Below are 72,089 nucleotides of genomic sequence, written 5' to 3' on the forward strand. Positions count from 1 at the left end.
AAAAAAACGTTACTGTACCTTTAAGAGATAAAAAAGGCACACAATTTTACAAAACAGTGAAAAATGCAGCAATCCTTTTGAAATTTTCACAGTATGTACCTAGAGCCTTAGTAAGATTGCACCACTAGTTGCAAAACGATTAACCCCTTAATGCCCAAACCGGAGCAGCCTAAAGCCAACACCCGGTTAAAATTACTACAGCACCTTGCCACAGCACAGCTGTGGCCCTACCTGCCCTTAGGGACCAGATTTGGGGGGATATAGCTTCCTTTAGGCCCTCAAACAGCAGCAGGACCCTCCATGTGAAGCAGCATGAACTTTTATGTAATTCTAACTGCGCATCTGAGGCGCAAAATTAGGCCCCTCCCACTCTACTCTGGAGCTGTTAGGCCTAAGAAATCACTCCAAAGTGAATAAAAAAATAGCCATGTGGTAAATAACCCCAGAAAGAACCCAAAAGGACTTTCAAAGTGTCTTTTTTCTAAGAAAAACAATCGATTGCTCTAAATTAGTGTCAACCAGCATAATTAGCCCTGTTATGTAAGCCTTCAATTCCTTACTAAGTCTCTGAACATAGCTTACCCTCCCCTCATGGGGACATTGTCAGTCTCTTCTAGCATTATCTCAGTCTTGTCTAGAAATAAATGACTGGACATACCTTATTGCAGTTCCCCTGCAAACTGTTCCCCCCAACTGAAGTTTTCTGGTACTCCTCAGTCCTGTGTGGGAACAGCAGTGGATTTTAGTTACAACATGCTAAAATCATTTTCCTCGCAGCAGAAATCTTCATCACTTTTCTGCTAGAGAGTAAATAGTACAAACCGGTACTATTTAAAATAACAAACTTTTGATTGAAGATAGTAAAAACTACAATTCTAACACCACATTCACTTTACCCTCCCGTAGAGAGACCCTAGTGCTTAGAGCCGGCAAAGAGAATGACTGGGGGGTGGAGCTAGAGGGGGAGCTATATGGACAGCTCTGCTGTGTGCTCTCTTTGCCACTTCCTGTAGGGAAGGAGAATATCCCACAAGTAAAGGATGAATCCGTGGACTGGATACACCTTACAAGAGAAATTATTTTATTTAAAATTGAAATGTGCCCATTAATATTTACATTTTGACCTTTCTATCCCTTCCCTGCACTCTTTCTCTGCAGTGCAATTTCTCCTGCAATGTAATACCTTCAGGTAGGAGATACACAAACTGTAGCACACCCCTCCCCCACACTGGTCTTATTTAACCACCTTCAGGACAGACGTATCCGTCGAAGTTCGCAGTGACGATCATGTGCTTCAAAAATGGCGCTGTTTGTCTCTTAGGGCACTGCTTGCATTGCTAGGCACATCTCCGAGTCGGATTAATCAGCGTTTGTACACAGAAGGAAGCAGGACGTTGCAAAAGTTAGGATGTAATTCATACCTCCCAACATTTGAAAGAGCCAAAGAGGGACACTTTTCTACTACGCTCAGGGCCGGCCTTAGGGTATGGCGAGCGAGGCGGCTGCCTTGGTTTCCACGCTTAGGGGGCCCCGCCACGCCAGTGCAATACATTTTTTAAAAACTTTTTTATTTTTTTGGTACCATTTTTTTTTTTTTTTTAAATTTACTTTTTATTGAGGCTTAAAGGGACATGAAACCCAAAAAATTTATTTCATGATTTAGAAAGAGCATGCAATTTTAAACAACTTTCTAATTTACTTCTATTATCTAATTTGCTTCATTCTCTTGATATACTTTGCTGAAAAGCATATCTAGATAGGCTCAGTTGCTACTGATTGGTTGATGAGCATAGATGTCTCGTGTGATTGTCTCTCCCATGTGCATTGCAATTTCTTCAACAAAGGATATCTGAAGAATGAAGCAAATTGGACAATAGAAGTAAATTAGAATGTTTTTTAAAATTGTATTCTCTACTTGAATCATGAAAGAAATTTTTGGGGTTTAGTGTCCCTTTAAATAGCAACATATAAGCAAAACATTACAGAGAAAAAAAAAACAGATATAGTAATTATTACAGATTATACAGCCGATATTGATTAAACAGTATATACAGGGCTCAGTAACATGACCCTTTGTTTGCTAATTAAACTGTATATCCTCAAAGTGGAAGCTGAGACCACTCTTGGGCCTCACTGTTCTATAAGAGAACATTTTTTTCGGAGGATAGTCATGGACCATAGGGGACCACTTTTGGATCCCATTTAATAAACCTCTATTTTTAATTTTATACAGTACAAAGAGCAGGTGTTGTTGATTAAAGTGGGTATTAAATATATAGGGACATTTGTAGACCCTTAATAAGTAAACATCTATGGTTAAGTACTATATGGAACTATAATTCGTTCAAATAAACATCCTGGTACTCATTTTAATTGAAACTATAGATTATCATACAGTCAGGTAAATTCCCTTACAATAATATATAAAGTATCAAGACTAATTTTACCAATGTAACTTAGCGTCTTGAAAATGTAGTATCCAAATCCATCCTAAACTAGGGGTATGCAGACTACAATATCTCTCTCATTTAATGTCATAAAAAATGCAAGAATATCTAAGCAGTACCTACTCATGTACCAATCTCAATGAAGCTGTTGGAACTTAATACAGAGGGTTTCCTTAACAGCAGGGCTTGAAAATCCCAATAGCCTGAGATAGAAAGCAGATCTACCCATCTCTAGAGGGAAACCTACTAGCAAAGTCACAGGCTATTGTGTAATGTGATAAACCTAGCATAACGCACCAAATATAACAGAGGCATAGGAAGACAGAGACTAAATAAATCAGATGTCCGACAGTCAATTTACATGAGACACTCAACTGGGTGAACTATATACAACACTGAAAGAAATATATCCCCAATTTTCCTATTAGTTAGGGGACAATTCAACATAATAATCGGACATTCACACTTCTTATACTTATCTGCAATTTTTAAAGTAATGATGATCCTGGTATGGCCACTATTTTACTGAAAACATCGTGCTAAAATAAACATCAAGTCATACAAACAGATTACTATCACACTAATAAGTAGCACTTTCAAACTGTAGGATCAAAATATTGAACGTCTAGAAGTTGCAGCAGGGGCGAGCTACAATGTCTCTATGGGAGCCTCAGCCCACACCAGTCTTAGTGATAACACACCATCGCCCAATTATGGATCTAATCTCCTCAGGTTGCCGAGAATAAGAGGCGGTCTGTCCCAACCCTTGGGAGGTAATCTCTGGTGTGCAACTGTTCTGCCGGGATGCAATTGTTTCTACCTCCGTGATTTTGTCTGCCTGCTCAACTCGTTGCCGTTCAGCCCTTCCAAGTAGTGTATGATTAACACTAAAGCTGGCAGTCTCATTACATCCACCTGCCGCTAAGTTAGCAACCATTTCCATCTCGGCCGGCCGTATCGCAGCGAGTTCCAATGTCGCTCCAGCCCTTAAAGAGGGAAGAGCTAGAGGCCTTATTGTAGTAGAACTAACAGCATGGCTAACGTTAGAAGGGTTAGATAAGCCCGGCCTGGACTGTGGGTCATTCAATCTTCTCGCCTCCTCTTCTGAGTTGCGATCCTGCGCCGCAATTGCTCCTTGGTGTAGACGATCTAAATCAGAGCTCGGGTAGTCAGTTTTAATTAGGTCGACTTCGCCTGTAGTAGGAATCTCATGTACACAGCAGTGTATAGTATCAATCAGCTTCTCCTCAAATCGCGAGAAACAAGCCCATATAAGTTCCTTAATTGTAGAGCAGGACTTTTCATCCATGTTTAATATTAGTCACGGTACAGTGTTCTAAGATGTGAACGTTCTTCAGCTCAGCCGGCTGAATGGACTGACTTATCAGTAAAGTGGACGGGTAGAGAGAGGTATAGGCCGTTATAGGCCTCTGCTGCGTACCTTCTCTATGTAGGTCTGCCTGTTCTCAGAGATATATGAAAGTCACATAAAACTGTTCTAGGAGTGTTACTTATCTTTCTGCTCTTAAAAAGAAAAGGATTTAGATGTCTTTGGAGAGATATACAGCAGTTACATCAGCTCCCTAATGCAGACGTACAAAAACAGCAGCCATCTTGGGCAGTGGTCGGACATGCTCCCCCCGTGCCATTTTTTTAATACAAAAATTGGGCGCAATGTTTGAGGACAGTTCATTCCGTCACGACCCACTTGATGTGTCAGTCAGTGGAGGAGCGGCGAGCAGTGACGGGAGGAGGAAAAAGGAGGATGAGGTGGTGGTAGTAGTATTGTGAGCGGCAGAGCAGGCGCAGCAAAGAGAGTGGGAGTCGCACTCGCAGCAGGCATCACCATAGAGAGAGAGTGGGAGCCGAGTGTGGGACCGACCGAGCGAGGAGTAGTCAGGGCCAGGGGGCTGGCTGTGCATATTCATGAATCGTATGGTAAGCAGCTGCAGAGCTAAGAAACTTTTCCCATTTTCCCTCCTAGGCTGTACACTCCTTCACAGACCACAGTCAGTCCTGTCCAAGACTCCACGTGTGTGTAAATTTCAAGTTCATTTTGAGCTGGCAGTGGTCCATGGAGGCCAGCATTTTATTGCTGGGGGCAATTGAAGCGGGCTGGGGCATCATTTTATTGCAGGGGGATTCATTTTATTGCTGGGGGGCTGGGGACATCATTTTATTGCAGGGGAGATGGTGCATAATTTTATTGCTGGGGCTTAATTTTTTTGCAGAGGGACTGGGGCGTATCTTTATTGCAGGGGGGCATCATTTTATTACAGGGGGACTGGGCATTATTTTATTGCAGGGGGGCTTCATTTAATTGCTGGGGGCATCATTTATTGCTGTGGGACTGGGGGCATCATTTTATTGCAGTGGAACTGGGTCATCATTTTATTGCAGGGGGACTGGGCATCATTTTATTGCAGGGGGATGGGGGCTTAATTTATTGCTGGGGGCATCATTTTATTGCAGGGGCATCATTTTATTGCTGGGGCATAATTTTTTTAGCAGGGGGTGGGGGCATCATCTTATTGCAGGGGGCATCATTTTATTACAGGGGGACTGGGCATCATTTTATTAAAGGGGGCTTAAATTTATTGCTGGGGCATCATTTATTGCAGTGGGGCTGGGGGCATCATTTATTGCAGCGGGCTGGGGGCTTAATTTTATTGCTGGGGGCATCATTTATTGCAGGGGGATGGTGGCATCATTTTATTGCAGGGGGACTGGGCATCATTTTATTGCAGGGGCATCATTTATTGCAGTGGGCTGGGGGCATCATATTTTTGATGGGGGCATCAGCATCATTTTATTGCAGTGGAGCTGGAGCATCATTTTATTGCAGGGGGACTGGGCATCATTTTATTGCAGTTGGGCTGGGGGCTTCATTTTATTGCAGGTGGCATCATTTATTGCAGGGGGGCTGGGGGCATCATATTTTTGTTGGGGGGGTAATTTTATTGCAGGGGCATCATTTTATTGCTGGGGGTATCATTTTTTGCTGGGGGCATCATTTTATTGCAGGGGGCATCATTTTACACAAAGAGTCTGGGCATCATTTTATTGCAGGGGGCATCATATTTTTGTTGGGGGCATAATTTTATTGCAGTGGGGCTGGGGCATCATTTTATTGCAGGGGGACTGGGCATCATTTTATGGCAGGAGGGCTGGGGGCTTCATTTTATTGCTGGGGGCATCATTTATTGCAGGGGCATCATTTTATTGCTTGGGAGCTGGGGCATCATTTTTTTGCTGGGGGCATCATTTTATTACAGGGGGACTGGGCATCATTTTATTGCAGAGGGGCTTCATTTTATTGCTGGGGGCATCTGCATCATTTTATTGCAGGGGGACTGGGCATCATTTTATTGCAGAGGAGCTGGAGCATAATTTTTTTGCAGGGGGCATCATTTATTGCAGGGGGGGCTGGGGGCATCATATTTTTGTTGGGGGGATCATTTTATTGCAGGGGCATCATTTTATTGCAAGGGAGCTGGGGCATCATTTTATTGCAGGGACATCATTTTATTGCAGGGAAGCTGGGGCATAATTTTATTGCAGGGGCATAATTTTATTACAGGGGGACTTGGCATCATTTTATTGCTGGGGGGCTTCATTTTATTGCTGGGGGCATCATATTTTTGCTGGGGCCATCATTTTTGTGCAGGGGGCTGGGGGCATCATTTTTTTGCTGGGGGCATTATTTTATTACAGGGGGACTGGGCATCATTTTATTGCTGGGGGGGCATAATTTATTGCAGTGGGGCTGGGAGCATCATATTTTTGATGGGGGCATCAGCATCATTTTATTGCAGTGGGGCTGGAGCATCATTTTATTGCAGGGGGACTGGGCATCATTTTATTGCAGTTGGGCTGGGGGCTTCATTTTATTGCAGGGGGCATCATTTATTGCAGGGGGGTGAGGGCATCACATTTTTGTTGGGGGATCATTTTATTGCAGGGGCATCATTTTATTTCTGGGGGCATAATTTTTTTGCTGGGGGCATCATTTTATTGCAGGGGGCATCATTTTACACAGAGAGACTGGGCATCATTTTATTGCAGGGGGCATGATTTATTGCAGGGGGGATGGGGGCATCATATTTTTGTTGGGGGCATCATTTTATTGCAGTGGGGCTGGGGCATCATTTTATTGCAGGGAGACTGGGCATCATTTTATGGCAGGAGGGCTGGGGGCTTAATTTTATTGCTGGGGGCATCATTTATTGCAGGGGCATCATTTTATTGCTGGGGAGCCGGGGCATCATTTTTTTGCTGGGGGCATCATTTTATAACAGGGGGCATCGGCATCATTTTATTGCAGTGGGGCTGGAGCATCATTTTATTGCAGGGGGACTGGAGCATCATTTTATTGCAGGGGGACTGGAGCATCATTTTATTGCAGAGGGGCTGGAGCATCATTTTTTTGCAGGGGGCATAATTTATTGCAGGGGGGCTGGGGACATCATATTTTTGTTGGGGGGGATCATTTTATTGCAGGGGCATCATTTTATTGCAGGGGAGCTGGGGCATCATTTTATTGCAGGGCATCATTTTATTGCAGGGGCATCATTTTATTACAGGGGGACTGGGCATCATTTTATTGCTGGGGGCATCATTTTATTGCAGGGTGGCTGGGGGCATCATATTTTTGCTGGGGCCATCATTTTTGTGCAGGGGGCGTCATTTTATTGCAGGAGGCTGGGGGCATCATTTTATTGCAGGGGGGCTGTGTGTGTGTGTAGGCTGTGTATGTGTGGGCTGACTCAGTCAGCCCACACACACACAGTTAGCCTGACTGTGTGTGTGTGTTAGGGCTGTGTGTGTATGTGTGGGCTGTGTGTGTGTGTGTGTTTGTGGGCTGCGTGTGTGTTTGTGGACTGTGTGTGTGTGTGTGGGGGGGGGGGGGGCTGTGTGCGTGTGTTCACCTGTGTATGTATATATCTGTGTACCTGTGTATGTGTCTGAGTGTGTGGATGTATGTGTATATCTGTGTGAAAGTCAAAAAGAATCACCAGCACTAAACCTACGTAGTGGTTTTTTATATTGTATTATTTATGTAGTTGTATAAGGCTATAGCTTGCCTTAAAGATTATAAATCTCTGTGTGGGTGAGATTCTCTATTGTGTATAGTGTGCGTATTGCATTAACAAATTTAGCTAATAGATATGTCTTAATCCATATATGTTTGTACAGAACACTGTTAACTCGAGATATCCAAACACCCAAAATAAATAGCGTGCTTCCTTAGTATTGACACAGTGTACCCATGTCGCTGTTGGAAATATAAGAAAAAAGAGCAATCAATGATGGTTAAAAGGCGCTCTGCTATGGCCACTTTTTTTCAAAGCAAAGGGGCCTATTTAACAAAGGTCTGTCGGACCTGATCCGACAGTGCGGATCAGGTCCCACAGACCTCGCTGAATGCGGAGAGCAATACGCTCTCCGTATTCAGCATTGCACCAGCAGCTCTTGTGAGCTGCTGGTGCAACGCCGCCCCCTGCAGATTCGCGGCCGCCAGCAGGGGGATGTCAATCAACCTGATCGTACTCAGAGCAGGCGGACAGGTTATGGAGCAGCGGTCTGTAGACCGCTGCTTCATAACTGTTTTTTCTGGTGAGCCTGCAGGCTCGCCAGAAACACAGGCCCTCAAGCTCCATCCGGAGCTTGATAAATGGGCCCCAAAGTATGTGTAAGTTCTTCTTAAAACAAAAACAAAGCAGTTCTTAATAAATAGCAGTATATTGTTATTAAGATTTTCTTTTGTTGCTAATTCCTTCAGTGTGTATAATGAAGTAAGGATTTCCTGCTTACCAGCTCCAACCTCAATCTTATGAGGTAAGGTGTTTGCTCTGCGTGATTTAAAGATGGTTCTGTCTTTTAACCCTGGTATCTTTAAGTTTTCTTGGTCCACTTTATTTTTCTTTCTGTTGGCAGTAGTCTTTGTATTCAATGGTAATCCTGGACTCTCTGTTGTTCTTTCAAGAGCTGGTGAGAATCTTTTTATCCCCTCAGGTTGTTAGGAGCAATGGCCCAGGTACCCCAGGTTTATGCAGGAAAAGAGAAAAACACATATAGCGTAATACTGTATGACATAAAATTTATTGTGTACAAATGGTATTATGCTTACATTTATAAACCTCAATCCATGATGAGGTAAGATAATAGCATTGTAAAAAATGTATAAAGATGTTTCCAGGTAAGACCTTGATGATATAAGGTTGTCACTTGTTTGTATAGTCTATTGACTATTCTTATTAGCTTCTAATGTAATTTAAAAGCTAATGGGCTGGTAGTTCCAAGATGTGTGTGTACAATTACACTTGGAATCCAGCTGTAGCATATATGTAAAAAGCAGTCTTAGTGCCGTGTTATAGTAAAAAACAGAGGGTGATCAGCTGTTAAAAAGAAAACAAACTGTCTGCCGGTTGGAGAATAGCCTTTCTGCCCACTAGTATCGTCGATAGACTATACAAACAAGTGATGACCTTATATCATCAAGGTCTTACCTGGAAACATCTTTATACATTTTTTACAATGCTATTATCTTACCTCATCATGGATTGAGGTTTATAAATGTAAGCATAATACCATTTGTACACAATAAATTTTATGTCATACAGTTTTACGCTATATGTGTTTTTCTCTTTTCCTGCATAAACCTGGGGTACCTGGGCCATTGCTCCTAACAACCTGAGAGGATAAAAAGATTCTCACCAGCTCATGAAAGAACAGCAGAGAGTCCAGGATTACCATTGAGTACAAAGACTACTGCCAACAGAAAGAAAAATAAAGTGGACCAAAAAAACTTAAAGATACCGGGGTTAAAAGACAGAACCATCTTTAAATCACGCAGAGCAGACACCTTACCTCATAAGATTGAGGTTGGAGCTGGTAAGCAGGAAATCCTTACTTCATTATACACACTGAAGGAATTAACAACAAAAGAAAATCTTAATAACAATATACTGCTATTTATTAAGATCAGCTTTGCTTTTGTTTTAAGAAGAACTTTCACATACTTTGCCTTGAAAAAAACATAATTTATGCTTACCTGATAAATTCCTTTCTTCTGTTGTGTGATCAGTCCACGGGTCATCATTACTTCTGGGATATTATCTGCTCCCCTACAGGAAGTGCAAGAGGATTCACCCAGCAGAGTTGCTATATAGCTCCTCCCCTCTACGTCACCTCCAGTCATTCGACCAAAGACCAACGAGAAAGGAGAAGCCAAGGGTGTAGTGGTGACTGGAGTATAATTTAAAAAATATTTACCTGCCTTAAAAGACAGGGCGGGCCGTGGACTGATCACACAACAGAAGAAAGGAATTTATCAGGTAAGCATAAATTATGTTTTCTTCTGTTATGTGTGATCAGTCCACGGGTCATCATTACTTCTGGGATACCAATACCAAAGCAAAAGTACACGGATGACGGGAGGGATAGGCAGGCTCATTATACAGAAGGAACCACTGCCTGAAGAACCTTTCTCCCAAAAATAGCCTCCGAAGAAGCAAAAGTGTCAAATTTGTAAAATTTGGAAAAAGTATGAAGCGAAGACCAAGTTGCAGCCTTGCAAATCTGTTCAACAGAGGCCTCATTCTTAAAGGCCCAAGTGGAAGCCACAGCTCTAGTAGAATGAGCTGTAATTCTTTCAGGAGGCTGCTGTCCAGCAGTCTCATAGGCTAAACGAATTATGCTACGAAGCCAGAAGGAGAGAGAGGTAGCCGAAGCCTTATGACCTCTCCTCTGACCAGAGTACACGACAAACAGGGAAGACGTTTGTCGAAAATCCTTAGTTGCCTGCAAGTAGAACTTGAGGGCACGAACTACATCCAGATTGTGTAGTAGACGTTCCTTCTTTGAAGAAGGATTTGGACACAAGGATGGAACAACAATCTCTTGATTGATATTCCTGTTAGTGACTACCTTAGGTAAGAACCCAGGTTTAGTACGCAGAACTACCTTGTCTGAGTGAAAGATCAGATAAGGAGAATCACAATGTAAGGCTGATAACTCAGAGACTCTTCGAGCCGAGGAAATAGCCATTAAAAACAGAACTTTCCAAGATAACAATTTTATATCAATGGAATGAAGGGGTTCAAACGGAACACCCTGTAAAACGTTAAGAACTAAGTTTAAACTCCATGGCGGAGCAACAGCTTAAAACACAGGCTTGATCCTAGCTAAAGCCTGACAAAAGGCCTGGACGTCTGGATTTTCTGACAGACGCCTGTGTAACAAGATGGACAGAGCTGAGATCTGTCCCTTTAATGAGCTAGCCGATAAACCCTTTTCTAAACCTTCTTGTAGAAAGGACAATATCCTAGGAATCCTAACCTTACTCCAGGAGTAATCTTTGGATTCACACCAGTATAGGTATTTACGCCATATCTTATGGTAAATCCTTCTGGTAACAGGCTTCCTAGCCTGTATCAGGGTATCAATAACCGACTCAGAAAAACCACGTTTTGATAAAATCAAGCGTTCAATTTCCAAGCAGTCAGCTTCAGAGAAGTTAGATTTTGATGTTTGAATGGACCCTGTATCAGAAGGTCCTGTCTTAGAGGTAGAGACCAAGGCGGACAGGATGACATGTCCACTAGATCTGCATACCAAGTCCTGCGTGGCCATGCAGGCGCTATTAGAATCACTGATGCTCTCTCCTGTTTGATTTTGGCAATCAATCGAGGAAGCAGCGGGAAGGGTGGAAACACATAAGCCATCCCGAAGTTCCAAGGTGCTGTCAAAGCATCTATCAGAACCGCTCCCGGATCCCTGGATCTGGATCCGTAGCGAGGAAGTTTGGCGTTCTGGCGAGACGCCATGAGATCTCTCTCTGGTTTGCCCCAATGTCGAAGTATTTGGGCAAAGACCTCCGGATGAAGTTCCCACTCCCCCGGATGAAAAGTCTGGCGACTCAAGAAATCCGCCTCCCAGTTCTCCACTCCCGGGATGTGGATTGCTGACAGGTGGCAAGAGTGAGACTCTGCCCAGCGAATTATCTTTGATACTTCCATCATTGCTAGGGAGCTTCTTGTCCCTCCTTGATGGTTGATGTACGCTACAGTCGTGATGTTGTCCGACTGAAACCTGATGAACCCCCGAGTTTTTAACTGGGGCCAAGTCAGAAGGGCATTGAGAACTGCTCTCAATTCCAGAATGTTTATTGGTAGGAGACTTTCCTCCTGACTCCATTGTCCCTGAGCCTTCAGAGAATTCCAGACAGCGCCCCAACCTAGTAGGCTGGCGTCTGTTGTTACAATTGTCCAGTCCGGCCTGCTGAATGGCATCCCCCTGGACAGATGTGGCCGAGAAAGCCACCATAGAAGAGAGTTTCTGGTCTCTTGATCCAGATTCAGAGTAGGGGACAAGTCTGAGTAATCCCCATTCCACTGACTTAGCATGCACAATTGCAGCGGTCTGAGATGTAGACGTGCAAAGGGAACTATGTCCATTGCTGCTACCATTAAGCCGATCACCTCCATGCATTGAGCTACTGACGGGAGTTGAATGGAATGAAGGACACGGCATGCATTTAGAAGCTTTGTTAATCTGTCTTCTGTCAGATAAATCTTCATTTCCACAGAATCTATAAGAGTCCCTAAGAATGGAACTCTTGTGAGAGGAAAAAGAGAACTCTTCTTTTCGTTCACTTTCCATCCATGCGACCTTAGAAATGCCAGAACTAACTCTGTATGAGACTTGGCAGTTTGAAAGCTTGAAGCTTGTATCAGAATGTCGTCTAGGTACGGAGCTACCGAAATTCCTCGCGGTCTTAGTACCGCCAGAAGGGCACCCAGAACCTTTGTGAAGATTCTTGGAGCCGTAGCCAATCCGAATGGAAGAGCTACAAACTGGTAATGCCTGTCTAAGAAGGCAAACCTTAGATACCGGTAATGATCTTTGTGAATCGGTATGTGAAGGTAAGCATCCTTTAAATCCACTGTGGTCATGTACTGACCCTTTTGGATCATGGGTAAGATTGTCCGAATAGTTTCCATTTTGAACGATGGAACTCTTAGGAATTTGTTTAAGATCTTTAAATCCAAGATTGGCCTGAAAGTTCCCTCTTTTTTGGGAACCACAAACAGGTTTGAGTAAAACCCTTGTCCTTGTTCCGACCGCGGAACCGGATGGATCACTCCCATTAATAACAGATCTTGTACACAGCGTAGAAACGCTTCTTTCTTTATCTGGTTTGTTGACAACCTTGACAGATGAAATCTCCCTCTTGGGGGAGAGAATTTGAAGTCTAGAAGGTATCCCTGAGATATGATCTCTAGCGCCCAGGGATCCTGAACATCTCTTGCCCAAGCCTGGGCAAAGAGAGAGAGTCTGCCCCCCACTAGATCCGGTCCCGGATCGGGGGCCCTCGGTTCATGCTGTCTTTGGGGCAGCAGCAGGTTTCCTGGCCTGCTTGCCCTTGTTCCAGGACTGGTTAGGTTTCCAGCCTTGTCTGTAACGAGCAACAGCTCCTTCCTGTTTTGGTGCAGTGGAAGTTGATGCTGCTCCTGCTTTGAAATTCCGAAAGGGACGAAAATTAGACTGTCTAGCCTTAGCTTTGGCTTTGTCTTGAGGCAGGGCGTGGCCCTTACCTCCTGTAATGTCAGCGATAATTTCTTTCAAACCGGGCCCAAATAAAGTTTGCCCCTTGAAAGGTATATTAAGTAATTTGGACTTAGAAGTTACATCAGCTGACCAGGATTTTAGCCACAGCGCCCTACGTGCCTGAATGGCGAATCCTGAGTTCTTAGCCGTAAGTTTGGTTAAATGTACTACGGCCTCCGAAATGAATGAATTAGCTAGTTTAAGGACTCTAAGCCTGTCCGTAATGTCGTCCAGCGTAGCTGAATTAAGGTTCTCTTCCAGAGACTCAATCCAAAATGCTGCCGCAGCCGTAATCGGCGCGATGCATGCAAGGGGTTGCAATATAAAACCTTGTTGAACAAACATTTTCTTAAGGTAACCCTCTAATTTTTTATCCATTGGATCTGAAAAAGCACAGCTATCCTCCACCGGGATAGTGGTACGCTTAGCTAAAGTAGAAACTGCTCCCTCCACCTTAGGGACCGTTTGCCATAAGTCCCGTGTGGTGGCGTCTATTGGAAACATCTTTCTAAATATAGGAGGGGGTGAGAACGGCACACCGGGTCTATCCCACTCCTTAGTAACAATTTCAGTTAGTCTCTTAGGTATAGGAAAAACGTCAGTACTCGCCGGTACCGCAAAGTATTTATCCAACCTACACAATTTCTCTGGAATTGCAACAGTGTTACAATCATTAAGAGCCGCTAAAACCTCCCCTAGTAATACACGGAGGTTCTCCAATTTAAATTTAAAATTTGAAATATCTGAATCCAATCTGTTTGGATCAGAACCATCACCCACAGAATGAAGCTCTCCGTCCTCATGCTCTGCAAGCTGTGACGCAGTATCAGACATGGCCCTAGTATTATCAGCGCACTCTGTTCTCACCCCAGAGTGATCACGCTTGCCTCTTAGTTCTGGTAATTTAGCCAAAACTTCAGTCATAACAGTAGCCATATCTTGTAATGTTATCTGTAATGGCCGCCCAGATGTACTAGGCGCCATAATATCACGCACCTCCCGGGCGGGAGATGCAGGTACTGACACGTGAGGCGAGTTAGTCGGCATAACTCTCCCCTCGCTGTTTGGTGAAATTTGTTCAATTTGTACAGATTGGCTTTTATTTAAAGTAGCATCAATACAGTTAGTACATAAATTTCTATTGGGCTCCACCTTGGCATTGGAACAAATGACACAGATATCTTCCTCTGAATCAGACATGTTTAACACACTAGCAATAAACTTGCAACTTGGTTACAATCTTATTTAACAAAAACGTACTGTGCCTCAAAGAAGCACTAAACGATTAAAAGACAGTTGAAATAATGAACTGAAAAACAGTTATAGCATCAATCCTTAAAAAAAAACAACACAACTTTTAGCAAAGGTTTGTTCCCATTAGTAAAGTAACAATAATTAAATTTGAAACATAAAAATTACAGAGCAACGTTTTTAATCACAGTCAATATATAAGTCTCACAGCTCTGCTGAGAGAATCTACCTCCCTCCAAAGAAGTTTGAAGACCCCTGAGTTCTGTTAGAGATGAACCGGATCATGCAGGAAATACAAGAGTAACTGACTGGAAATCTTTGATGCGTAGCAAAGAGCGCCAAAAACGGCCCCTCCCCCTCACACACAGCAGTGAGAGAGAAACGAAACTGTCACAATTAAAACAAGCAACTGCCAAGTGGAAAAATAATGCCCAAATATTTATTCACTCAGTACCTCAGAAAATGCAAACGATTCTACATTCCAGCAAAAACGTTTAACATAATAAATACCTATTAAAAGGTTTAATGTACTTTTAACAGAGTAATTCCGGTGAAATACCATCCCCAGAATACTAAAGTGTAGAGTATACATACATGTCATTATAACGGTATGGCAGGATTTTCTCATCAATTCCATTCAGAAAAATAAAAACTGCTACATACCTCAATGCAGATTTATCTGCCCGCTGTCCCCTGATCTGAAGCTTTTACCTCCCTCAGATGGCCGAGAAACAGCAATATGATCTTAACTACTCCGGTTAAAATCATAGTAAAAACTCTGGTAGATTCTTCTTCAAACTCTGCCAGAGAGGCAATAACACGCTCCGGTGCTATTGTAAAATAACAAACTTTTGATTGAAGTTATAAAAACTAAGTATAATCACCATAGTCCTCTCACACGTCCTATCTAGTCTTTGGGTGCAAGAGAATGACTGGAGGTGACGTAGAGGGGAGGAGCTATATAGCAACTCTGCTGGGTGAATCCTCTTGCACTTCCTGTAGGGGAGCAGATAATATCCCAGAAGTAATGATGACCCGTGGACTGATCACACATAACAGAAGAAAAATGGCCATAGCAGAGCGCCTTTTAACCATCATTGATTGCTCTTTTTTCTTATATGTGTATATCTGTGTGTGTGTTATATCTGTGTGTTTGTGTGGTACAGTGCATTGCCCCATTTCTTTTAAGTATTTTTTGTTCTGGGTAGAGGCCCCGTACTGTCAATCTGCCTAGGGACCACACTGACTGCCTGATAAAATAAGATATGGTTGGATTGTGTTTTAACTTTTGTGAAAATAAAGTATTTTAACTTTCAAACTGGGACCCCTATCTACTTTGTGTTGTGACGTCTCAAGAGCCCATAGGGCAGCATGGTCTACAGAGTATCACATGACCTTCTCTGACTACCTGTGCTTGCTTCTCCTATCAAGAGATGGATTGCGCAACCAATAGTATTGCTTGAAGACAGGCTTGGGGGTTTCTGAAGGAGGACAAAACCATTAATTAGGAAGTAACGTCCCGGTCCCGGTTTGGGAGATCCGCGGGTGAACGAAGTGATGAAGCTGAGCCGGTTTAAAGTCTTAAGACCAAACGGAACCCTTTAGCAGATAAGCTGGACAGCATGGTAAGCAACAGCATACTATTTTTCATACCATTAGTTACTGTTATCACTATATTTTAGGCCTTACAATACCTCCTCTTTGTATTGAGAGTTAACTACTGAAAAACACGGAGGAGTTCAGACTTTCTAATTTTATTAGTACAGCTTTTTGAACTAGGTATTTGTACCTGTGACGCTGCATATTAAAATCTTTTTTTCTCTTGTGCAAAAGGATTGTATCATCTTTCTTAGCCTCAAGTATAAAATTAAAAATTTTGACCCGAACATACAAAGCCCTCACCAATACTGCACCATTCTATATTTCTGCACTTGTCTGCAAATACTCCCCTATCTGCCCCTCTGCCCTCTTCATCTCTCATTACTCCCTCATACTCTTATTTGCAAGACTTTTCTAGAACTGCATAGTATGGAACTTCTTGTCTTGCTTGATCAGACTTGCCTCTAGTCTCTAAAGCGTTCCTTAAAAACATTTGTTCAGGGATGCATACAGCTTAATTTAAGATGACCCGCTCTGAACCTGATTTCATGCACTATAAGTTAATCCTTTACTCTTACGCCTCTGCCCTTCACTTAGCTAAGCAAACCTACTTCTCTTATATCCACTTACCCCTCAAACCCTAATAGACTCTTCTCAATTTTCAACTCTCTTCTCTACCCACCTGCACCCCCCCCCCCTCATCTGCGTCCAGTGCTCAAGACCTGGCTGACTACTTTTTCAATAAAACACTTACCATCCGAAGAAACATCCCAACACAAGCCTGCAATCTCCCAACTTCACTCCCAGTCACCCCCTCTGCATCCTCCTCCTAACCACTGAGAGTGAAGTGGCTTCCCTATTGTCTTCCTTACACCTCACTACCTGCCCACTTGACCCTATTCCTTCGCATCTAATACCTTCTCTGTCTCCCACCCTCACTCCGGCTCTTACCCACATATTCAACCTATCCCTTTCTACCGGCTCATTTCCTGCCTCCTTCAAACATGCAAAGGTCACCCCATCCTCAAAAAAACCCTCCCTTGACCCTAACTCTCCTGCAAACAACCGCCCCATATCACTGCTCCCGCTAGCTTAAAAAATCCTTGAAAAACTATTTTTCGATCGCCTAACCCACTTCCTGTCCTCCAACTCACTGCTCGACCCCCTGCAATCTGGCTTCCGTCCCCAACACTTAACTGAGACTGCCCTCACCAAGGTTACTAACGATCTCCTTTCTGCTAAAAACAAAGGCTACTACTCTATACTCATCTTACTTGACCTCTCTGCTGCCTTTGACACTGTTGACTATCCCCTTCTCCTACGGACTCTCAGCTCTCTTGGGCTCTGTGACACTGCCCTCTCCTGGATTCACTCTTATCTCTCTAACAGATCCTTCTCCGTCTCTTTTGCTGGTGGCTCCTCCTCTCCATTGCCTCTATCTGTTGGAGTACCTCAAGGCTTTGTCCTGAGTCCTCTACTCTTCTCTATTTACACTTCTTCACTGGGTAAACTTAACAGCTATGGCTTCAACTACCACCTCTATGCTGATGACACCCAGATCTACCTCTCTACCCCTGCACTCTCTCCTTCTGTCAATTCTCACATCAGCGACTGCTTATCTGGCATTTCCTCCTGGATGGCCTCTCACCACCTAAAAATAAACATGGCCAAGACCGAACTACTTCTAATCCCCCCCCCCCCTCTAACTCTACTACAGTTTGTAATTTTTCCATCACTGTTGGCGGCACCACTATCTCCCCATCACCCCAAGTCCGCTGTCTCGGAGTCACACTTGACTCAAATCTGTCCTTCATTCCCCACATCCAATTGTTCTCTTCATCCTGCCGCAACCACCTACGCAATATCTCCAAAATTTGTCCGTTTCTGAGTGACGAAACTACTAAACTGCTTATCCACTCCCTGCTAATTTCCCGACTTGACTTCTGCAATAACTTGCTAACTGGCCTCCCTCTCTCCCGCCTCTATCCCCTTCAATCCATCCTAAATGCATCTGCCAGGCTAATCCACCTCTCTCGACGTCCCATTTCTGCTGCACCTCTCTGTGAGTCCCTTCACCCTACCTGTCCTCACTCATCAGCAAATATACTCCAGCCCGCCCTCTAAGATCCAACAATGACCTGCTCCTTGCATCCTCTATCATCACCTCCTCTCATGCTATACTGACTACAGGACTTCTCTTATGCGGCTCCAACCCTCTGGAACACACTTCCTTGAGCTGCCAGACTCTCCCCTAACCTCTCCTCCTTTAAACGTTCCCTAAAGACCTTTTTGCTCAGGGAAGCTTATCACCCAACTCATTAACAAACGAACTTCACTAACCCAACAGTTGCCCTTATCTCCCCACTAATATCATTCCCACCTTTGCAGTCCCCACCTGTTTCCCATCCTCCTACCCATCTAGATTGTAAGTTCCCACGGGAATAGGGCCCTCAATTCCCCCTGTATCTGTCTGGAAAATGTTGTCTTTTATTGTATTGTTTCTCCGTTGTATTTCTATCCTTGTACCCATGGGCAGCGCTGCGGAATCTGTTGGCGCTTTATAAATAAAGACTCTGCCATTTATGTTCCCACTCCCTCAACTTCCCCATGTACTTCCTTTAGAATGTAAGCTCTCAAGTCCACCTGTCCTGTTGATCGTTATGTAGATTGTTTACAGCTTACAGTGACTCCAGGGAAGGACCCTCTCACCTTATTTACAGTTTGTACAGTAAATGTCTTCATCATTGTACTCCACTACTGTATGCATAAAGGGATATTAATAAGTGCTCCTTTTTTTGGTAAAAAAACAATTATGTTAAATCAAAGTAAATATAAAAAGAAGGTTGTGTAAATAACTTACTAGTTTTCTATAAAAATGTGAAAATCCTCTGCTCTTAAAACACTGGAGGTAGGGGCTACACTGACAATTTCTAAGATTTTATTGTTAGTTCTGAGCAAATCTGACTCCCTGTTATCTGTTCACAAGCCTAGAAGTTTTAGGACATCAGGCTTAGATAAAACTTCCTGCAAAGGCCTCCTCCTCCTTGTAGGGCTGTGACAGGAAGCACAAATTTAGTTTAAAGGGACATTATACACTCATTTTTTCTCTGCATAAATGTTTTGTAGATGATCTATTTATATAGCCCATAAAGTTTTTTTTTTTTTTTTAAATGTATAGTTTTGCTTATTTTTAAATAACATTGCTCTGATTTTCAGACTCCTAACCAAGCCCCAAAGTTTTATGTGAATACCGTCAGCTACCTTCTCCAGCTTGCTCCTGTTTGTGTAAAGGGTCTTTTCATATGCAAAAGAAGGGGGAGCCACCTTTTCAACAGAGCTAAACTTAGAACTTCTAAGTAAGTTTTAAAACAGTTTTATACTGGATTTTTATATCGTTATCTGTGCATCTTATTCTTTATAGTAGTGTCTATTACATGCAGTTATATGAAAATGAGTGTATACTGTCCCTTTAAAAAGGTAAAGTCCATTAAAATAGATGCATAATAGATATTGCAGTGATTTATATTAATTAAGTGATTTTTTTTTTATTTATTATTAAAATAATGAAACATACTGTTTAACATCTCTTTAATTTTACAGCGATGTGTACTGTGTAATATGTTGGAGCTTTATAAAAAAAAAATTGTCTGTATTATTTTTTCCCCCCTGACAACTTGTTTGTTTCTTTTGCCAAATGATGAGATTTGACATCTCCTGGAATGTAATTAGTTTTCACTCAGTTTATAAAGCATACAAAATTATGGGGATAAGGTTAAATAAACTCGAAAAATTACATGCTCAAATTTATTACAGCATGTCATTTTACAACTAATGACCCTGTTCTACTGTGTGTTTAACCTCATCAAACACACAGTAAAATGCCCCTCAGGACCCACAGAGAACTACTCTGCAAAACAAAGTATATTGGGCCACATGTTTTTCAATAGCTTTTTTTTTTGTTTATATATTCTTAAAGTTTTTCAATAGCTTTTAAATGGTGTCCCAGAGGAAGAACACATTTGGGAAATACGGCTTTATAATTAAAGGTAATTTCTCGCCTCCTTTGCAGCTATAGTTTGCCTGGTATAAGGCAGGAAAAGTATACCAAGACAACAAAACAAATTTAGTAATAAAAATATAGCTGCAAGCAGCAATAAGGGTGGCCAAGTGCAACGCCTTGGCAATGGCATACGAGTGGCTAAGTCACAAAATTTAATTATACCTGACCTATTGAGCCGTCAATTTCCCGGCCCTTAACCAAACATCATATTAAAACACTTCACATATAAATAAAGACAAACACAACAATTCTTGGTATAAAATCTGGCCACAGCCTGTTTATTAAATAACTCTTATATTTTAAATCATATTTATAAATAACAAATATTAAAACAACATCTTAACTTGTTTCAATTCAATTAAACTTGATTTCGTGCTAGCCCCAATTTTAACATAACCTCTTCCACCTCTCGATATTAACTTATTTAGACCAGGCTGTCTTTTTAATTCCAGCTGGACATAGAAAGATACTAAGTCCGTTCCTTTGATGATCTTCTAACCAGCTCCAAGGGACCCCATGCCCAAGTAGCTAATTATCCAGCTCTCCCACCCCTTGGGGAGGCTACCAAAAAACCTTGTACTTTGCCATGGTCTGAAAATGATGACTAGCACACCCGCCAAAAACTGGGTTGACACCCCCACACAGTTCCACCACACATCAGCAATTTCAGCCACTCCTGAATATCCAGAATAAAGAGCCAAAGCCAAACTACATTAAAGTGAACACCATCTCCCATATGGACATCCACCAAATCGTCATGACGGACAAACGCCCCACCAATTCTCCTTATAAAGGAAGCCACCAATTTATTAATTTCACGTCCACTGTTATTTAAACGAGACTGATCCCAGGCAGCACGCCAGATCAACACGGAAATATGTTGGACCACACAACACAAGTCATTAAATAATGCCTTCAACCTCACCAAATCCTTCTTAATCCTCCATACCATCTCCTTCTGATGCAAAAAAACCCATAACAAGTATGTAGAGAGAATGGAAACACCTCACCTGCTCCACCCCGGACAGCAAAAAATTTAATCACAACGAAGGCCACAAATTCCGAACCACCTAAACCAAGCCTTTCCTTTTCCAAAATCAAGCTGGAAGCCATCCTCTTTGCTCGCAGCCGTTCTCCTGACCCAGTAAATAAAAAAAGAGTGGCCCACCATCCAAACATTAGTCTGATCTGGAAAAGAAAACCACACAGCAAAGATAAATTAAACCGTCAACTGAGGACGAACATAACAACGGAACCTGTTAGAGTTCCACCTCCCAACACCCCGAAAGGCATCATCCCTTCAACCCAACGCAGCAACCTCAGTTGCCACCCCTATCCTGAAAAAATGGGAACCAAATTCCCCAGGATTGAAACCCAAACTACCAAGGGCCTTCCACAAAACCGACCAGAAATGATATTGCGACAGAGCACTGCCGTCAAGCTGCCGCTAAACATGGGCAAACCTTGATCCCCGTAGGGAACAAACAATGGAAGTGCCTTCACCCAAACTGATTCGTTTTGGATCGACGCAAAAAGATGGACACTTGCGAGTCTGTAACCTCTGCCACAGTCAAACCCCCATGAGACCTTTGAGACATACTAATTAACTAAGATGCGAAAACACCGAAAAAGACTAAAGAAAGTCGTTTGAAAAATCACCACCTCGTAAGCAGAGGCCCACACCACCCTCAGCACATCCCACAATCTACTTAACGAAAAAGATACTGGGCGACGACCATCACCCTTACTCCTGTTCTTCTTCAGCCCATCATATGCTCCGACAAATACAAAATAACTTGCTATGTAGCCACATTCAACTATTTGAAACAGAATGCCAAAGCAGTTGGCCGGTTTTTCACTGCTGAAGGAGAAAGCTGACCTGAGACAGATCTGAATGATCTCGATTTCACAGTTTGAGCATACACAACTGTAGTGTTCTCAGATGAAAGCGAGCAAACGGTATAGCATCCAATGCTGCAACCATGAGACCTACTACTTCCATGAATTGTGCTACCGAAGTATACATATTAGACTGAAGCAGGCGACATGCCTTCTGAAGCTTCTCCCTGTGCTGACCTGTGAGGTAAATGCGCATACTGACAGAGTCTATGATGGTTCCCAGAAAGTTTACTCTCGTAGCCGGTACAAGAGCATTTTTCTAGGTTGACCTTCCAACCATGCGCCTGAAGATACGAGAGTAACCTCTGCGTATGGTCCTGAGCCACTGGTAAGGATAGAGCTTGAACCTGAATATCATCCAGGTAAGGGGCCACTGCAATCCCCTGCAGATGACCCAAGCCAGAAAAGCTCCCTGCTTCTTGGTGAGAACTTGTGATGCCGTAGCCAGTCCAAATGGAAGCGCAACAAACTGGCAGTGCTTGTCTAAGAAGGTGAATCAAAGGACCACAAAGAGGTTGGAGTAGAACCCTTTTCCTCTCTCTGCTGGTTGAATTGGGACTACTACACCCATGGCGAGGAGGTCATCCATGCAGCGCAGCAGAGACTATTTACTCTTTACAGGGTTTCCTGAGACCCTTGACAGTAAAAAGCGGCCCCTCTGTGGATGAGACCAAAGTTTATTCTGTATCCCTGGCAAATAATGTCCAGAACCCAAGGGTCCTGAATGGATTGAAACCATGCCCTCTGAAACAGAGAATGTATGTCCCCCACACAACCTGGTCCCACGTCTGGGGCGAACCCGTCATGCTGACTTGTTGTCTTGGGAAGACTTCTTTGGCTGATTGTTCTGAAAACCTGAGTGTGTTTCCAGGTTGCCCTAGGGACTCCGTCTTAGTCACTTCCGCGCTCCTCTGACTCCTGTACGGACAAAGGAATGAAAACATCCCACTGAATGACTCTTGGGCTTAGATTTCCTATCCTGAGGTATAAAAGCTCCCTTTACACCCGTAACTAAAGCAATAATGGAGTCCAGGCACGGACCAAATAGAGACTTGCCCTTAAAGGACAAGGATAAAAAAGTCTAGACATTATCCGTAGACCACGACTTAAGCCACAAGGCCCTCCTAGCCAAAACCACAAATCTAGCATTCTTAGCATTGAGTCAAATAATTTGTAGGATGATATTCCTGATGAAGCCATTTGCCAGCTTTAGGGATTGTATATGATCCTGGATCTACTCCAGATGAGTTTCCACGATAATCAGCTCCGGTAGGGATTAAAAACAGAACTTGGCTGCCCCCGTGACAGCAGCTATCCCCACTTATGGGTGAAACAGTGCACCAGACTGGAGAAACTGTCACCTGAGATGTCCCTCAAGCCTTCTATCTAAGGCTTTGCTGTCCTCAAGCAGGATAGTAGCGCGCTTGGCCAATGTGGATATATCACCATCCACCATAGGGATACTATTCCAAACCTCTGCATGGGTAGCTGAAATGGAAAACAATCTCTTAAATGCAGCCGATGGAGCAAAAAGTGTCCCTGGCTTCTCCCATTCTTTAGGGACAATTTCAGCAATAACTGGGAGTACAGGAAAGACATCCAGGGCCCTAGGTCTAAACACTTATTACAGTCTCTGAACCTGTTCCTCCTCGGGTGGCTTAGTCGAAGTTGCTCCGCATTGAGCCTAATCATCTCCTCCTCTGAGTCCTCTTCTGACTCTACCTGAAGGATCAGAGGAAGAAAGTTCTCCTTCAGAGCTAACTAAGGGGTCATCTTCAGAAGGCTGCCTAAAACTACTGGTTGTGGCCTCCGCCGCCGCACTGGGGCTACATGCCGGAGAAAAATGTTTAATCTTCATCTTCCCTAATACCTGTCTAGCGTTCAGGGCAGCAGAAGCAGACTCTTATATGTGGGCCGTAAGGTCTTCGAGTAGATGGCCCACCGCAGCCGGAGCTGAGCCGGCTCTCTGCGCCACACTCTGGGGCAAGATAAGTCATGTTCATGGGCTTTTGGACAGGGAAGTCTGCATCAGCTAAGGCCTGAGAAGCTGTAGTAGGGCCTGCTGGAGACTGGGCTTGTGGGGGCTTTTACGAGGTCTGACCGATTGAGCCTCCTGAGTGAGACGTCAGGACTTATGTTAGGCAAAAATTACAGAGCTGTGCCGGAGGGTTCACAGTGGTTACCTTGCAAAGCATACATTTACTATTGTCCATGTAATAACCGAGGAAGATTCCTCCAGACTCTCTAGCAGCATAGAGTCGTCTATTGTGCAAGAGAAAACATATTTGTGAACACACAGCTGGGTATCTAGGTCGCAAAGCACCAAATAACCGTCCCCTTGAAAGCTCTGTTTAGGGCATCTTACCAACTCTGGTCCAGCCGAGCTGCGTTGCTTCTGCTCTCCCACAGGACTACTGCGCAGTGGATCTGAAGCAGAAATGGCATGAAAGTGCTGCCTAGGGTCGAAAACAGAGTCACCGCCCACCACTGTGGCCTGAATCGAGACATAGCCTGCAGTCTGTATTACACCCAATAGCCCCTTGGGGTGGCCTACACTAGGATAGTGAAAGTGACCATGACAGGGTGTTGAAATGTTTGTCATTGTTCTGCATGTTAATGCGCCGAAGCGCAGCCCTCTCACCCCTTGACTATGGCTGGATCGAAGAATTATTAATGGCAAACAAATGCCTGTCCACGGGGATAGGAATGTGCACTGAACACGCGTCCTAGTGCAGTGACAAGACTTTATTAGACAAGTTGCCATGAAAGAGGGGAAAACTTACCTATCATAAGTCTGTAATTTAGTGTGAAACACACCGCGTTATCAGACAAGGGAATTAGGTTAGACTGGAAAGAGGCATGGGATACCCAGCGTCGACCAGCATGATATATACCAATACTCATTTGAAATTTATAAATGATAAACTTCATCTTTACAGAGTACCTCTCTTTGCCTACCTCCATGAAACAAGGCAAAGAACTACTGGGGGTACGGGAAGTGGGAGGGATATTATAGTCTTGTTTGGGTGTCTTTGCCTCCTCCTGGTGGCCAGGAATAGTATTTTCCATAGGTTATGAATGTTCTTGTGGACTCTCACTGCTAATAGAAGGAAAAAGCAATATGGCTGACAGATCATGTGACCTATGAACTTCATGTTGCAAAGGATTACGCACAGCATAGATCTCTACCATTGTGCCAAGTTTCATGAGTAGTTTGTGTGGTTATTATAAGCATTTGAAAAAAGCGGCGGTATAATAATAATAATCTTAATAAAAACAATAGATATCCAGCAAATGTGTTACTTGGCCACAAAAAATAAATAAACAAAATATTCCTGACAATAACAATTGATTGTCCAACAGTTAATAAGCCCGGCTAGCTCAGTCGGTAGAGCATGAGACTCTTAATCTCAGGGTCGTGGGTTTGAGCCCCACGTTGGGCGATTTGTTTTTAACCCAATAAATATATTGAAACAATCTGATCTCCCTACAGGAATATTTGAATTAAATAATATATTTGTAAAACATTTTTGTTGATCACATTACTACTATCATTAAAATGGGATATATTAAAATATGTTTACATGTTCAAGCCCCGATTTAGCAAATTTGTACTTCTACTACAGCTTCAGTTTAAAATAAGCAGTAAAGTTCAAGGTAATATTCATTTGATAGCTACTATTAAATAAAAGCAAAAATTATGTATACATATAGAATTTAGTTGTATTTGTTTATATTTTTTACAACCTAATACTTCCACTTTATCAACTTTAACTATTTTTTGTGTATGTATATATTAACTGCTAAAAAAAACTGCTAAAAAACTGCTTCAAAATATCAGTGGTAACTTTTTAAGAGTTCCACATTTTAAACCAAACAAATTTAAAATTAGTTTCCCTGACCGGGAATCGAACCCGGGCCGCGGCGGTGAGAGCGCCGAATCCTAACCACTAGACCACCAGGGAACTGTGAAGTAAAAAATGAACTACTGCTTTGGAAAATATAAGCTGTTAACATATATAATTCCATTGAGAATTTTCAGATATATATTTTCAGATAGCTTTAATTCATGAGAACTGATTTTCCCATTTACTCAAAAGGAGGAGGCAGCAGGACGCCATATAAGTTAGGATGTTCCATGCCATCCTAACAACGTTAAAGCCCAGCACTGTTAGGATGGCATGGAATGTCCTAATGGCGTAAAGTGGTTAAATTGTGTATAGATTCCAAGAATCAATTTGACATTATCTCAACTGGACACATGTATGTGAATTACAGAAAATCAACACTGTGTTAATTAATAAAGTTTTGCCTCCCTAATTTTCATGTTTATTTACACCATCTCAGTACGAATTTGTACTGCTCTAAAATATTATATGTGGTTATGCATTCATAAAATTGTTTTCAATATGCAAATAGAAGATGTTAAGTAAATGTAAAAGAAATTCAATGTTTAGTTTTTTGTTTCTTCAACGGCATTTTTATGGTTTGTTTTGCTGGTTTGTGCTGCTCTTACAACAGAAAGAATATTTCACTGCATGCAGATCTGCTCACATGAGGACCTGCAGTGCAGACACCGACTATTGTTAGGGGTGGGAGGGCACTTTCTGGTTGCTTAGGCAACCATCACACCTCCTCCCCTTGTCTGCAAACTTTGTTCATAACTGTAGCAGCAGCAGAATGATTATATTTCTAATTAAAGCTGCTACTTTTGACTTTGTACAGCAGCATTACAGTGGTTTTCTTCTGTTTGTAGATGCTCCTGAAGTTTAGCAGGTATTAACTGCACTGGAGTCAGTTTAAAAATAAAGAAAGAAACGTGGAGCAGTAAATTTGTGGAATGTGTAGTTATCCCTTATTCACTGACAGCATGCACGAGTGCAGTGTTCTGTCAGAGTTCAAACAGTGCAGCGATCAAACAGTTCTGCTGGCAGAAGCCATCACAAATCATCAATAAAAAAAAAATATTAGAGTCTTACCACACAACCTTGAAAGGAATACGGCTCCTTCAGCTCACATGTGACTTCTTCTGCTCCACCCACCTCCTCTTTAAGACGCCCGTGCACAGCACTTGATTCCAGTCTGTGCACGGGTAAGACTTAAAATGAATGTAAATTTTGATACTAAAGTGCCCGGTTTTTCAAAATTTTATTAAAAACAGGGGCACTTTAATTCATCAAAATTTACATTTCACTTGTGTTGTGAAAAAAAACAACCCATCTTTTAATCTTGACAGCCGCTCCAGCTTCCTCCGCCCGTCGCACAGACTTTTCCTGGGTCTAAAATGAGGAATCCGGCTTCCTCCAATCATGGCATTGAATCAGACACAGATTCCCCCGGGGGGGGGGGGCTGGAGAAGCAGTGATTGGAGGATGACCCATCCATCATTTCTGACGACCGGGGGAAGCTGGAACGGCTGTCAAGTTTAAAAAGTAAGTATTTTTTCACAACGAGAAAAATGTTAATTTTGATTAATTAAAGTGCCCCTGTTTTTAATCGAATTTATAAAAACCGGGCACTTTTGCATCAAAACTTACATTCACTTTAAATACAAATATATAATAATAAAGAATAAAAAAAAACACAAATTAAAAAATATCTTCTCAGCAGAAATTGGGACATGTATATGTTAAGGTTGATGGGAATTGCAGGTTGTTTGCTCTTAATAAAACTTTAAATGGCAAAATATAACTAATAAAAATATTCTATGAAAACATGCTTATTTCTGATCAGTGAAAGCTTACCATGCTACTGTCCTGAAATAAGCAAATGGAATGTAACCAGTATGAAAAGAGAATCTTTACAAAAAAAATAGATAACAGTAAAACTAGATTACCCAAATACCAATTATCCCCAACAGTAAAACTCCCAACACCCAACCAACGCCCCAAAATAAAAAAAAATCTAAGTCTAAAAAAAACTAAGCTACCTAATGCCCCTAAAGGGGCATTTGCATGGGTATTGCTCTTTTTTTTTTTTTACAAACAGCTGTTTGCGAAATAGGTACTCACAGTTCCTGAAGTCCAGCGGCGAAGGTCTTCTTCCATGCAGTGAAGGTCTTCGTCCAGCGCAGGGACATGCGGAGGTGATCGCGGAGCGGAGGTGACTATGGAGCAGGACGGCGATCGTGGAGCAGGACCGGCCTTTGCGGAGCAGGACCGGCGTGGAGGATCCTCTTCATGCGGTCGCCACGCATACTGAATATTGAGTGCAAGGTACCCCATTTAGGTACCTTGCATTTCTATTGGCTGAAATTTTGAAATCAGCCAATAGGATTTGAGTAGCTCTCATCCTATTGGTTGATTTCAAAATTTCAGCCAATAGGAATTCAAGGTACCCCAATATAAATAAGGTACCTTGCATTCAATCTTCAGTGTGCGGCAGCAACCGTACGAAGAGGAAACTCCACGCCGGTCCTGCTCCGCGATGGCTGGTCCACTCCGCGATCACCTCCACTCCAGATGAAGATAGAAGATGTCCCTGCGCTAAATGAAGACCTTAACCGCCTGGAAGAAGACCTTCGCTGCCAGACTTCAGGAACTGTAAGTACCTATTTCGGGGTTTATGGGGCAATGGGTAGCTTAGGTGTTTTTAGACTTAGGTTTTTTATTTTTATTTTGGGGGGTTAGTTTGGTGGGGGGTTTTCTGTTAGGGGGTAATTGGTCATTTTTTTTAAGTAAAAGAGCTGTTTAACTTGCCTACAAAAGGCCCTTTTAAGGGCTATTGGTAGTTTAGATTAGGGGTTGTTTTTATTTGGGGGGGGGGCTTTTCATTTTCATAGGGGTATTAGGTTTCTTTTTTTAAGTAATGTTTAGTTTTTTTTAATTGTAACTTAGTATTTTTTTATTTTATGTAATTGGGGTTAATTAAGGGGGTTTTAGGTTAGGGGGCATAGTAATTAAATTACAGCTAAATTACGATTTTTGAGCGCTATAGGGAAATTAACGACCGCCACAAAAGCGGCAGTATTTCACCTCCCTATAGTGCTGCTATTACAGGTTTACAAAAAGCAGGCTTGTGCGGGCGATATAGTGGCGTTGAGCTCCATACCTCAACCAAAAACAAGCGCTGCTTTGACGTGCTCGTGCACGATTTCCCCATAGACATCAATGGGGATAGCTGGCAAAAAAAAAAAAAGCCTAACACCTGTGATCGCGGAAACAAAAGCTCTGTAACGCAGCCCCATTGATGTCTTTGGTGAAAGAAAAAGTTATGTTTAAACCTAACACCCTAACATAAAAACCACGTCTAAACACCCCTAATCTGCTGCCCCTAACATCGCCGCCACCTACATTAGTTAATAACCCCTAATCTGCCGCCCCTAACATCGCCACCATCTACATTACAGTTATTAAGCCCTAATCTTGCCGCCCCCCAACATCGCCACCACCTACATACATTTATTAACCCCTAATCTGCTGGCCCTAACATCGCCGCCACCTACCTACACTTATTAGCCCCTAATCTGCCGCCCCTAACATCGCCGCCATCTACATTACAGTTATTAAGCCCTAATCTTGCCGCCCCCAACATCGCCGCCATCTACATACATTTATTAACCCCTAATCTGCTGGTCCTAACATCGCCGCCACCTACCTATACTTATTAGCCCCTAATCTGCCGCCCCCAATGTCGCCGCCACTATACTAAAGTTATTAACCCCTAAACCTCTGGCCTCCCACATCACTAACACTACATAAATATATTAACCCCTAAACCTAACCCCCCTAACTTAAATATAATTAAAATAAATCTAAATAAACCTTACAATTATTACCTAAATAATTCCTATTTAAAACTAAATACATTCTTACCTGTAAAATAAAACCTAAGCTAGCTACAGTATAACTAATAGTTATATTGTAGCTATCTTAGTTTTTTTTTTTAATTCACAGGTAAGTTTGTATTTATTTTAACTAGGTAGACTAGTTAGTAAACAGTTATTAACTATTTACTAACTACCTAGTTAAAATAAATACAAACTTACCTGTGAAATAAAACCTAAGCTGCCTTATACTAAAACCTAACATTACAATAAAATAAATTAAAAAAATACAATTATCTAAATTACAAAAAAAATAAACACAACATTACACAAAATAAAAAACAAAATTTAAAAAATAAAAACTAATTACTCCTAATCTAATATCTAAATGTATCAAAATAAAAAAGCCCCCCCCCCCCCCAAATAAAAAAAAACCTAGCCTAAACAGCTACAAAGAGTAATTGAACAATATATTTGGGCAAACATTAGACCTAGGGTTCCACGCAAGACTATGTACTTGTCAAGGGATAAAGGAGGCCTAGGCGTGCCTTATTTATCGGCGTACAGACGAGCGATCTTTCTTCAACATGTAGTTGAGTGGTCCCACAATGACATCAACAAGGCATGGATTAATCTAGAACGACAGATTTTTTGGCGGAACAATGTAGGAACATTAGCATGAACTACCCCATCACACAGACCAAAACATCTGCATAAATATGTAATGACGTCAGAAACACTAGCAGAATGGGATAGGACAATAGCAACTAGCACCCAAATCTCATCTAGACACTCTCCCCTCACACCTATAATCGAAAATACAGATCTCCCATACTGTAAGATGGGCTCCCGTATTAAACAGCCATACAGCCTAAAAACAGGTACTATGCAGTTCGTCACAGAAAACGGTATTACTAAAACACAAGGACAGTTAGCTGATGTCCACAGAGATTTTCTCTTCGTGGCTCAGGTATAATCAATTGCTTCACTATATCTCTAGTCACAAACAAAGGAGGGACATGGGTAGAGGACTCACGCCCTTTGAAAAATTATGTATTCTAACAGACGCTCCTGGTCACCTCATCTCCCTTTTGTACAAACTGACAGTTACAGATGACCCAACAGCACTCCCATCTTACACCATAGCCTGGAATAGAGAGTTACAGAAAGAGATAGGTTATGACTCATGGTCTAAAGCCTTTACACTCACAAAGCGTGCCTCAGTGTCCGCTTCAATTCAGGAAATTCACATTAAACTAATGTGTCGATGGTATCTGCCTCCATCGAGGCTTCAGAAAATATATCCCTTCCTGAGTAACAAGTGTTGGAGAGGGTGTGGAGAGGAGGGCTCCCTCGCCCACATATGGTGGTCCTATCCCAGATTGCAAGAATATTGTTTGGGAGTCTTCTCTTTTATTTCTGATCTGCTCGGTATAACTCTACCGAATACACTAGAGAGTATTCTGTTTAGCTCATTACCCAAGATTGAGGATCCCGCTAAATTCGCGCTCCTTCTCATAATGTTAACAGGAGCAAAAAAACTCATCCCGAAGAGATGGAAGAAACAATGTGTTCCATCTATACCAGAATGGAAACAACAAGTGGCTGAACTTATCACCTTAGAGAGATATCACTATCTCAAAATAGAGAAATTGGACACCCACGAGATGATTGTGGCGGTCTGGAATAGAACAATTTAAACCCCCCCACCTTTTTTTTTTTCTTCTCTCCCTCTCTCTTCTTTCTCTTCTCTCTTTCCCTCCCTCCTCATTCCTTTCCCCTCCCTCTAACATATCACTCTGCGGTTCACTATTGCGGTTTGCTAGTAATTTATTAAGAGCATTCATATGGTTATAAGTTGAATCTCATAAGCTTTATGTTAAAAATTGTATAAAAGAAAACTGCAAAAGGAAACTTAAAGGGACATGAAACCCACATTTTTTCTTTCATGATTTAGAAAAATAATGCATTTTTAAACATCTTTCTAATTTACTTCTATTATCTAATTTGTTTTATTCTCTTGATATTCTTTACTGAAAAGCATATCTAGATATGCTCAGTAGCTGCTGATTGGTTGCTGCACATAGAAGCATCGTGTGATTGGCTCACCCATGTGCATTGCTTTTTCTTCAAATAAGGATATCTAAAAAATGAAGCAAAATAAATAATAGAAGTAAATTGTAATGTTGTTTAAATTTGTATGTTTTATCTGAATCATGAAAGAAAGATTTTGAGTTTAGTGGCCCTTTAATGTCAAATAGCTTACAGCATTATGTAAACCTGTTGAACTTGTTTGTTGTTGAGTTTGAAATGCTTCAATAAAGCTTTTTTGAAAAAAAGAAAAAAAGAAAAAAAAAAATAAGAAAAAAAAATTACAAGGACAAGTAATAAATTAAATTTTCATATATTAAAAAAACAAACAAACAAAAAAAAACCTAGCCTACACTAAACTGCCAATGGCCCTTAAAAGGGCCATTTGTTGGGCATTGCCCCAAATAAATCAGCTCTTTTACCTGTAAAAAAAAAAAAAAATACAAAACACACCCCCAACAGTAAAACCCACCACCCACACAACCAAACCCCCAAATAAAATTCTATCTAAATAAACCTAAGCTAACCATTTCCCTTAAAACGGCGTTTAGCTCATTTACGGTGCCCAAACCCTAAGCTAAAAATAAAACCCACCCAATAAACCCTTAAAAAAAAAAACTAACACTAACCTCCAACAATCCAATTACAGTTTTCTAAGACTGGACATCCATCCGCACCCAGGTGGCAGAAGTCTTCATCCAAGTGGGCAGGAGTCTTCATCCAGACGGCATCTTCTTTCTTCATCCATCCGGCGCAGAGCGGGTCCATCTTCAAGACATCCGGCGCGGAGCATCCTCTTCTTACGATGGTCGCTGTGGAATGAAGTTTCCTTTTAAGTGACGTCATCCAAGATGGCATCTTATACATTCCGATGGGCTGATAGAATTCTATCAGCCAACAGGAATTTAAGGGGAAAAAATCATATTGGCTGTTGCAATCAGCCAATAAGATTGAGATTTCATCCTATTGGCTGATCCAATCAGCCAATAGGATTTTTTCCCCTTTAATTCCTATTGGCTGATAGAATCCTATCAGCCAGCCAATCGGAATGTATGGGACGCCATCTTGGATGGCGTCACTTAAAAGGAAACTTCATTCTACAGCGACCATCGTAAGAAGAGGATGCTCTGCACTGGATGTCTTGAAGATGGACCCACTCCGCGCCGGATGGATGAAAATAGAATATGCCGTCTGGATGAAGACTTCTGCCCGCTTGAATGAAGACTTCTGCCGCCTGGATAAGGATGGAAGTCCGGTCTTCGGAAACTATAAGTGGATCGTCGGGGGTTAGTGTTAGGTTTTTTTAAGGGTTTATTGGGTGGGTTTTATTTTTAGCTTAGGGTTTGGGCACCGTAATAGAGCTAATTCCCATCCAAATGCCCTTTTCAGGGCAATGGTTAGCTTAAGTTTATTTAGATAGGTTTTTATTTGGGGGGGGTTGGGTGGTGGGTTTAACTGTTGGGGGGTGTTTGTATTTTTTTTTACAGATAAAAGAGCCGATTTCTTTGGGGCAATGCCCCACAAAAGGCCCTTTTAAGGAACATTGGCAGTTTAGTGTAGGCTAGGATTTTTAGTGTTTAGTGGTTTTAGTGTAAGGCAGGTTAGGTTTTATTTTACAGGTAACTTTGTATTTATTTTGACTAGGTAGCTAGTAAATAGTTAATAACTATTTACTAACTAGTCTACCTAGTTAAAATAATTACAAAAACTTACCTGTGAAATAAAAATAAAACCTAAGATAGCTACAATATAACTATTAGTTATATTGTAGCTAGCTTAGGTTTTATTTTACAGATGAGTATGTATTTAGTTTTAAATAGGAATTATTTAGGTAATAATTGTAAGGTTTATTTAGATTTATTTTAATTATATTTAAGTTGGGGGTGTTAGGGTTAGACTTAGAGTTACGTTAGGGTTATATATTTATGTAGTGATGTGGGAGGCCAGAGGTTTAGGGGTTAATAGTTGAATTTAGTATACTTCTTTGTGGGGGGCTTGCGGTTTAGTGGTTAATAGGTTTATTATAGCGGCGGTGTGCGCGTACGGCAGATAAGGGGTTAATAATATTTAAATAGTGTTTGCGATGCGGTCGGGCGGCGGTTTAGGGTTAATAGGTTTATTATAGTGGCGACAATGTGTATGTATATATATATATATTATAAACCTAGAAGATTGTCTATGCATGTGTAGTTGATGCTGTAAATCAAATCACACAGTGAAACACTAAATATGAAATGTATCTCAGATTTATGAAATAAACAATTGTAATAATCCCATTTAATATATATAACATAATTTTTGTTTTTCGATCTTCCAGACATCTGAGGGACTGATTGGGCTCTGGATGGGGCTAATAGATGCCGATACAGGATTGCCTGTATGATGTGCCCTGAGTCATATCATATAATAATGCAGTAAATATTAAAATAATAACTGGAAACAATGACAATTGTAAACTGAGAAAAGATTAATTAGATCCATGCTAAAAGTATTATAATTCTTCTAAATCCTTTCATAGAAAATGACTTTTAAATGCATTTTTAAAATACTATAAGTAGTATACCATGTTAAGTATGAAAATACTCAGGGTAAATAGTATAAAATAATTCCATATGTATTACACATATACTTTATTAATGCTGGAAATTATAGGTGTGTTTAATGAACATATTGAAGAATATCTGTATTTTCTGTGGCACTTTGATGCTGAAAGTTTTTTGTGTCTGCTGCCCCCTAGTGGACTAAAACTGGTATGACAGCCAAACAAATTGACTTAAACGTACTTGCGCACATACATTAAATACACACACACACACAATCATAGGTACACATGTACAAATGCATGCACATACATACACACACCTACACAAATGCATGCTCATTTATACATCCACACGCACACATACACAAATGCACGCACATTCATACATCCACACATACACAAATGCACGCACATTCATGCATCCACACATACACAAATGCACGCACATTCATAGATCCACACGCACACATACACAAATGCACGCACATTCATAGATCCACATGCACACATACACAAATGCACGCACATACATACACACATGCACGCACATTCATACATCCAAACGCACACATACACAAATGCACGCACATTCATACATCCACACGCACACATACACAAATGCATGCACATTCATACATCCACATGCACACACACACAAATGCACGCACATTCATACATCCACACGCACACATACACAAATGCACGCACATTCATACATCCACACGCACACATACACAAATGCACGCACATTCATACATCCACACATACCCAAATGCACGCACATTCAAACATCCACACGCACATATACCCAAATGCACGCACATTCAAACATCTACACATACACAAATGCACGCACATTCATACATCCACATGCACACATACACAAATACACGCACATTCATACATCCACATGCACACATACACAAATGCACGCACATTCATACATCCACACGCACACATACACAAATGCACGCACATTCATACATCCACACGCACACATACACAAATGCACGCACATTCATACATCCACACGCACACATACACAAATGCACGCACATTCATACATCCACACGCACACATACACAAATGCACGCACATTCATACAACCACACGCACACATACACAAATGCACGCACATTCATACATCCACACGCACACATACACAAATGCAGGCACATTCATACATCCACACGCACATTCATACACAAATGCAGGCACATTCAAACATCCACACGCACATTCATACATCCACACGCACATTCATACACAAATGCAGGCACATTCATACATCCACACATACACAAATGCATGCACATTCATACATCCACACATACACAAATGCATGCACATTCATATATCCACACGCACACATACACAAATGCACGCACATTCATACATCCACACGCACACATACACAAATGCACGCACATTCATACATCCACACATACACAAATGCATGCAGCATATATCCACACGCACACATACACAAATGCACGCACATTCATACATCCACACGCACACATACACAAATGCACGCACATTCATACATCCACACGCACACATACACAAATGCACGCACATTCATAAATCCACATGCACACACACACAAATGCACGCAAATTCATACATCCACACGCACACATACACAAATGCACGCACATTCATACATCCACAAATGCATGCACATTCATACATCCACGCGCACACATACACAAATGCACGCACATTCATACATCCACATGCACACACACACAAATGCACGCAAATTCAAACATCCACACGCAAACATACACAAATGCACGCACATTCAAACATCCATACATACAAAAATGCACGCACATTCATACATCCACACGCACACATACACAAATGCACGCACATTCATACATCCACACGCACACATACACAAATGCACGCACATTCATACATCCACACGCACACATACACAAATGCACGCACATTCATACATCCAAACGCACACACACACAAATGCACGCACATTCATACATCCACACGCACACATACACAAATGCACGCACATTCATACATCCACAAATGCATGCACATTCATACATCCACACGCACAGATACACAAATGCACGCACATTCATACATACACACGCACATTCAAACATCCACACGCACATTCATACATACACACGCACACATACCCAAATGCACGCACATTCATACATCCACACGCACACATACACAAATGCACGCACATTCATACATCCACACGCACACATACACAAATGCACGCACATTCATACATACACACGCACATTCAAACATCCACACGCACATTCATACATACACACGCACACATACCCAAATGCACGCACATTCATACATCCACACGCACACATACACAAATGCACGCACATTCATACATCCACACGCACACATACACAAATGCACGCACATTCATACATCCACACGCACACATACACAAATGCAGGCACAATCATACATCCACACGCACACATACACAAATGCACGCACATTCATACATCCACACGCACACATACACAAATGCACGCACATTCATACATCCACACGCACACATACACAAATGCACGCACATTCATACATCCACACGCACACATACACAAATGCACGCACATTCATACATCCACACGCACATTCATACATCCACACGCACATTCATACACAAATGCAGGCACATTCATACACAAATGCAGGCACATTCATACATCCACACGCACACATACACAAATGCACGCACATTCATACATCCACACGCACACATACACAAATGCACGCACATTCATACATCCACACATACACAAATGCATGCAGCATATATCCACACGCACACATACACAAATGCACGCACATTCATGCATCCACACGCACACACACACAAATGCACGCAAATTCATACATCCACACGCACACATACACAAATGCACGCACATTCATACATCCACAAATGCATGCACATTCATACATACACACGCACACATACACAAATGCACGCACATTCATACATACACACGCACATTCAAACATACACACGCACATTCATACATACACACGCACATTCATACATACACACGCACATTCAAACATCCACACGCACATTCATACATACACACGCACACATACCCAAATGCACGCACATTCATACATACACACGCACACATACACAAATGCAGGCACATTCATACAACCACACATACACAAATGCACGCACATTCATACATCCACACGCACACATACACAAATGCACGCACATTCATACATCCACACGCACACATACACAAATGCACGCACATTCATACATCCACACGCACACATACACAAATGCAGGCACATTCATACATCCACACGCACACATACACAAATGCAGGCACATTCATACATCCACACGCACATACACACAAATGCAGGCACATTCATACATCCACACGCACACATACACAAATGCACGCACATTCATACATCCACACGCACATTCATACACAAATGCAGGCACATTCAAACATCCACACGCACATTCATATATCCACACGCACATTCATACATCCACACGCACATTCATACACAAATGCAGGCACATTCATACATCCACACATACACAAATGCATGCACATTCATACATCCACACATACACAAATGCATGCACATTCATACATCCACACATACACAAATGCATGCACATTCATACAACCACACATACACAAATGCACGCACATTCATACATCCACACGCACACATACACAAATGCACGCACATTCATACATCCACACGCACACATACACAAATGCACGCACATTCATACATCCACACATACACAAATGCATGCAGCATATATCCACACGCACACATACACAAATGCACGCACATTCATACATCCACACGCACACATACACAAATGCACGCACATTCATACATCCACACGCACACATACACAAATGCACGCACATTCATACATCCACATGCACACACACACAAATGCACGCAAATTCATACATCCACACATACACAAATGCACGCACATTCATACATCCACAAATGCATGCACATTCATACATACACACGCACACATACACAAATGCACGCACATTCATACATACACACGCACACATACCCAAATGCACGCACATTCATACATACACACGCACACATACACAAATGCAGGCACATTCATACAACCACACGCACACATACACAAATGCACGCACATTCATACATCCACACGCACACATACACAAATGCAGGGACATTCATACATCCACACGCACACATACACAAATGCACGCACATTCATACATCCACACGCACATTCATACACAAATGCAGGCACATTCAAACATCCACACGCACATTCATACATCCACACGCACATTCATACACAAATGCAGGCACATTCATACATCCACACATACACAAATGCACGCACATTCATACATCCACAAATGCATGCACATTCATACATACACACGCACACATACACAAATGCACGCACATTCATACATACACACGCACACATACCCAAATGCACGCACATTCATACATACACACGCACACATACACAAATGCAGGCACATTCATACAACCACACGCACACATACACAAATGCACGCACATTCATACATCCACACGCACACATACACAAATGCATGCACATTCATATATCCACACGCACACATACACAAATGCACGCACATTCATACATCCACACGCACACATACACAAATGCACGCACATTCATACATCCACACATACACAAATGCATGCAGCATATATCCACACGCACACATACACAAATGCAGGCACATTCATACATACGCACATTCAAACATCCACACGCACACATACACAAATGCAGGCACATTCATACATCCACACGCACACATACACAAATGCAGGCACATTCATAGATACACACGCACACATACACAAATGCACGCACATTCATACATCCACACGCACACATACACAAATGCACGCACATTCATACATCCACACGCGCACACATACACAAATGCACGCACATTCATACATCCACACACGCACACATACACAAATGCACGCACATTCATACATCCACACGCACACATACACAAATGCACGCACATTCATACATACACACGCACATTCAAACATCCACACGCACATTCATACATCCACACGCACATTCATACATCCACACGCACATTCATACACAAATGCAGGCACATTCATACATCCACACGCACAAATACACAAATGCACGCACATTCATACATCCACACGCACACATACACAAATGCACGCACATTCAAACATCCACACGCACACATACACAAATGCACGCACATTCATACATCCACACGCACACATACACAAATGCACGCACATTCATACATCCAAACATACACAAATGCACGCACATTCATACATCCACACATACACAAATGCACGCACATTCATACATCCACAAATGCACGCACATTCATACATCCACACGCACATTCAAACATCCACACGCACACATACACAAATGCAGGCACATTCATACATCTACACGCACACATACACAAATGCAGGCACATTCATACATACACACGCACACATACACAAATGCACGCACATTCATACATCCACACGCACACATACCCAAATGCACGCACATTCATACATCCACACGCACACATACCCAAATGCACGCACATTCATACATCCACACGCACACATACCCAAATGCACGCACATTCATACATCCACACGCACACATACCCAAATGCACGCACATTCATACATCCACACGCACACATACACAAATGCACGCACATTCATACATCCACACGCACACATACCCAAATGCACGCACATTCATACATACACACGCACACATACACAAATGCACGCACATTCATACATCCACACGCACACATACACAAATGCACGCACATTCATACATCCACACATACACAAATGCATGCACATTCATATATCCACACGCACACATACACAAATGCAGGCACATTCAAACATACACACGCACATTCAAACATCCACACGCACATTCATACATCCACACGCACATTCATACATCCACACGCACATTCATACATCCACAGGCACATTCATACACAAATGCAGGCACATTCATACATCCACACATGCACACATACACAAATGCACGCACATTCATACATCCACACGCACACATACACAAATGCACGCACATTCATACATCCACACATACACAAATGCATGCACATTCATATATCCACACGCACACATACACAAATGCAGGCACATTCATACATACACACGCACATTCAAACATCCACACGCACATTCATACATCCACACGCACACATACACAAATGCAGGCACATTCATACATCCACACGCACACATACACAAATGCAGGCACATTCATACATCCACACGCACATTCATACATCCACAGGCACATTCATACACAAATGCAGGCACATTCATACATACACACGCACACATACCCAAATGCAGGCACATTCATACATCCACACGCACACATACACAAATGCACGCACATTCATACATCCACACGCACACATACCCAAATGCACGCACATTCATACATCCACACGCACACATACCCAAATGCACGCACATTCATACATCCACACGCACACATACCCAAATGCACGCACATTCATACATCCACACGCACACATACCCAAATGCACGCACATTCATACATCCACACGCACACATACCCAAATGCACGCACATTCATACATACACACGCACACATACACAAATGCACGCACATTCATACATCCACACGTACATTCATACATCCACACGCACACATACACAAATGCACGCACATTCATACATCCACACGCACACATACACAAATGCACGCAGATTCACACATCCACACATACACAAATGCACGCACATTCATACATCCACACGCACACATACACAAATGCACGCACATTCATACATCCACACATACAAAAATGCAGGCACATTCAAACATACACACGCACATTCATACATCCACACGCACATTCATACACAAATGCAGGCACATTCATACATCCACACATACACAAATGCACGCACATTCATACATCCACACGCACACATACACAAATGCACGCACATTCATACATCCACACGCACACATACACAAATGCACGCACATTCATACATCCACACGCACACATACACAAATGCACGCACATTCATACATCCACACGCACACATACACAAATGCACGCACATTCATACATCCACACGCACACATACACAAATGCACGCAGATTCAAACATCCACACATACACAAATGCATGCACATTCATATATCCACACGCACACATACACAAATGCACGCACATTCATACATCCACATGCACACACACACAAATGCACGCACATTCATACATTCACATGCACACACACACAAATGCACTCACATTCATACATACACACGCACATTCATACATACACACGCACATATACACAAATGCACGCACATTCATACATCCACATCCACACATACACAAATGCAGGCACATTCATACATCCACACGCACATTCATACATCCACACCCACATTCATACATCCACACGCACACATACACAAATGCACGCAGATTCACACATCCACACATACATTCATACATCCACATGCACACACACACAAATGCACGCACATTCATACATCCACACATACACAAATGCATGCACATTCATATATCCACACGCACACATACACAAATGCAGGCACATTCAAACATACACACGCACATTCATACATCCACACGCACATTCATACACAAATGCAGGCACATTCATACATCCACACGCACACATACACAAATGCACGCACATTCATACATCCACACGCACACATACACAAATGCACGCACATTCATACATCCACACGCACACATACACAAATGCACGCAGATTCAAACATCCACACATACACAAATGCATGCACATTCATATATCCACACGCACACATACACAAATGCACGCACATTCATACATCCACATGCACACACACACAAATGCACGCACATTCATACATACACACGCACATTCATATATACACACGCACACATACACAAATGCACGCACATTCATACATCCACATCCACACATACACAAATGCAGGCACATTCATACATCCACACATACACAAATGCAGGCACATTCATACATCCACACGCACATTCATACATCCACACCCACATTCATACATCCACACCCACATTCATACATCCACACCCACATTCATACATCCACACCCACATTAATACATCCACACATCCACATTAATACATCCACACATCCACACGCACACATACACAAATGCAGGCACATTCATACATACACATTCAAACATCCACAAGCACATTCATACATCCACAAGCACATTCATACATCCACACGCACACATACACAAATGCACGCACATTCATACATCTACACGGACACATACACAAATGCAGGCACATTCATACATCCACACATACACAAATGCAGGCACATTCATACATCCACACATACACAAATGCAGGCACATTCATATATGCACACGCACATTCAAACATCCACACGCACATTCATACATCCACACGCACATTCATACATCCACACGCACACATACACAAATGCACGCACATTCATACATCCACACGCACACATACACAAATGCACGCACATTCATACATCCACACGCACACATACACAAATGCACGCACATTCATACATCCACACGCACACATACACAAATGCACGCACATTCATACATCCACACGCACACATACACAAATGCACGCACATTCATACATCTACACGGACACATACACAAATGCAGGCACATTCATACATCCACACATACACAAATGCAGGCACATTCATACATCCACACATACACAAATGCAGGCACATTCATATATGCACACGCACATTCAAACATCCACACGCACATTCATACATCCACACGCACATTCATACATCCACACGCACACATACACAAATGCACGCACATTCATACATCCACACGCACACATACACAAATGCACGCACATTCATACATCCACACGCACACATACACAAATGCACGCACATTCATACATCCACACGCACACATACACAAATGCACGCACATTCATACATCCACACGCACACATACACAAATGCACGCACATTCATACATCCACACGCACACATACACAAATGCACGCACATTCATACATGCACACGCACACATACACAAATGCACGCACATTCATACATGCACACGCACACATACACAAATGCACGCACATTCATACATGCACACGCACACATACACAAATGCACGCACATTCATACATCCACACGCACACATACACAAATGCACGCACATTCATACATGCACACGCACACATACACAAATGCACGCACATTCATACATGCACACGCACACATACACAAATGCACGCACATTCATACATGCACACGCACACATACACAAATGCACGCACATTCATACATGCACACGCACACATACACAAATGCACGCACATTCATACATGCACACGCACACATACACAAATGCACGCACATTCATACATGCACACGCACACATACACAAATGCACGCACATTAATACATGCACACGCACACATACACAAATGCACGCACATTCATATATCCACACGCACACATACACAAATACAGGCACATTCATACATACACACGCACATTCATACATCCACACGCACACATACACAAATGCACGCACATTCATACATAAATGCACGCACATTCATACATCCACACGCACACATACACAAATGCACGCACATTCATATATCCACACGCACACATACACAAATGCAGGCACATTCATACATCCACAAATGCACGCACATTCATACATCCACACGCACATTCATATATCCACACGCACACATACACAAATGCAGGCACATTCATACATACACACGCACATTCAAACATCCACACGCACATTCATACATCCACACGCACACATACACAAATGCAGCCACATTCATACATCCACACGCACACATACACAAATGCAGGCACATTCATACAGCCACACGCACACATACCCAAATGCACGCACATTCATACATCCACACGCACACATACACAAATGCACGCACATTCAAACATCCACACGCACACATACACAAATGCACGCAGATTCATACATCCACACGCACACATAAACAACTGCACGCAGATTCATACATCCACACGCACATTCATACCCAAATGCATGCACATTCATACATCCACACGCACACATACACAACTGCACGCACATTCATACATCCACACGCACACATACACAACTGCACGCACATTCATACATCCACACGCACACATACACAACTGCACGCAGATTCATACATCCACACGCACACATACACAAATGCACGCACATACATACATCCACACGCACACATACAGAAATGCAGGCACATTCATACATCCACACGCACACATACACAAATGCACGCACATTCATACATCCACACGCACACATACACAAATGCACGCACATTCATACATCCACACGCACACATACCCAAATGCACGCACATTCAAACATCCACACGCACATTCAAACATCTACACATACACAAATGCACGCACATTCATACATCCACATGCACACATACCCAAATGTAGGCACATTCATACATCCACACGAACACATACACAAATGCAGGCACATTCATACATCCACACGCACACATACACAAATGCACGCACATTCATACATCCACACGCACACATACACAAATGCACGCAGATTCAAACATCCACACGCACACATACACAAATGCACGCACATTCATACATCCACACGCACACATACACAAATGCACGCACATTCATACATCCACACGCACACATACACAAATGCACGCACATTCATACATCCACACATACACAAATGCATGCACATTCATATATCCACACGCACACATACACAAATGCAGGCACATTCATACATACACACGCACACATACCCAAATGCACGCACATTCAAACATCCACACGCACACATACACAAATGCACGCAGATTCAAACATCCACACGCACACATACCCAAATGCACGCACATTCATACATCCACACGCACACATACACAAATGCACGCACATTCATACATCCACACGCACACATACCCAAATGCACGCACATTCATACATCCACACGCACACATACCCAAATGCACGCACATTCATACATCCACACGCACACATACCCAAATGCACGCACATTCATACATCCACACGCACACATACCCAAATGCACGCACATTCATATATCCACACGCACACATACACAAATGCAGGCACATTCATACATACACACGCACATTCAAACATCCACACGCACATTCATACATCCACACGCACATTCATACATCCACACGCACATTCATACACAAATGCACGCAGATTCTAACATCCACACGCACACATACACAAATGCAGGCACATTCATACATACACACGCACATTCAAACATCCACACGCACATTCATACATCCACACGCACATTCATACACAAATGCACGCAGATTCTAACATCCACACGCACACATACACAAATGCACGCACATTCATACATCCACACGCACACATACACAAATGCACGCACATTCATATATCCACAAGCACACATACACAAATGCACGCACATTCATATATCCACACGCACACATACACAAATGCACGCACATTCATATATCCACACATTCATACATCCACACGCACACATACACAAATGCACGCACATTCATACATCCACACACACACAAATGCACGCACATTCATACATCCACACGCACACATACACAAATGCACGCACAATCATACATCCACACGCACACACACACAAATGCACGCACATTCATACATCCACACGCACACATACCCAAATGCACGCACATTCATTTATCCACACACACACATACACAAATGCAGGCACATTCATACATACACACGCACATTCAAACATCCACACGCACATTCATACACAAATGCACGCACATTCATATATCCACACATTCATACATCCACACGCACACATACACAAATGCACGCACATTCATACATCCACACACACACAAATGCACGCACATTCATATATCCACACGCACACATACACAAATGCACGCACATTCATACATCCACACGCACACATACACAAATGCACGCACATTCATACATCCACACGCACACATACACAAATGCACGCACATTCATACATCCACACGCACACATACCCAAATGCACGCACATTCATACATCCACACGCACACATACCCAAATGCACGCACATTCATACATCCACACACACACACATACCCAAATGCACGCACATTCATACATCCACACGCACACATACCCAAATGCACGCACATTCATACATCCACACGCACACATACACAAATGCACGCACATTCATACATCCACACGCACACATACACAAATGCACGCACATTCATACATCCACACGCACACATACACAAATGCACGCACATTCATACATCCACACGCACACATACACAAATGCACGCACATTCATACATCCACACGCACACATACACAAATGCACGCACATTCATACATCCACACGCACACATACACAAATGCACGCACATTCATACATCCACACGCACACATACACAAATGCACGCACATTCATACATCCACACGCACACATACACAAATGCACGCACATTCATACATCCACACGCACACATACACAAATGCACGCACATTCATACATCCACACGCACACATACACAAATGCACGCACATTCATACATCCACACGCACACATACACAAATGCACGCACATTCATACATCCACACGCACACATACACAAATGCACGCACATTCATACATCCACACACACACATACACAAATGCACGCACATTCATACATCCACACACACACATACACAAATGCACGCACATTCATACATCCACACACACATACACAAATGCACGCACATTCATACATACACACGCACACATACACAAATGCACGCAAATTCATACATACACACGCACACATACACAAATGCACGCACATTCATACATCCACACACACACATACACAAATGCACGCACATTCATACATACACATACACAAATGCACGCACATTCATATATCCACACGCACACATACACAAATGTAGGCACATTCATACATCCACACGCACACATACACAAATGCACGCACATTCATACATCCACACGCACACATACCCAAATGCACGCACATTCAAACATCCACACGCACACATACCCAAATGCACGCACATTCAAACATCCACACACACACAAATGCACGCACATTCATACATCCACACGCACACATACACAAATGCACGCACATTCATACATCCACACGCACACATACACAAATGCACGCACATTCATACATCCACACGCACACATACACAAATGCACGCACATTCATACATACACATACACAAATGCACGCACATTCATACATCCACACGCACACATACACAAATGCACGCACATTCATACATCCACACGCACACATACCCAAATGCACGCACATTCAAACATCCACACGCACACATACCCAAATGCACGCACATTCAAACATCCACACGCACACATACACAAATGCACGCACATTCATACATACACATACACAAATGCACGCACATTCATACATCCACACACACATACACAAATGCACGCACATTCATACATACACACGCACACATACACAAATGCACGCAAATTCATACATACACACGCACACATACACAAATGCACGCACATTCATACATCCACACACACACATACACAAATGCACGCACATTCATACATCCACACACACACATACACAAATGCACGCACATTCATATATCCACACGCACACATACACAAATGTAGGCACATTCATACATCCACACGCACACATACACAAATGCACGCACATTCATACATCCACACGCACACATACCCAAATGCACGCACATTCAAACATCCACACGCACACATACCCAAATGCACGCACATTCAAACATCCACACACACACACATACACAAATGCAAGCACATTCATACATCCACACGCACACATACACAAATGCACGCACATTCATACATCCACACGCACACATACACAAATGCACGCACATTCATACATCCACACGCACACATACACAAATGCACGCACATTCATACATCCACACGCACACATACACAAATGCACGCACATTCATACATACACATACACAAATGCACGCACATTCATACATCCACACGCACACATACACAAATGCACGCACATTCATACATCCACACGCACACATACCCAAATGCACGCACATTCAAACATCCACACGCACACATACCCAAATGCACGCACATTCAAACATCCACACACACACATACACAAATGCACGCACATTCATACATCCACACGCACACATACACAAATGCACGCACATTCATACATCCACACGCACACATACACAAATGCACGCACATTCATACATACACACGTACACATACACAAATGCACGCACATTCATACATCCACACGCACACATACACAAATGCACGCACATTCATACATACACAAATGCACGCACATTCATACATACACACGCACACATACACAAATGCACGCACATTCATACATCCACACTCACACACACACATACACTCACATGCCCCAATACACACACACACACATATAAATATAGAACAGCTATCCACCTCACACATATACATAGGCAGCCACAACTTTGAGATAGAAGCTTTGAGGGTAAAGCTTTGAGGGTAAAACCATTTTAATACCAGCTGCTGCTGAATTAGGTTAGAATGTTGAAATGGTTAAAATCAATCCCCAGCCCCATTCTCTACAATACTTTTTCTTTGTTTGTTTTTATGATAACCCCTTCACATATTGTTGTAGGTAATGTAGACTGTGTCAGATAGTCTTACCTTATGACCTGAGACCTCACTACAGGAGCAATATTCTTCACTGTAGAATGTGTTTGTTATAACAGGCATGGAAAGAGGCAAAAAGATGACACCAACGTTGAAAGGGAGGGAGGAGATTAAAGAGCAGGGTGAAGGGGAGGAGAATAAAAGAGTCACTTTTACTTCAGCCGGAGCCTTGGTCTATTGTTCATGCAGCCAGCTGGAGCACCGGGGGAACTCAGGAACACTGCAACTAGCTGGAGTATAGCATTAGCCCTGCCAGTTTACAGCTTCTGCATATTAGTCACAATAATATAGTCATAAGCAGCTCTTGCTCCGCCCACCTGCTTCCTCTAACAGCAAATACAAATAGGTAAAAGTATTCTGTGTGTTGTGCTGCTGGGAAGATCACATGACAACAACTGTTCCTCCCTTGCTAGGAGTGCCAAATGTTCACCAGCATTGTTAAAAGGTAAACTTCTAAATATCCCTTCTCTAATACTCTCACACCACTTTCAATCTGCATTCATTGATAAAAATACACACATAAAAATATAGTTGCAATATGGCCAATGCATGCTTGGGTACTTTTATGTGATATAGACAGTTTTTTTTGCCTTTCTAAAATAAGGCATTTTAAAGGTATTTCTGTGATATTTTAATTTTTTAATTTTTTTTTAAAATTATGATGTGATGTTTCTGTCCTGAATAAAGTTAGTCAGCCCAAGAGCAGCAATGCACTTACAAGCTATCTGAACACATCTAATGAGCCAATGACAAAAGGAATATATGTTCAGCCACCAATCGACAGCTAGCTCCCAGTGCATTGCTGACCGTGAGCCTACCTAGGTATGCTTTTAAACAAAGGATATAAAGAGAACAACATCAATTTGAAAATACTATTAAAATTGCAAACTGAATGATAAAAGGTTCATATTATTAGTTATTTGTAGAGCGACAACAGATTCTGCAGTGCTATACATACTTCCGCGTCTCTTTCCCTTTAACTATTTTGTTCTGAATTTCTATTGGTCCTGTTGTATCACACAATCTTATCTTTCCTGTCACTTTTACATCAGACAGTGGCCTCATTACAATCTGTTGATAGTGAGCATCTTGGAATCATTTCCCAGTGTGCGCTCATGGTTGTGTTTGACGCTCTGTAGTGCTGAATTCATTTTTTAAGATGTTTCATTGGATCCGTACTCTCAGCTTTCTTGCTCTTGTAGATATCCTTAAAGGGATATGAAACCCAAACATTTTCCTTTGTGATGAAAAACTGAGCATACATTTTTTTTTTTTTTAAAGTTTCTAATTGACTTCTATCAAATTTGCTTTGTTCCTATAGTTTTCTTTGTTGAAGAGATACTTAGGTAAGTGTCTAAAGCATTACATAGAAGGAAATAGTGCTGTTCTCTTGCAAATGGATAACATTCTTGCAAAACTGCTGCCATATAGTGCTCCAAACGTGTACATTCCTGAGCTTACATCCCTGCCATTTAACAAAAGAAACAAAGAGAACGAAGAAAATGTAATAATAGTGAAAGTCAATCCTAGCATTGTACAAATGCTAGGATTGACCCCCAAGGCAGAACATAGTGCAATCTTTTATCAAGTGATAAGCTTGCCTCTATTTTGTAATCATTGGTGAATATTCGAATACGCCCCAAACGGATGCTTGTCCCTTCATTGGTTATTTGGGAATGCATGGGTATATTATTGTGTGTATTTATGTATGTGCATTTGTGTGTGTATGTTGTGCATTTGTACATATGTATGTAGATGATTGTGTGTGTGTATTTAACCCCTTCCTGAAGTTGACGTTCCATGCCGTCCTCACTGCATTGGGCTTTGGCGCCGTTAGAACAGCATGGAACGTCCTAGCCGTTTGGCTGTACTGAAGCCAACGGCGCTTCCAGAATAAGATTGCGGCCTGGAAGGTGTGCCTAGTTTCATAGGATCGCTGCCCTAACCCAATCCCATCATTGAAATCTTGCAATCGTATGCACGATTGTGTGATTTCAGTTTGTTTCATGTCAGGTCTAATTTATGACAAATTAGACCCGACATGAAATGGTTAATGTGTGTGTATCTATTTGCGTGCATTTATACGTGTGTGTGTGTGTGTGTATGTATATGATTGTGTGTGTATTTATGTATGCGCATTTGTTTGTATGTGTGCGTGCTTATGTCTGCATGTATATGATTGTGTGTGTATGTATGTTTGTGCATTTGTACATATGTGTATTTATGTATGCGTACATTTGTACATATTTGTATGTATATGGTTGTGTGTGTATTTATGTATGTGGGCATTTGCGCGCGCATCATGGCCTCCGTTACATATGCAGCGTCGCCTGCAAAATCCTCCGCCTCCAGATTTTACCCGATTTTGGTATTACATATACGGCGTAGCATACAAGTTACGCGCGTATATTTCACCCTTCGGATGTATTTTTTTTAGCCATAGACTAACATAGAAAAGCCGCGCAATTTGGTATCCAATATACAGCGTAAGGACTTGCGCGCAGAATTAAGAAAATCTACTCCATTCTCATCTCGCCACATATTGCAGCCGCAGCAACCCTTGCACTGACTAAAAAAGCAACGTAACTCTCTGGAAGCCTTAACAAACACATACATTTAAGCAGCATCTCAAGGTTAAAGGGACAGTATACTATGATATTGTTTTTTTTAAGGTTTATTTCTCTATTTGAAATAATTTGAAGCAACAACATAATCAAATGGATTGAGCTTGTTGGTACTTTATCACATTGTGGACATATTCTTGCTTATTTACTTTAAATTTCTTCTCAAAACAATCAACAATACTTGGAGGAGAGAACAATGGGAAAACTTAATTGTATTACCTTCATCTCTTTAGAACCCACTGGAGTGTAATTTATTCTAATGTTAACACAGCTTGGCACTGATGCCAAAATATATAAAGGGACAGTCAAGTCCACAGAAAATCTTCTTCTTTTAAATAGGGCATGTTATTTCAAACTACTTTCAGATTTAATTCTAACACTTGCTTTGTTCTCTTGGTATTCTTAGTTGAAAGCAAAACCTAGGATGGCTCATATGATAATTTCTAAAACCTTCTTGAAGGCTGCCTCTTTGCAATTGTGTCAAACCAATCACAGACACCACAACCTCTCACCTGCAGGCTTAAAACACCTGATAATGCCCACCCTATCAGTAACATCACTACTATATATACCAATGTGTCAATTTATATTGGATGTGAGATACATTGATTTACATCTTAGAAGTGAATATTACTATATGTACCCTTCATAAACTATTGTGGATGTGAGTCATAGTACAAGAATATGTCATAAACAGGATAATATTACCTTTTTTATTGCCATTTCCACACAGGTCTTATTATATGTTTTAACAATATTAGTAGGGCTGCAACTAACGATTATTTTCATAATCGATTAATCGGCCGATTATTTTTTCGATTAATCGACTAATCGGATAAAAAGAGAATCAATAATAGTTTTCTATATTTTAAATAAAATCCACATAATGAGTGTTACAAATATAAACTTCAGACTAAAACTTTACATTAACACAACTTCAATTTTTAAACAGCAGAGCACAGTTTTATAATTAAACAAAACAAAACAACAAACTGTTTGAAAAGAGGCAGAACTAGAAAGAGACTATCACTGTTAATAACATTCTGTTATTCACTCTTTCAGAAACTTTGCATTGAAATGCAAAAATCTCAACATGTCCACATGCTTCTGGCTAAGGCTGGTTCTCTATTTGCAGCTATATTTCCTGCAGCAGAGAAAAGGCTGTTGAAGTGTACAAGTAGGGTTTTTGCCAATTTCACCACAGTGGGATATTTATTCTTTGTTAGCTCGTCACCAATGCTAAGTGTTTTCTACTTTGACAAGGGGCCTCTCAATAAAGTAACCCTTGACTTCATTCTAACATAAAAATATCTTGAATATCTATATGCAATGTAAATAACCAGTTCTAAGGTTAGGGGAAATATCTAGTCCGCTCTAAAAATAACGAATATATACTTATAAAGGTTGAATCTGGTAAATATTATCACAATGTATTAAAAATATAAAAAAAACAATAAAAAACAATCAAAAGCGCTAAGAACTGTATGTCAATAACAGGACAAAGCCTTACACATTTATTTATACAGTACATATAATCAGCAATAGCAAGCAATATGTTAATAATTGTGCAAACAGATAATAGTGCACAACAATTTAAATAACTCCCATCAATCTAGGGGCAAGGTGTAAACAACAAGCTTGGCACTATATCATGAAAAGCATAGTTCCAAATCACCAGATTTAATATAAACAATCCAAATGATGACTATTATATCTGGGTTGCACATAAGCCAGGGGTAGTTGTAAACGTATACTGTCCTGAAAAAGTGAAAAGTAAAATGTCTGTAGACGTCCTTTAGGCTAAGGACATACCCATAAAACACAATACCATGTGCAGGAGTTCATTGGAGTGAAGCAGCTGGTGTTGTGCACAGACCAACTAATTGCAAACCAACTAATCGATTATGAGATTCGTTGACAACTATTTTAATAATCGATTATTATCGATTATGACGATTAGTTGTTGCAGCTCTAAATATTAGTGTACTAAAACACACCTAACATGGATGTGGATGACAATTATATGGTAAATAACAGAGGACAAGATTTATGGCGAACTATAATAATATTTATTTCTTTTTTGGCTTCTTGGATGAGGGAGCTGAGGTGACTGTAGTGGATTTCCTTGTTTTCCTGGTTTGAGAAGATTCTGATGTTTCTGCTGGTGTGCTGGCCACAGATGATAGGCTGGAGGCAGTGTCCTGCTGGTGTGTAAAGTGTCAACCAACACACCCAAGAGTTGATTTTGTTCTCTCCATCTATTGTCCATTTGCATCTGCATATCAGACAGAATTCTCATCATCTGGAAATGGTTATGAACACTTGCACTTAACAATGCTGCCGTGTCCCTCTATAGCTCTATGCTACGTTGTTGTCTCCTCTCTTGGCTCCTGATGAACCACTCTTGGCCTCTTTGGGTGTTCTCCGTGCTTGTTATGAGCCTCCTCTGGAGTGCAATGTATTCCTCACCCAGGGGTGAATACAATGCATCCACAGGCTCTTGAGCAGCAGGGCTTCTAGGTGCTTGTGGGGCAGGGCCAGCTTCAACTGCTGGTTCATGTGGTGGTGGGCCAGCTTCAACTGCTGGTTCATGTGGTGGTGGGCCAGCTTCAACTGCTGGTTCATGTGGTGGTGGGCCAGCTTCAACTGCTGGTTCATGTGGTGGTGGGCCAGCTTCAACTGCTGGTTCATGTGGGGCAGCTGTAGAGTCTGCTGCTCTATTTCCATCTGCCAATGGTGGAGCTTGTCCAATTGCTGAGGATGGTGGAGCTCGTATGGTTGGTTGATAGTCCCAATGATGAGTGTGTGACCACTCAGCCTGTCCAATTGGAACTTCCTGTGACATTGTGTGTGGGTAAAATCCCTGACTGCCATGAGATTGTGTTGTGGGGGGGGGGTAAATACATGGACCCTTTGTGGCTGTCTTGGCTCCCCCTCAAAGCCAAAGGGAGGATATTCCTCTGGCCAGGAATCTTGCCAGGGGTCATATGGCAATGGTGGTGGCATCACTCCCGGGTCCTCAACTGAAACCATCCAACAATGCTCATGACTGGGAGCATACTGTTCTTGCGGTTGCCTGAAGGGTGGTGGTGGCATGGATGTTTGCATCCTTGTGACAGGAGGTTCTGTGAAGGAGTCAAAGGATGAGATGGATTAGTAAAGTCAGATATATGTCCACGTGGGCATACAATATACATTGATACATGCTAGGGCCTATACTGATTCTCAAGTTAAACTCTATAACATGTGTCCTGTGTTAATCTGAGACATGTTAGTATTGCACTATTCCACCTCATATCATGAATTGCATTGTGTTAAGTAGCATTAATGTCAAATATAATTGTAGATGTTTTTGTTAGTAGGCCAAATACCATGCTCCTCATTGTGTACATGAATGTGTGATATTAAAGGATGTTATATCTCAAATACACATAATACTGGTGTGTGGGATGTTACTCGCCAGCATGATGTGCTGTGGTTGCAGCCCCTGAGTCACGAGCCCCTGGAAGTCCACGGATTGCTGTGATACTCAAGGACCTACTTATCATCTCCTGCCAGGTGTTATACTCTATGTCCAGGGATGGACCACTGCCTGTTCCCCTCTGGTGCATAGCTTCCTGCCCCATCTTTTCTTTGACCCGCCTCTTGCAGTCATTCCACCGCTTTTTCAGGCCCTCAACAGTCCTCCTCTGCGGGGCCACACTGTTGACGGCATCCTCTACCGCCAACCATGCTGTTTTTCTCCCTTTGGCACTGCATTTGCCCTTCTCCTGCCCGAAGAGGGCACTGTAATTGTCCATGATGGCCTGCACTAGGGCAACATTTTCATCAAATAAGAAGTTGGGACATCTCAGTCTCTCATCCTCCATGGACACCTGGCTTGCTCCCTGTGATGTCCCTAGTGTGGGTATCCTCTCCCTCGTCCCCATGTGCACCCTCTGTCCCTCTCCTAGATGTGTCTGGTCTCTGGGGCTCTCGGGCATCTCCCCTCCAATCATCCCTTCTAGCTCTCCCTCTCCCCACTCCACTTACTCCCTGACGGGGACCCCACTGCTCCTCCTGTCCTCTCCAATACTCCTCTCCCTGCCACTCCTCTCCCCTCCGCCCTACCTCTCCCTGCCATCCTCACACTAAATCACACTACACACTCACACTCACTCCCAGTTCAATCACAACCAAACACTCAGCCTATCACACTGTGAAATTCAAATAAGATGTGTGAGGTGTTAGAAAAAAAAGTCTGGTGTATTTGTATATGTATGTATGCAAAATGTGTGCAATATGTAAAAATATGTGTAAGTGTACAAGCTTAATCAAACAACAATGCGACCTAACTAACTCCTCTGTTTGCGCCTCTCTCTCTACTCTGACTAATCCTCCACTCCAGTGTAGTGTGCTGTAGCTCAAAGAACAATCCAAACACACTGAAGAAAATGGCGGCTGCACATGGGTTTATATATGAATTTTGAATAGCGTAATTACGTGTCGCATTTATATTTGAAATCGCGGTTCATTTTTACGAGTGTTAGCCTAATTTGCATAAAACTACTCTTTATTGACACTTTGCGTGGACAAAATACTGGCGTAAGTTACTTGCGACGACTAAAATGTGTATTTGCGCACATTTCAAAAGATCGCTAGTTTGTCCTACTTACACCAGTTTAGCATCTAACGGCGCAGTATATGTAATACCCCGATGTGCGAGGTGAAATTACGGGCGTCACGGGTTCCCACGCTTGCGCCAAAACCTGCGCCGTATATTTGATTGTGCCCCGTGTGTGTGTGTGCATTTGCAGATTAATGTGTTTTACTTTGCTCAGAGTCTTTCAAGTCTTTCATCACTTAGAAAAAAGCAGTTAATTTGTGTCATTTGGCTCAGATAATTGCGTGTAGTTTATTTTATATATAAAAAAAAAAATCTCAATCTCCTTTTCCATGCATTATTTGAAGTGTTTTCTGCTGCATCACTGAAATACAACATACCTGAAACTATTGCAGTTACCACCTGTATACAAGGCATTTGATTTTACACAGTATGCTGTCATTTTCTTAATATGTTATTATTATTATTATTATTATTATTATTATTATTATTATTATTATTATTATTAATAATATCAAAACTGACTAGAATAAAAGACTGCCTCAGTACAGCGATGTATTTATTTTAAATAATCAATAGCACCAAGAAGATTTATTACACTAGGTGGGCTTGAACCACCAACCAATCTTCTAGTTAATTGCTAAATTTAACGATTTAGGGCCAGATTACGAGTGGAACGTTAACAGTTATGCGCAAGCAAAGATGGGTTTATCGCGGGTGTTTGCGCGTATCGGGTTTACCGCTCGTATTACAATTTGAAAGTAAAGGCGATCGCTTGAGTGAAATCACGATTTATGCTAGAATGGTTACTGCCTCCTCAGAGCTCTGGTTAACTATTTTGCGAAAAAAAATACATTACAAAGTACAGTTACACTCATAATAACACCATCTAATAAAAATGATTACAAAGAAATATTGCACAAAAAACTTTAAGGGCTCAAAGATATAAGTAGGCCGATTTATCAAGTGCCTGTCCAACATGATCCGCTCAGTGCATCATGTCCGACAGACATCGCTGAATGCCGACAGCATACACTGTCGGAATTTGACATTGCACAAGTGACAAGCAGTTCTGGTGAACTGCTTGTGCAATCCCGCCCCCTGCAGATTCACAGTCAATCGGCCGCTAGCAGGAGCTGTCAATCAACCCGATTTTGTATACTGATTCTTAACTGCTGTTTCCGGCGAACCTGAAGGCTTGCGCGGGAACAGCTGCATGGGGGCCGATTGACAGCTTGTTAAAACGGCCCCATAGTCTCAGGTGTTAGAAAAAAAAGGCAGACAAAGGGCTTTAACAGAGATACATAAATATACATGTCTAAAGATGTATATACTGTATGTATATATTTATGTGTGTACATATGTATTTATATGTGTATATATGTATTTACAGACATATAAACACATAAATATATATGTATACATATATAAGTGCGTTGGAGCCCTTTGCAGTTAAAGGGACACTCATTCAAAATTAAACTGTCATTATTCAGATAGAGCATGCTATTTTAAACAACTTTCCAATTTACTTCCATTATCTAAATGTGCACAGTCTTTTTATATTTAAATTTTTTGAGTCACCAGCTCCTACTGAGCATGTGCAAGAATAAGTGTGTATGCATTTCTGAATGGCTGATGGCTGTCACATGGTACAGGGGGAGTGGAAATAGACATAACTTTTAAATTTGTCAGAAAAAAATCTACTACTCATTTGAAGTTCAGACTAAGTGCTATTGCATTGTCTTGTTATCTTTCATCTGTTGATTATGCAAATCTACTGTGTTGACTGGTCCTTTAAGTAGAATAAAACATGTAAAAACATACTTATGCAATAATCATATTTAATAAAGGTTTTAACTATTTACTGTAATTATTTCTCATTCCAATGTTTTACACTTATATGTTTTATATATATATATATATATATATATATATATATATATATATATATATATATTGTACCAAAATATCTTCAGAAATGGTTTAGATATAAATTGTGATTGACAACTGGTTTTACAGTTTTAATCCAATTATAATTTTATATATCTATCTTTTTTTTTTTTTCTTTCAAATGAAAGAGTACTTAATGATTTTGTTTTGTTCACCAACATAATTGCAAGGTTATTTTATATGAAATACTAAAAACCATTGATTATTTGAATAACATATTGATGTAAGATATATAAAAATAATGAAAGAATGTTTGTTGTTTTTGCGTTATTTTTTTTTTTTTAAGCGATTGTATAAATAGAAAATTAATCGTCCCTGGGTGGGCTTGAACCACCAACCTTTCGGTTAACAGCCGAACGCGCTAACCGATTGCGCCACAGAGACAACTGTTTAGGTTTTTATTCAGTAAAAATCACAGCAACCAATTTAGAATGTATGAGCTGGAAAAATATTTTACAAATGTGAATATATTTCATAATGTTCAGGAGCAGAACGACCATTGGTGCAGCAGGTGCAGTAGCACCAGGGCCCAAATGCTGGGGGGGGGGGAGCATAGCAGACACTCTATACATAGGATTGTGTAGGGGTGGGCAGAATGTGTACAATATTAATGCAGGGTTGTCTTTTATTAGTGCAGGGCTATAATAATGAATTCTCAAAACAGTTCTCTATACAGCACAGCAGGCAGACCCAGCATGAACTGTCTCCGCAATGTGTGTCTCCGCCCTGCCCTACAGCTGCTGACAATTAACTGGCAACATATCAGGGCAGAGGTGAGAGGTCATGTCAGATCTCCTTCTTTCTTACAACAACCAAGCTGTTTTTTTTCTTCACTCCTCTTTTCCTCTCCTGCACATTGTTGCCAGAGCCACATTAGACAGCACAACACTTGACTCTGTGATACACACTGATAAGATAAAATAAGGGTGGGGTTTGGCTTTTAGTCTTCACAGGTTAGTGTTTGCCTTTAAGTGCTTTGAGGCAGGAGCTCCGAATATTCCAATGTTTATAAGTGTGCTATTAGTATCCTAACTTTACCTGTACTGTGCAAAAGTCTTAGGCCACCATTAGATTTGTTGTTTTAGCAGTGGTATAATTACCATATATAATTATTTATCAGTTTCTTTATTTGAATACAAATAGAAAATTCTGGATATTTGTATGCAGTATTAAAAAAACAAAATGCTTCTATAGGCTAAAGTGGCAGGTATTTAGTGTGACCTCCCCTTACACTTGAGAAATAGCAGGAACCTGGCTCTTGTAAACCTAAATGGAATGGAACCCTAATTAATGTCATTGCTAACACCTGTATTTGTCCTACTATTTCATGTCAAAATTACTGATGTGAAAAAAGGTATATTACACTAGGCTTGTGCAAGACATGTTTGAGCATTACATGCACATGTGGTATGAGTTTGATTCATAGGAAGCTTGCTAATAAGACCAACTTTCAATCACATCATTTCTTTTAAAATGCCAAAGATCACAGAATTTGACAGACATAAAGTCAAATTTTGCATCAGCAAGGTCACTCTCAAAGGGAAATCGGCAAACGGATACTCAAGATGTGGTACTCAAGCTGTTATAAAGAAATTTGAAGAATCAGGAGAGGTCAAGCACAAAAAAGGACTGGAAAGCCAAGTAAATGTCAAAATCTGATGAGAAATTTCTCAGTTTCTTCTTTGAGAGACCAGAAGAAGTCCAGCAAGGACCTAATGGGATCATGAATGCTGAAAAGTACAGACAGGTTTTAATCCATCATGCCATTCCTTCTGGAAAACACTTGATTGTGAATGGTTTTATTTTTCAGTATGATAATGATGCCAATTACACTGCAAATGCAGTGAAATCATATTTGGAGATAAAACCACATATCCACATAGTCCAGAGCTGAATATTATAGAGGCAGTATAGGATCACCTGGACAGAGAAAGAAATAAAAGACAACCTAATTCTAAAGAAGAACTATGGGAAGTGCTGAAACAAGCCTGGTATAATATACCAGAAGATTACTTCAGAAAACTTCAGGACAGTCTCCTCAAAAGAGTTCTATATGTGCTTAGTGCCAAAGGAGGTCACACTAAATATTGACTTTTACCTGAAGAAGGCATTTTGTTCTAAACATTTTTTTTTATATATTTTGTGTACATATTGTCTGTTTGTATCTTAATAAAGAGACCGAAAAAAAAATATGGATGGTCATTAAAACTTTGTTAATACAACAAATCTAATGGTGGCCTAAGACTTTTGCACGATACTGTATATAATCTAGATAGATATGATAGATAAACTCAAAATCATTATACAGAGCAGCAGGTATATTATTATATTTGCTTACTACTGAGTTTCCTTCAGGGGGGGCCCAAAACAATGTTTGCACCAGGGCCCTCTGTTGAGTAGGTCTGCTACTGATAAGGTTAATTGTAAACTAATATCTAATGTATTGACCCAGTTGCGCTGATCGCATAGTAAAAGACTGGATCAGCTGTAAATAATAAATCATAATGCATCATCCACCTATCCCATACCAAACCACCTCACAACCAGATGGCAAAATGTACTTATCTAAAATTAAAAATCACAATCTTTACAAAAGCATTATGGGAACTTAATTTTAAATTCTATCAACGGTGATGAGATTTAAGTATAGTAATATATTATATTAATAGGTAAACATGTACTAATACAAATACTACTAAGTAATGAGTAATCAATAATGAATTTGCAAACTATTTTATAACAATAAATGACCACTCAATACAGTAATTTTATTCAGTATTAAAAAAAAAAAAAAAAAAAAAAGTTTCAAGTATTTAGGGGTCGATTGATCAAGCTGCGGCGGACAGACTTCAATTCTTTTCCAGAAGCGTCAGAACTGTAACAGATCATTTTTACAAACAACCCTAAAATCAGTTCTGCACTGTGGAGCATTGTATGAAGAATAGCTTTCTCTGCCACTTATATTTTTATTTGCATAACATTGCTTAAGTTTATCCATGATCATGCCCAATTCATATTCATGTGCAAATTGTTTAAAGCTAATGGTTTTACTTTTCCACAAAAGTGATTCCTTAATCTACAGTTAATATTACAAGCAAAAACAAATGTTTAACCCCTTAATGACCACAGCACTTTTCCATTTTCTTTCCGTTTGGGACCAAGGCTATTTTTGCAGTGTTTGTGTTTAGCTGTAATTTTCCTCTTACTCATTTACTGTACACACACATATTATATACCGTTTTTCTTGCCATTAAATGGACTTTCTAAACATTATTTTTATCATATCTTATAATTTACTATAAAAAAAATTATAAAATATGATGAAAATATTGAAAAAAACACACTTTTTCTAACTTTGTCCCCCAATATCTGTTACACATCTACAACCACCAAAAAACACCGATGCTAAATAGTTTCAAAATTTTGTCCAGAGTTTAGAAATACCCAATGTTTACATGTTCTTTGCTTTTTTTGTAAGTTATAGGGCCATAAATACAAGTAGCACTTTGCTATTTCCAAACCACTTTTTTTTTTTTTTAAATTAGCGCTAGTTACATTGGGACACTGATATCTGTCAGGAATCCCTGAATATCCCAAGACATGTATACATTTTTTTTAGAAGACAACCCAAAGTATTGATCTAGGCCAATTTTGGTATATTTCATGCCACCATTTCACCGCCAAATGCGAACAAATAAAAAAAAATTGTTCACTTTTTCACATTTTTTTTTTTTTTTTTTACAAACTTTAGGTTTCTCACTGAAATTATTTACAAACAGCTTGTGCAATTATGGCATAAATGGTTTTAAATTTTTCTCTGGGATCTCCTTTGTTCAGAAATAGCAGACATATATGGCTTTGGCATTGCTTTTTAGTAATTAGAAGGCCGCTACACGAGCGCACCACACGTGTATTATGCCCAGCAGTGAAGGGGTTAATTAGGGACATGTAGGGAACTTTTTGGGGTAATTTTAGCTTTAGTGTAGTAGACAAACCAAAGTATTGATCTAGGCCCATTTTGGTATAGTTCATACCACCATTTCACCGCCAAATGCGATAAAATAAAAAAAAAACTTAAAATTTTTCCAAATTTTAGTTTTCTCACTGAAATCATTTACAAAAGCTTGTGTAATTATGGCACAAATGGTTGTAAATGCTTCTCTGGGATCCCCTTTGTTCAGAAATAGCAGACATATATGGCTTTGGCGTTGCTTTTTGGTATTTAGAAGGCCACTAAATGCCCCGGCGCATCACACGTGTATTATGGCTAGCAGTGAAGGGGTTAATTAGGTAGCTTGCAGGGTTAATTTTAGCTTTAGTGTAGAGATCAGCCTCCCACCTGACACATCACCCCCACTGATACCTCCCAAACAGCTCCCTTACCTCCCCCACCCCACAAATGTCCCCGCCATCTTAAGTACTGGCAGAAAGTCTGCCAGTACTAAAATAAAAGGCATCCTTTTTTTCTCTCTTTTTTTTTTTTCTTTTGCATATTTACATATGCTGCTGTGTAGGATCCCCCCCCCCCAAACAGCTCTCTAACCTCCCCCTCTACCTTCTTGGCAGCCATCTTGGGTACTGGCGGTATTTTTTATTTTTATTTTTTTTCTGTAGTGTAGCTTCCCCCCCCCACCAACTCCCAGATCCCTTAGATTACTTTTTGGGGCATTCCCTCCCCCCACTTTCTTCCACTTATACTTTGTTTTCTGTAGTGTAGCGGTTCCCACCCGCTCCCTCCCCGTGCACGCGCCCGCTGCCCCCGTGCATGCGCACGCGTCCGTGCGCACCCCCGATCCCGCCCCCCTCTCAGGCTCAGAAATCATTGATGGCCGCCCACCCGCCTCCCACTGCAGCTCCCACCCACCAACGAATGCGGCCATCGATGTCCGGTGTAGAGAGGGCCACAAAGTGGCTCTCTCTGCACCGGAGCGGTAAAAATTGTTATTGCAGGATGCCTCGATATTGAGGCATCCTGCAATAACCGGAAAGCAGCTGGAAGCGTTCAGGATCGCTTCCAGCTGCTTTCCAAACCGAGGACGTACGCCATACATCCTCAGGCGTTAACTTTATTTTTTCTGAGGACGTATGGCGTACATCCTTGGTCATTAAGGGGTTAAAGGGATAGTACACCCCAAAATTTTCTTTTATGATTCAGATAGAACATACAATTTTAAACAACTTTCCAATTTAATTCTATTATCAAATTTTCTTCATTCTCTTGTTATCCATTGCTGAATTGACAGCATTGCACTAATGACAGGAAGCTGAAAATATCTATTTAGCCAATCACAAGAGACAAATGTGTGCAGGCACCAATTAGCAGCAGCTCCCACTAGTGTAGGATATGTGCGTATTCATTTTTTAACAAGGGATACTAAGAGAAGGAAGCACATTTGAAAATAGAAGTGAATTTTAAAAGTATCTTAAAATGACCTGCTCTATCTGAATCATGCAAGTTTAAAAACGTTTTAATTTACTTATATTATTAATTTGTCTTTGTTTTCTTGGTATCTTTTGTTGAAAAGCATGAATGTAAGCTCAGGAGCATGCATGTCTGAAGCACTATATGGCAGCAGTTTTGCAAGAATAAGCAATAAGGAAAAACAAAGCTTTTTTCCAAGCCTAGGGGGCACCACAAGTAACAACTATGATGATATAATATATGTACCAAATATACCAATCTAAAAATATAAAAAGGTATCTATTTACTACATAAAGAATGAATATCAATTAATCTATATACCATACAAAGTAAAAAAAATCCAAAATCAATATATAACTCTCCCAGCAGTAGAGAATATTTGAATCCTTCAATATGGCCAAGGAGCTGCACTCTTCTTTTATCCCCCTTCACAGTCAAATTTGGATCAAAGAGTCTAAAAATAAAAGGAAAAGGCACATCCTTGTGCAGATCAAAGCTATAAAGCTGGTAATAAGAGCAAATTCACATCCCAATGTGTACAAAATACTGACAAAGATTGCAGCGCTCCGTTGTGCTGATAGAAGGCGGAGATCTTGCAGTGTCTCTGCTCACTAATTCAAGGCAACCGGAAACCTGGTAATCCTCCTTGGAACACAGTCCGCTAACAGCTGTGGGGAAAATTGCAGCAATCCTCAAAAGATACTCTCAGGATAGTAATCAAAATATTTATTAAAAGCTTTACCAGCTGGCGCCAAGCCAAATAGCCCATTTCACAGCAAAATAGCATTCTGCCGTGGACCTAAGTGCGCCAAACGCTTCAAACAAATAAAGGAACATTCAGCATGAAGTATTTTACTTCATGACTGAAAGCCCCCTTTTATTTGTTCAAATTTACTATCACTTTAATGATTTCAGTGTGGTACTATATTCATTTTGTATTAAATAGAAAATGTCAACATATGAATACTTATATTAAAAGAAAAAGTGTCCTTGGGTGGGTCTCCGTTCTAAACAGATGATGACAGGCACACCAGTAATTCCAATAATCTGTAAATGGTTCATTCCATAAACCTTAGGTCCGATCACTCTATGCAGACACAACCGTTAGATTTTGTGGGGCCACGTGAGAATATACATGAAGTTTTTTTAATGGAATCCACCCTATACTTTAAGTGTTGATCATTTGGGATTCACATATTTGTCATATTATTTCAAATTGTATTTTTTTTTCACCCCCATTTACGTCACTGCACGCATGCGCACTAAAGGCAACTCGCCTGTATAAATCCTGGACCCTCTGATGCCGTGCACATGCACGGAGTGTGTTGGGAGCGCATGCGCAATAAAAGCTAATCTTCATATAATTCCTCAACCCTTTGCTGCTACTGAAACAGCTGATTTTGAGAGGTTGGGTAACTTGCGCATGCGCAGTGAGTGCCACACATCTCCAACAGCTGATGTCACGTCTCCGGAAGTGACGCAGGTCCCGCATTTTTCTAAGTCGAGACTTAAATTAGAACACTGGATCTGACTTTCTAGGCCAAGGCTAGAAACTAACTAGAACTACAAGTCCCATAATGCATAGCCATTAGCCAATGATAGAGAGGTCTGGTCTGGGAAGTAGGGACTGCAGACTTGCGCGCGTGTGGAACATAAACACTGCTGATCAAGGTAGTATGCTACTGTTGCTGACAAATAATCTCCATTTAAAGCCAATACCTGTTAAAAAGAGGATTTGACAATCTTGGTGACTTCCCTTTTCACAGTAGAGAAGATGCCATATGTTTTTTTCTTACTTGAATTACCTATTTCGGTCTCCGTTATTCTCCCTGATCGGCTACACTGAACTTCTCTACTTGCCGCTGTTGCAGTCTACACTCTCTATCTTTATGCTGTAATAAGATATTGAGGCCCATTTATCAACCTCCGTATGGAGCTTGAGGGCAGTGTTTCTGGCGAGTCCTCCGACTCACTAGAAACAGCAGTTATGAAGCAGTCTAAAGACCGCTGCTCCATAACCCTGTCCGCCTGCTCTGAGCAGATGCACAGGAATATTGATTGACACCCCCTGCTGGCGGCTGATGGGCGGCGTTGCACCAGCAGCTCTTGTGAGCTGCTGGTGCAATGCTGAATACAGAGAGCGTATTGCTCTACGCATTCAGCTAGGTCTTGCGGACATGATCCGTACTGTCGGATCAGGTCCGCAAGACCTTTGATAAATAGGCCTCCTGGAGTGAGTTTTTGCCTAAGTAGATATGATGATAAAGTAGGACTACAGATGTAAAATAAAAAAAAAATCGTTATGCATCAGTAAAGAATATACATAACAAATGTAGTAAAAACGTTTCCCATCTTAGAAAACTTCACTGGTATCTCACACAACTGGATCCTAGAATTTTCTGCTGGCTCCTAGGTTTTTAACATATTTGTCTAGCACTGTCCTAAACACTCCCAACCTTGCTGGGACACTAAAAGGATACAGGGATAAGGGTTAAAGTACTAAAGGCTTACTTTAATCCCCTGAGAGAAGTTGCCACGATAAGGACTAAGTATATAACGCTCCACTTTAGCTTTGCAAAGTACTTTACTGTCCCCGCCTGGCTACTTCATAATGCTTTAGCCATTTCAATACAGGCTCCACCATTCACTATAATGAATGCACTTGACTTAAGGAGTGGGTAAAAACCTCATACCAAAGCGTCTGTTATGCAGACATCCCAAGTCTCCCGGAAGTTCCGGGAGTCTCTTGCATTGCTACAGCGGCTCCCTGACGCCGGCAAGATAGCTAAACTATCCCGGAAATGCCTAGCTGCAGCTGCCACTACATGTCTCTTTTCCTTTTCACATTTTATCATGGCAGCGAAGATTGCTAACTGGCTTTCCTTTCAGGAAGAGGAGATCTGCTGCCTAAGCAATGAGATCGGTTGCCTGCTGGAGCTAGTTTTGGAGGGCACCATCAACAGCAATTATAGCCCCACCTTGGAGCAGATAAGGACCAAGAAGCTAAAATACCGGCTAGCACACCTTCAGCGCAGCCTGAAGGGAGGAGGAGCAGGGTAGGTTTGGGACTGAGGCGCGGGAGGGAAGCTGATCATAAGAAGCCCGAGGCCATGGAGAGTTTCCATTAGTCATATGCTGCAAGTATTGCTGGGGACGAAGGAGAAGTGAGGCATTGTAGGTTATTAAGTTCATATTGTAATTTAATGTTAACTCAACACCAGCTGTTCACAGATTTAGTCCTATTCGTGTTCCTAAGGTTAAATGTAACTGTAGGCAAATTATAGAGATAACAAAAAAGCAGTTAATCAAGGATCTTATGTACAAATTTATGCAAATATCACTGGGACCCCCAAGTGACATGTCACAGGAGCAAGCCCCAAACACAAAAAAGGTACCATGCCTGCTGATTGTTAGTGCTTCATTTAAATACAGTTTTTAAATTTGTACAGTAGCAACATTGGTTAATCTGCTTAATTCTTAATTCTCCACATTTTGACATAGTTTCAGTGAGATGAGCTGATGTCTTATTTAGTGCTGTTATCTAAATAAGTTATCATTTCGTAGCATGTCAAAATTCTTCTTTATGTAAATAAGTCAAGCTGTCATAACTTTTAATAGATGTCAGAACCAGGTATGTAAAATATATAAGATTCTGTAGATTGGAGGTTTATGATATTCCAGAGCCCTTTGGCTGCCATAGAGGAGCACAATGCAATGCATAATAATGTGCTGTAGCTCTCTCGGGTAGCTAAACGATTAATCACACTTGAGGTGTGTGTGTATTTGGGGGGGGGGGGGGGCAGTAGCTGATGAAGCCACCTCCCTGAAATTAGTTTTTCCAGGTTGGGATGTCTGGGTATGAGGTTCTTACCCCCTCCTTAGGTCAAGTGCATTCAGTGTTGCGAAAGTTGCAAACTGTATTGAACACTAAACATGGGCAGGCAATAAAGGTTGCCTAACAAAGTTAAACAAGATGCAGTCAGATATCAGTAAAAAGGAGATATCACAAAGCTTCTCCTCAAATAAGATATTTACTTTCAAAAATGTCCTCGGTCCCCTTCTCTTCTCAATTTACATGTCATCACTAGGTTCTCTAATAAAGTCCCACGGTTTCCAATATCATTTTTATGCCGACGACACCCAAATCTACTTCTCTGCACCAGACCTATCTCCTTCCTTGCTAACCCGTGTCACTAACTGTCTTTCTCACATCTCTTCCTGGATGTCCTCTCATTACCTCAAGGTAAATCTTTCCAAAACGGAGCTCCTTATTTTCCCCCCTCCTTCCAAAATCTCCACCCCCAATCTCTCTATAACTGTCGACAACTCCATCATTACCCCTACCCCGCTTGCCCTATGGCTCGGGGTCACATTTGACTCAGATCTTTCTTTCACTCCTCACATTCAGTCCTTAGCTAAAGCCTGCCGCTTCCACCTTAAAAAATCTCTAAAATTAGACACTTCCTTACACAAAACACAACTAAGATTTGAATCCACTCTCTTATCCTTTCCCACCTTTATTACTGCAACTCTGTCCTCTCTGGTCTCCCCACCTGCCGCCTAGCTCCTTTACAATCCATAATTAGTGCCTCTGCCAGGCTCATCTTCCTTACACGTCGCTCTTCATCTGCTGCACCTCTCTGCCAATCCCTTCACTGGCTTCTTCTTGCCTCTAGGATCAAACACAAAATTCTACCACAACTAATATAAAGCCTCCTCCCCCCCCTAAGTAATAAGCCTCCTAGATTTAGGAGGACTAAATATGCGGTTTCTCTAGCCCATACCGCAATTTCAATTACTCCCTTAGTATTTATTTTTTACATAATACCATAGTACGGAATCCATCTACTTTACTCAGATCAGCAAGTCTGATCAACAGTAATTAACAACTAAGTCTTCATTCCTAAAGCATTTCTAAGGGGCCTCCTTTAAGACCACTGAGATTAGGACAGTGTCTCGACATATTAGCTTGAAGGCTCTACTACGGATTCTATTTATTACTAGGGGGAGTTTATATTATATAGTATACATTACATCCTATATTTCATATTATATTCTGTACTTTTTCAGTTCTATGGATGGTGAAACTTACTTGCTAAAGTTAAGAAAAACTGAGGTTGATTCAATGTTACCTTGCTATATGTGCACTACTACAATTTGAACATCTTACAATGTTATATATTACAATGACCTTTTGTATTGTTACCATTTTTGTTTTATGCTGGCTGTATATGCGGCAATTATGTAATGTTTTCATTTTTTCTTCCTCAATAAAAAATTAAATTAAAAACCCCCCACAAAATTCTCACTCTGACAAAGCCCTCAACTGCACTGCTCCCGTCTATATCTCAGACCTTGTCTCCAGATACTCTCCCTCCCGTCCCCTTCGCTCTGCTCATGACCTCCTACTCTCCTCCTCTCTTGTTACCTCATCACACTCCCATTAACAGGACTTCTCCAGACTGGCTCCCATCTTGTGGAACTCTCTGCCTCGCTCCACAAGACTCTCCCCTAGTTCTGAAAGCTTCAAGCGCTCCCTAAAGACTCTACTGTTCAGGGATGCATACAACCTATGCTAACCTTACTTTATACCAGTTCCTCTCCTCCATCGCTATCCACTGAACCCCCTTAGCATGTAAGCCTAAGAGTCCAGCTGTTTGTAGATCACCTTAAGAGCTGACTACAACAGTGCAACTCTTGGCAGGGCCCTCTACCCATTTGATCCATATAATTGTTTTGTTGTACTCCGCATTTTTTTTATAGCGCTGCAAAATCTGTTGGCGCTCTACAAATAACCAATAATAATAATAATAAAATGGCTGCTGTTTAGTGCTCTCAGACCACAGAGTATTGGCAGCAATGCTTGGTATTACATTCTGCCCCAAGCTCTGTATCTGTGGTGTGGAGCTATTCCAGCCGCATACACTCTGCTACAGAACAGCCACCTACACTTAAAGGGATATCAGCTCATGCTGTTAAAGGGACAGGAAACCCCATAATTTTATTTCATTATTTGGATAGAACATACAATTTTCCAATTTTCTTCTATTACTATTTAATTTGCCCTGCTTAGGGATACACCCCCAACCAAAGAAAACCTGCTCTGTGACTGCAACACTCTGTTAGCACTGGCTAGGGAATTTTACATAGCATCCACAGCTCAAGCATTTCAATGCATTTAAATAGCCTCATGAGGTTGTCTCCGTTGTTGTTTAGATTTTTTTATTTATAAAGTAAGCAACAATTCTAATTTGGAAATCTGTTCTGTTTAATCTCACTACCTTCTTGCATTTGTTGATTGCATTAAAGCATTGTTAGGTCTGTCTCCTAAGTTGTTATCAATAAAAACCTTATTTAAATACAGTTTTGGTTAAAATTATTTTGTGAATCAGGAGAAGTATATTGGGCTCCTGCTTTAGTCCCTTGGACAAGTTTTTTTCTTCTTCTATCTTTATATATATATATATATATATATATATATATATATATATATATATATATATATATCTATATATATATATATCTATATCTATATCTATATCTATATCCATAAAAAAAACGGCAACAGACCAGGATTTTCATCAAAGCATCTGGTCAAATTTATTGACATTTTGGGGATATGTTTCCCCTTCTTCAGAACAATTATTACACACAAACATTGTGCTTAAATAGTGTACAAACCAGAGGCGTAACTAGAAACCACAGGGCCCAGGTGCAAGAATCTAAGAATGGGCCCCCCACCACCCCTCCCCCCTCCAAAAAAAGGTGAATTTAATACATTTTTTTTTACATTTAGCACAGAAAAAAATGTGAATCAGATTACATGTCTGCAAAAGGAGGTACCCTGAGCCCACAGTCTGTTAGATGGTCTGACCCCCTATTACTGTATATAGTTACACTGTTTAACCCCTCAGTACTGTATATAGTAAGTTAGTGACACAGTCTGTAATCTGCCGGTGAGATGGCTGGCCTGACCCTACCCGCCAAGTACTTTATAAAGTGACCACAGTAGTCAGTGACATGGCCCACCCCCCCATACTGTATATAGTGGTACTGTATAGTGACACTGTTTACCCCCTGCCCCCCCATGCTGTAGTAACAAGGTCTGTAATTTGCTGGTTCGACAAACTTACACAAACACACATACATGCATAAATACACACACAGTCACATACATATACACACACACACATAAACACCAATGGGTAAAACAGAAACACTAACCCCTGTAGCCATGTCACACTCGCATGATATCAGTGCAGGCAGTGGTAGGTTAATGTTTTTTATTTAAAAAAAAAATATTATTTTTTTTTTTTAAGCTGGGCCCCCACCCTCAGGGGCCCAGTCGCACCTGCGACCTCTGCACCCCCTGTAGTTTCGCCCCTGGTACAAACACACACATTACCACCAAAATGTACATCATTATCAGTGTTACTTCCTACAAACCAATGAACCGGAAGTTATCATCATTCACTTCCGGTTTCTATAGTGCCAACATATTTACATGGTTATCAATCCTATGCACCTCATAACCATTTTAGTAATCTATACTTTAAGGATGTGTCTTCCTCTTGTGCATATAAAGAATCAAAAACATGTGCCGCTGCTAACTACAGCATTATCGTGTAACGAGATGTTGTCAAATTGCGTCACATCTGGTTTCGTAAATACCGAAACTTCCGCTTATGTACTATTTCCGGTCAGTGCCGTGTGTCATAAACCATCCAACAAATACAAACAAAATTACCAATACCCCACAGGTATGTATTAAATGTGAACAAATGTATCCCATACTTTAAGGTCATTTCTAACAACCGGAATGATTTGGCAATATACAAATAGTGTACATAAGTGATATGAAAAAGCCTTCACACATATTCACTCTTAGTAATCATACATGGTTATCACATTATATACAAATGATGGTTCAGAAAGTGGATCAACTGATTCAATCCCTGTATCGTATTAATTGTTTTATCATACGTTCACTAGATGCTATATTACTTATTACTATCTACTATTCACATTAACATTTCATATCTTAATATCTCCAGCCCTATAGTTTCAAAAAGAAATCAATGCATTATGATTGAGTGGATGTGTACAGAGTATCTGGTCCAGGGAGTTACTATGTGAACGTGCAGAACCAACCAGTCCGTTATTGCACATGTATTAACCAAAGACATAGATCAAGGATTCACCTCCAGTCATAGA

The 72,089-nt window shown here is 41.2% G+C and overlaps 3 non-coding genes across 3 annotated transcripts; 1 reads left to right on the forward strand and 2 right to left on the reverse strand.

Annotated features, from left to right (window-relative positions):
- The first annotated feature begins 25,237 nt into the window (after nt 1-25,237).
- TRNAK-CUU (transfer RNA lysine (anticodon CUU)) lies at nt 25,238-25,310 on the forward strand. The gene has a single exon. It is a non-coding gene; the product is annotated as a tRNA-Lys (tRNA).
- A 450-nt stretch (nt 25,311-25,760) lies between these two features.
- TRNAE-CUC (transfer RNA glutamic acid (anticodon CUC)) lies at nt 25,761-25,832 on the reverse strand. Its single transcript has one exon. It is a non-coding gene; the product is annotated as a tRNA-Glu (tRNA).
- A 32,931-nt stretch (nt 25,833-58,763) lies between these two features.
- On the reverse strand, nt 58,764-58,837 carry TRNAN-GUU (transfer RNA asparagine (anticodon GUU)). Its single transcript has one exon. It is a non-coding gene; the product is annotated as a tRNA-Asn (tRNA).
- Nucleotides 58,838-72,089: the final 13,252 nt, after the last annotated feature.

The sequence above is a fragment of the Bombina bombina genome, chromosome 6 (assembly GCF_027579735.1).
Source record: "Bombina bombina isolate aBomBom1 chromosome 6, aBomBom1.pri, whole genome shotgun sequence".
Taxonomy (NCBI): domain Eukaryota; kingdom Metazoa; phylum Chordata; class Amphibia; order Anura; family Bombinatoridae; genus Bombina; species Bombina bombina.